This window comes from Brachycentrus maculatus, unplaced genomic scaffold, assembly GCF_059751285.1.
Source record: "Brachycentrus maculatus isolate JH-2025_06_01 unplaced genomic scaffold, ASM5975128v1 h1tg000841l, whole genome shotgun sequence".
NCBI lineage: Eukaryota > Metazoa > Arthropoda > Insecta > Trichoptera > Brachycentridae > Brachycentrus > Brachycentrus maculatus.
In genome coordinates, this window is record NW_028281568.1 from 34,971 (window position 1) to 107,059 (window position 72,089).

The following is a 72,089-nucleotide window of genomic DNA, read 5'->3' on the forward strand; positions in this document are numbered from 1 at the left end:
TATTGCTTTTAAGTTATAAGCCCGCCGATGTACTTATTTATTTTCTGTACAAGAGGCTTAAATAAATAAAAATATTTTTTTTTGTTATTAGGGATCAACTTGATTGGTTTATTATTATTACACCTGTTCAGTATAATTTTATAAGACATATAAACTGAACATGGTATAAATCCTTGCACAAAATAGGCATGGAGAATTTTTAAAAGAAAGTAATAAATACACTGGCTAACAATTTACAATATATATTTTATAACTGGCATGAAAATACCTGATCTTTATGCACTTTGCATAGCTGAATTGAAAAACGAAAGCAAAAAAAATGTAGCACGTCAGATTTTTTAGCTATGGATATTTTTAATTCTGATATTGACTAAAGTTTATCTTTATATTTATGTACAAATATATATAAATATACAAAGCTATCGTATTAAATATTAATAAGTTAATATATTTCCACTGTTACTTCATAATTATCAATACTTTTTTTTAATTCCTTAGACCTTAGACTAAAATATATCTAGATGCCAACCACTATTACGGTTTCAACGTATGGGGTCCAAACAAACAATAATATGACTGTAACATCAAAACTTGATGTGATACAAGGTACTCACCATAGGCATTGAATAAAAACGATTAACTTAGTCTAAATCAGTCATCAAAATTTCAGTTACAAATCATTGTTGGCCAGTGATATTATAAAAAAAACTTTTCGTCACTTTTCGCCTTGTAAAAGAATTATGATTTTTTTCTGCTCCTATATCTCATGAGTTTGAAAGCCATTATTTTATCTGGAATGCCAGGATATGTTTCCGAATGGATATTTCCTAGAATAGGCATTCAATCCAAAATTAGAATTTGAGAAATAGCACGCAAGCCATCGATAGATAAAAGCAATTTGAAAATGAAATAGAATTTAATTACACGAAAAATACGCATGAATCGGAAATATTTTTCGTTATCTTTTGACCATTTAAATTAATCTGTTTCCTATAAAATCGCAAAAAATTCAATACCTGAATATAAATTATAGTAATGTTATATTTATATTATATATTATAATGTTATTTTATTTAAGTCGGCCTCCGAAGTGAAATGGTTACCGTGTTTAACTACCGTGCTGGAGGTCCCAGGTTCGATTCCCAGGGGGGGGGTTAAAAATAAATATTAGTAATTTTACATTGCAATATTTATAAAATATTACCCTGGACTAGATCCTGAAGCGCAAGAGTGATCACCTTGCCTGCATGTGAGTAACGGTCTAGATAACACAGCCTTAATACGATGAAGTGCCCCATGCACCACTTGGTGCGGATAAGAGTTAAAAAAATGGGTACCGCCGTCAATAAAAAAATAAAAAATTCTTGAATGTTTTGCGCAGATACATTGTGGCACATTTTATAATATCTTTATAAAATTAATTGACTTTGTTTTCACCACTTTTTTATTAATACAATTCAACCTACCGGTTTCGACAATATTTTGTCACCATCGGGGTTTATGTTTAATCAAAAACATTAAAAACATTAAAATACTCTCACCAAAAACTTCCGCACACTCCATAAAAATCCTAAATGTTATTTAGGATTTTAATGGATTGTGTGGAAGTTTTTGGTGAGGGTATTTTAATGTTTTTTTATTTAAAATAGACCCTGACGATGATAAAGTATTGTCGAAACCGGTAGGTTGAATTGTTTTAATAAAAAAAGTGGTGAAAACAAAGTAAATTAATTTTATAATGATAAATAAATAATTGCTATGTTAGAATAGACTCGGCCATCGGATGGTTATATGATCACGTGATGAGATGAAATTGTGATCAACTTGGTCGTTCCAAACACGAAAACGTAATAATACCTTTTTTGGGGGATCGCTAAAAATAAACGCATTCGGGATTCATGTGTGGCCCGGGAATCCGAATGGCCAACCATCGAATGTTACGCTCTTGCCCGTTAAGCTTTTATTTTATTTATCGATTTGACATTAACGTTGTAGAATAACATGACGATTTAAATATAAATACAAACGATAAATGATTTTAAGCAATCAGCTTGTAATTCTAGCTTGTAAAATTGTTACGTTTTAGTGCGATTAAATGATTTTATATTTAAATTAATAAATTGATCACAGGATTGGTTACGTTTTGTCGCAAATTTAATTAAGATTTCAATAGAATACAGTAAACGGAACAGATTTGCATGTAAAGGATTTTTTGTGTAATATTGGAAAAAGAACTTTTTGGTAAAACCCTCGACATTAGTATCGCACTGTATTTCATTTAATATTATGTGTTTTTCGTTGTTTGCGAATTATAAATAAATAAATAAAACGTCAGGCAGCTGGCAATTAAAATCGAGCAATCATCTATAGCCACGTAAGTTGCGCTGGAATAACAAAACTATAACTCAGGAAATCAGCGGCTACCTCGCTTTGGGGACAATCGGGAGAAAACTAATCCGGAAAGAGGGAATTGAAAGGGAGGGCTGTCCGAGGGGTTGGTCTGCGGCTCGGCGAGCAGGGTGAGGGGGGGGGAAGGGATGAATGAAGAGCCCGGCTGGGAGGGGTGTTCGAGAAATCTCAAGCTTGATAAGAAGCGAGAGAGGTGAAAAATCTCAAGTTGAATTTGAAAAACGGACTTTATTGAAGGCCGCGTTCAAGTGTGCCAAAAATACACGCAGAACGATGCGAATCAAATAATTACATTAATTTTATAGATCAATATTTCCAACGAGAGTAATATAAATTAAGAAAAAAATTTAGATCATATTAATTTATACAATTGTATATTAAAAGCATTAACATTGTGGAAGGATAATATAACTCTCTTCTTATTATTAATCGTTCACTTTAAGTAATACTACTTTAAAATACTTCTTTTTGATTACCGGTTTTGAAATAACCTTTCCATCATTGTGTGAACTAACATTATCTAGAGTGGACAGTTGAACATCATACATCGTTTTGCCGCACATTTATTTGAGAGATCGAATGCCGACTACATTAAGTCTACACTTATCCTTATGTGGCAAATGTGATTGGAAATAGAAGCGAAAAAGAAATCATTATTATTTTTGTCCAAACCATCTTAACACACCATCCTTGATAGTATCGATAATTTTTATCTCAGCCTTGCATTCTTTCCTCATTTCATCATTCCAACATCTACGATACATCATACCATACATTTGTGTCGGGTTGTGGTCCCGTGGTGAGTGTCGCGGACTCTTGAGTCAGAGTTTCTCATTTCGAAACCACACTACCACAATTTGATACCTATTTCTAATAATGAGCTGCTTAAGCTTACAGGTATAGTATAAAATTGAAGTATTTTTGTAAATAATAAAAAATAAAATAAAAAGTATAAATAAAATTTTTCCACACATTTGTCAGAGGGATCGCATTTAGACTGCATTCAGTTAACTTTCATCCTATTTTTGCCAACTCCACGCTTCACGTCCATATATTAGAGCTTGAACCAGGTTAGTGTTAAAACGTATTTATATTTTTATACGTTTCTTAGATGAATTTCTAATTTTTTATTTTGCATAAAATACAATAAAACGTGCCCTTGGTTTGACTTACGTCCGTATTTTTACGAAGGGGAGAGATTTGTCTCCACCCTGTACCGCCCAACCCCGTGAATCCTCCCCCGCCCCCACCCCTGGCCGCAACACACGAGTTGTGACGCTTCGTTTTATATGATACTAGATCGGGGATCTATTTCTGGCAGTGAGACGTGTTTACACTGTGACAACGATCCGAATAATCGAAATGAAGTCCAGTTGCCGTTTTTTAGAAATGTACATATAAGTATAAGCTTGTCATAACAAATAAAAGCCTAACAATGAAAAATAGTGGCAGTACTAATAATGGAGTCCTTATGATGCAAAAGGTTGAAAATAAACTGAACGCCGTCAAAATGCGATCTATCAAACGAATATGCGGCAAAACGTTGTATGATAGATGTTCAAATGGTGATGCAAGTAAAGATTGCAAGCCTGAGATAAGCATTATCGATAAAATTAAGAAAGGTGTATTCAGATGGTTTGGGCATGTGAATTTATTGAAGAAAGGATAGTTTTGAAAATTTAGGTAAATGTTTTTGGTAAAAGAAGCAAGAAAGGAAGGTGAAAAATTAGAAAAAGGGGAAAAGAGTTGGAATAATCGTAGCGTACGTATGAGAATATGTATGAATGTGGAAGTTTGTCAATCTACTTAATGATCTATAAACCTTGTACATACATAACAAACAAGGTAAAAAATAAATGCAACTCTTATCTAAAAAATAACAACCCTCATAGAAGTGAATCATAGAGATAGTGAGAGAAGGATGAAAGTAGACTGAATGCCGTTAAATGCGATCGTTGTTTAAAAAAAGGGAAAGCTAGCCCAGTGATTTTTATAAAGATTTTTTCGTAATTTAATTTTTTGTTATTTGACTCGTCATAGTCTAAAAGTGCAGGTACGATTAGTTGAAAATATGTAATAATACAGTTAGCATGTTCACGAAATATTTCATGATCAATAATAACTGTATGTGGTACCTACGGTAATAATTAATCTAGTCTAGAAGGCACTGACTCATCAACGCCACGCCATGGCTGTTTAGATAACTACAAAAATTTGCTAATACCAATACGTCAAAAAAAATCAAAGATTTTTATGTTCTAAGTTCTATACGGTTTTATTTAAAAGAGGGCTATAGATTTGTGCGGTGACTGGACTTTTACGTCTGATTGAAATGAGAAAATTTCATTCAATATCGTGTTCCGCCTCATAATCAAATATATATACGTAAAAAAATGGAACATGCCAACCACTACACTGCGTAGTCAGATTAAATGTTTATTAACGTTTACTATGCAGTCAAAATCTCATGTTATTCAAAATGATTTCATTAAAATAACATACAATTGTTTTTCCAACGTAATTTTATTGATTTTAATGTTGTCATAGACTTAAAGTCTTTGGTTTCATTCGTAAAAATACCACGGATAAATTCATTTAATTAACAAAGTTATTTCATTTGTTTTTATTTTTTAAATTCATTGGTTTTTATGTATGCGAATTTTAAATTTCACCTTTCCGCGAGTAGTTATTTTACTTTAAGGTTCAATAAAATGCTAATATTGATTAAAATGTTTTTTTCTGTATTTCTATTCATACTCTTATTTTAAGTACATTTCAGATTGTGTAGGAATTAAAATTTCTTTCTTATAGCATAAACGCAACTTACGTTATAAATTATTATGTTCGATTAAAATTTTAAATCCCGTTAATTTTCCATGCATAGTAATGAGCTGAGATATGAGAATAGCGTGCGTGACACGTGCGCCTTGACTCGAATGTCAACCTTACGAAGAAAAAAAATCAAATGCAATTTACCTACGAGGAATGAAGGACTTACGGTTTATATTTCCGTGAAATTTGAACATGGAAATAATAAATGCGGATTCATATCCGGGCCTGTTCGTTAATTTTATGTCTTTTTAACGCAAAACTAGAAAGACTTACGAATTGTACATAGCACACAACTTTTTTAATATGACAAATATCTTATAAAAATGACAAGTGTATGATGTGCGCCGACTTCACTAGTCAGGTACAAAATATTTAAATTAAAATTTTGAATACAGTCCTCCACCAAAGTACCTAAGGGGTTTTACTTTCATTTCGTGTGTGTCCAAATACTTGTTAATAAATCTGGGTTTCTCCATTTAGGAGTTATTTCACATTTTTGACATCTAAACAAAGATGCAGAAGAATATGGAAGTCTAAGGTTATGATTATTCGGGAAAAAATCTAACATAAGTTTCATGGTTTCTGCTAATGAAGAACTTACTTATTTCAACCGTAGATGTCGCCGACGAAGTAACATGCAGTAGATCTTTTCAATTGAAGCATAATACAACTAACAAAATTAGAGTTATGTGATTATAAAACATAGGTACAATGTTGCAAGGGGCCTACGACTTGTCATTGGTTGGTTTAAATGATCACTTAACCTTTGATTAACAATCAAACTACTTAACTTACGAAAAGTAGGATATATGTTGCTAGTTATGCAACATAGTCGTACCTACAACACACAATGTTTTTCAGATAAACTTAATAGGTGACATCTGTGGTTGATATAAGTGTGTGTGAGTAAGCAGAAACCTTTATAAATATAAGTGAGATTATTTTCCGCGTTGTTTAACTTAGTAGGCAATACCTGAAAAATCATTTTTACTTTAATTTTTCTAAAACGCGTGAATAACTTTAATCAAATTATTTTGAGATAAATTAAAACTTTGTTGAAATTTTTAAGGTCTTTACCATATGTATTTGATTGATATTTAATCTACAATTCAGCCAATGACAGGTTCTTAGTTCTGTTAATGTTCAGACTAATACATTTTTTTATATTAACACACTTTCATATCGCTCACTCCTTTCAAGAACGTCATCATCAAAAAGCTTGATTTTTCAGGAGAACGTTTTTAAAGTTTAAAAATATAATACAATGTATTAAAAATAAATATCAATCAACTTATTAAACTTTTTACTGTGCAATAGATCTTTTTAGGTAAAACCTGAAGGTTTTTTCTCCATCAAATATTTAGTACATTAAAAAAAATAATTAAACATTACCTTTTCTTCAAAATACAAAAACAACACTTTCTGCCCTGTAGCGGGTAAATATTAAGTTAAAAATATGCCACTTTTGCTGGGATATAGTACATTTTCTGGGCATTCCGAAAACATGCACAACTAAAAATTGATGATTTTTGATTTAAGACGTTCTTGAAAGGAGTGAGCGATATGTGCTTAGTTAAATTATCAATCAAATCTTAATAAAATAACCAAAAAATATATTATCGATAATCGATGGAATAGTGTTTACAAAATATTTGAAGGGCATCGGAAAATAATGCAAAAAGAATACCTTTGTGAAAGAATATCTAGAAAGTAGGCCAAATGACAATGGGTCACAGATTGCGTGATAAACGGCAAAATGGTATTTAAGCTCTATTATTTACTAATCGCTTATAGAAATTCAATACAACGTCATAAATTCAAGCGGAGGGTGAAACTTTAAATGTTTTGTCTATTTTTACCGCCTCGACGCGAAATACAACCTGCGTTTAATAAAATAATAATATTCCATTTATCGTTAGGAATAAGATAAGATCAAACTTATTTTATTTTTATCTGACTTGGGACATAATGAGTTATAGGCACGGCAACGTTCTCACGTACAAATTTATTCATTAGTTTCAAATAAATAAAATAAAAACTTTGCTGTGTGAGAACATGAAATAAAATTCGAAACATATATTTTTATCATTTTAATTTTACTTGGTGAATACCACCGATTCTCCAAATGTATTGTGACACGTATTTCGATACATTTCGCATCATTATCAAACACCGCATGTGTAGCTAAGTCTATTTTTTAAGTTATGTCCTTGGGACGCTGATGGATGAAGAGAAGGTTAGATATGTATGTTTATTTTTTTATCAGTGGGAACATAGACAATAGGGGGAAGGCTTTAGTCATTATCATGTTTTTAACCATGGGTTTATTATTATTATTATTCATATTTTTATGAATTTCTTATGTTTCAGAATGTTATATTGTTTATATAACATTTTACAGATAGTTAAAAAAGTCTGTGAATTAGAATATAAAATAAATGAAAAAAGTTTAACTTTATTATAGGACCAATGTTTTCCCCAGTTGTCTATTAAAACGTAATGAAATATATGGTTAAGTTTGCTATTCTTCTCTTTCGCTCTCTCTCTCTCTCTCTCTCTCTCTCTCTCTCTTTCACTCTCTCTCTCTCTCTCTCTCTCTCTTTCTCTCTCTTTCTTCCTCTCTCTCTGTTATTGTAAGGCTTGTTAATTTATTTAATATACGGCGTCCCACAAAATATGTTGTCTAAATATCCAGACCGAAAAAATAAATTCTACCTTAACAGTATTATTTTTATTTTCATGTATGTTCAATAAGATTTTAGTGCTTATTTTATTAATAGTGCTTCAAGACATATTCATTTTCTTAATTTCCATAAAAACAAATACGCGTTTTATGTCATGTATTGGAATCAACAATATATTAATGACATAAATAAATAATTTATTTTAATGTAAAATATCATCGTTAATATTACTTTTAATCGTGACGTCGAAACGAATAAATGAAATAAGGCTTAAAAAATTTTGTTTGATGTTAAAGAGTAATAAACATTTATAGACGCGAAAAAATGATGGGTCGCCTTTTGGGGTAGATACTCATTTAAGATTTAAGGCAAAAATGTAAGGAAAAGTAAATTCAAATCGGATTTCAAATAAATTATAATGAACTAGAAATCTGTGGTAATAGACTTAGAGTTTAAAGATCCCTTTCAGAGAGGTATTATGAAAATGTTTGAGTAGTGCTTTCAGGTTTACTCGACCTCATTTAGTCGCGATCAAATAAAGACGAAAAGGGTTTATTTTTAGAAGCTTTAATCATTATTTAATGAAAGTAATTAGATTTTGTTAATGTAACGATGAAAAGAAAGTGATGTCAAAAGATTTTATACAATAAAACAACTTTGTTTTTAACCATTTTTTTATTGGTACACTTTTTCTCCAACCGGTTTCGACAATAACGATCATGACAACGTTTTTGTTAATACCGGTTGGAGAAAAAATGTACTTATAAAAAAGTAGTTTAGAAAAGTAAATTTATTTTTATTTTTTAAAATCTATAAAATTTTCCACAAAATATTTGTGAAAAAAATTTAAGAAAAAATATATGTTAAAAGAAATAACCCATCGATTTTGTAACGATGAAAAGAAAATAACGCGAAAAGAATTTACCGATCGGTAATGTACTGATGAAAAGAAAACGACGTCAAAAGATCTTACCGATCGGTAATGGAACGGTGAAAAGAATGTGAAGTAAAAATAGTTTTTTGATTGGTAATAAAATGATGAAAAGAAAGTGGCGTAAAAGAACTTATCGATTGATAATATAACGATGAAAAGAAAGTGATGAAAAAGAACATACCGATTGGTAATATAACGATGAAAAGAAAGTGACGAAAAAGAACTTGCCGATCGGTAATAAAACGATGAAAAGAAAGTGACGAAAAAGAACTTACCGATTGGTAATATAACGATGAAAAGAAAGTGATGAAAAATAGCATACCGATTGGTAATATAACGATGAAAAGAAAGTGACGAAAAAGAACTTGCCGATCGGTAATATAACGATGAGAAGAAAGTGACATAAAAAGGACTTACCGATCTGAGGCACGTCGTACTGCCTGTTCCCTCTGACGCTCCGCAGCATGAGCTGGCTGGCCAGGCCCGCGGGCAGCTGCGGCGGCGAGTTCACCCCCCTCTTGCTCCAGCCTCCTCCTCCCGCGGCGCCCATCGCACCAGCCCTCCGTAACTTGGTGATCCCTCCTCCCTTACCTCCCCACGAGTCTCCGCTCCTGTTCCAGGGGTAATCTCGAGAGATAGACTCTCCCAAGCTCTTCTTCCAAGGTATCTCGTTGTTGGTCGTCGGGTCGTTGCGTTTATCGCTCTTGGCTTTGATTTTGTCTCCGTTTTTTATGTTGCTTTTTTTGGTGTAGCGTTTCTTGGTGGTGAGCTCGTCTAGCTTGGAGATGTCGTCGTCGGGGTTGGGCGGACCGAAGAGGCTCTGCAGCCCGATGTCCTGCAGGCGCTCGGCCGCGTAGCCGTTCTCGTGCGAGGGCAGCTCGTCCACGCGGAAGGTGAAGTGGTCGTACTTGTCGTCGCGGAAGTGCGAGAAGGGCGACGGAGGGGGCACGGGGTCCAGCATGTGCGAGCCCTCGTACAGCAGCCAGCGATCGGCCGGCGCGCGTCGGTGCGCGTTCCGGACGAGGTGCCCCGCCGACTCGCCGCACGCCACGCGGGCCATGGCCAGCACGAGCCCCACGACGGCCGCCGTCCTCAGCTCTATTCTACTCCACATCATCGTGTTCAATGTCAATATTTACTACGAGTCTTTGTTCGAGTACACGCGGTGGGGTTTCTTCTATTGTTCGAACTACAGGCGACGCGCTTTCATTGCACTCCGCACGTACGAAGCGACATTCTTTCTCCTAATCTTAGGACTCGCGTTAAGTGCCGTTGAAAGCGATCATGTTGCCCTTCTTAGGGACTTTGACGAAAGTTTACCGAAAGAACGAGAAAGAATAAAAGCTCCTCGGAATTACGAAACACCTCTGATCTTAAGCCTTCTCCCGTCGACAATCCATGTTCCGAGATAGCGAACGTATTTAACCGAACACCGTACACGTCACTTCGCGCGGAGTAAAGAACTTATTTTTATGTCAAGTTTTAACGCGAAATTTTATATCCTCGGAAGATATACGAACACTGGGGTAGTTTTAATTACCTGGACCTTATTATAGACGCTTTAGTGTCGTTTTACGGTCACTATTGTATTCTGGAGTATCGTTTTATTATCTTTTACGAGATTATATTGCTAAACTTTTGATATTTTTAGATGTTTAATTTATTGGAAAATCTTCGTTTTGGGAAAATAATTTATTTCTTGAAGGAATCCGATTACACGGGACCTGAAAATAAGAATAACAATGTTATAAAATAGTAAGATTACAATAAAATATTGGAATAAGTGTAATAGTTGTCAACTAAAATTATCCACTAAATATAACTTAATACAAAATTTACATCAAAGAAAATACATTTTTTCAGTATAATATTACAACGATACAGCCTGGGTATGTAACCCTGAGGGCCTAGTGATTGCTTAACAATCCATTTTCAATTCTATTATAACTTGGTAAATACCAGTTTTCTTAAAATCCAACGTGTTTCAAGGCATTCCGCATCATTTTCAAACACCGTAATATATGTATATGTTTTAAAATGAAGTACTTAGAATGCATCGAAAAACGTGTAGCAACAAATTTTAGAAATAGAGGGTATTTACCAAGTGAAACTCAAATAAAATAGAAAAAAATATTCCACTGGTTCTTCTAAATATTTTTGAAGAAAACTTTTCAAAATTAATGACATCTTTTCATTGATATATGTTAATAAGAATATAACAATATCCGAAAAACAAACGAAATTTTGTACACATTTAACGTTACTTTGTTTCGAGAATTTCAGCTAAATGTTTCAGAAAAGTGAAAGAAATTCCCTCTCTGTGGCGATAAAATAACGTGGGAGTGGATGTTTAATTGTGAAAGCGACATAAATACCAACACAAGGATTGTTGCGAAAAATAAACCGAACAAAGCGAAATTAAATGGCGAAGGAATAAAAGAAACAGTACATTCCAGGGACGAAGTGACCGCTGGACCAACTAACGCTGAAGGTTAAAACTGCGTTTGGGCAAGAAGCCAACATCTCAACAAGTCGAGATAGAGTCCTTCCTACTAGCTACTTCCTTTGTCCGACCGGATATTGGATGCAGCAATTCAACCCAGACCGGAAATCATCTGTTCTTACCATTACCCACCACCACAGACACAACGGTAAAATATAAAATATAATTTATACCCGACCATGGAATAATCATTCATGCGTTCATTCATTCAAACATTCATTCGAGGAAATATTACCTCAAGGTTGAGAATAAACATGAATAATAATGTATTGAATAAAGATGAATAATACCATATCAATATAGATGAAGAAGAAAATGGGAGTCTAAGTATTTACAGGGCGTAATATTTGGAATACTATTTCACCATTCTACCTATGAGTGGCAACCAAACTTCTCTAACTACGTAGCTACCTTTTCTGGCCCTATGTCATTTTAAAATGACGCTTATTAAATTAAGAAAAAGTTTCAAATCATATTGAGTTGTTGTACTTATTTAGAGAAATGCTATCAAATCCTTAAAGGTTGTGAAAATTGAAGAAATAAATTTAATACTTGTTTATACGTATATTACGTAACTTCAAGCACTAATTGTTTTATTACTCGAGGGAAATTAGTTCGGACGAGGAGAAACGGTTAAAACATAGCTGATGTGTAAAGATACCAATAGATTATCGAGATTATACGATGTAATTCACTATTACCACAGTTTTTAGGTTAAAAGTAGTTCTAACAAACAGAAAACACGCAAACGAGGACTATAATTTAATTATTTAGGGAGGAATTTACACGTACACTATATTATCCTTTCTTGCGAAGAGAAAACATCTTATGAAAGTAAGTTCACCCTATCGTAGGGGGGTGATGCGTAGTTTGCCATTTTGTATTATATTTACACCGCCACTTCGTGACCGGCCTGCAAACACTGTTCAGCCTTAAGACACGCTCAGGGAAACTAAAACTTTATTCTTTTTGTTTGAGCTTTACTTCTGTTCTTTCGCAAGTTAGAAATAAAATAAATAAAAACTTTTGACGTCCCAGTCTACTGAAAGTCGTTTTACATTTTTAAAAATACAACCTGGAATTTTATGAATTGAAAAAAAAAGAAAAAAGTTTACGACTTGAAAATAAATTGACACAGATGCTTTGTTGCCAAATATCAATATATCACAGTGCTGATAAGTATCTTAGTTTTACTGTCTTTAAGAATATTAAGTAGTTTTACTGAAAATTATGAACTGATAAAGGAATATCGAAATCATAAAATATGCTACTACTGCTACCTTCCATTTCTCAATACGCATCTCCTTGATACAACTCCTAAGTTTCTCAACTTCAACTCATCTAGTCACTTATGGTCTCCTGTCACTTAGGCTTTTGAAACAGGCGTATTTAAATTTCTGAATGATTTGGTTGAACTACTAAACGACCTTATTTTTTTCTATCATACCCATCTCTGTATAGTAAAGTAATTTTATCGTTTACATAAAATATAAAATATAGTTCATCCGCCTAATACTTTGGTAGTTAACATGTTTAGCTACCATACCAGGTGTCATTAATTCGATTCCCAAGGAGGATAAAATAAATGAAAGCTTGTTTTCTAATATTTGATTAATATCACCTTAAACTGGAATTTGAAGCGGAGGACCGATCATTTTGCCTTCACGTTATTAACAATCTCAATAAAACAAACGTGAAAATGGTTCAAAATTTTCCATAATTAAAAAAATATACCCAGTCAAATATACAATGAAAGAGATGTTACAAATTTGATTTATTAGCGTAAGTAAGTTCCGGTACGTTGAATTTTGTGGATGAGTATCATCGTTGAACAACGAACTACATAGAAAAAATATAAAAATCCACAACCATGATACACGATTTACCCACAACGAAGGTTTGATTGTCCCAAGAATTGACAATAAATATAGGAGTAGAATACTTCAACATAGAGTATCGTTCCAAACCTTTTTAATTTGTTGCCGACGGAGGTTCAAGAGGTCAAAATAAAATATGAAGCAAAGGCAAAATAAAGGAATTGGTAAATGATCAACAGTTTAGTCTACGAAAATTGTAGAATAGTTTTATTTATTTATTTTTTGTGTGTTAATTAGGTTAAAATAGATAAAAACAATTACAAAAAACGTATGTAAAAAGAACTCCACCGACAAGATACACAAGGTGGCTTGGTGGGTCTCTGCAATAATTGACATATTTTTATCAATGTTGGTTTTATTTTTCCATTAAAATTTTGTAACTTTTACCATGAAATTTCATTTCTTTTTCACGCGAAAGAATAACAGTTTAATTTGAATTTTTAGCGTGTTATTATCGCGATCCAAAGTTGAACAATCTCTCCTCAAAGCCCCATCCCTACAAACATCATGTAGGCACTGTATACAGGTTGAAAGGGGTAGAAAAGGTAAAAGCCGGGCTATTTATAGACACGTCTAAATACTCGCTTTGTTCACGCAGGCATTGCTTTGTGACCAAAACCGTGAATTTACGACAATATTCCGAGCCCGTTTGTGCGCCCCTCATTAAGGCACAGAAATGTGAATTAATCATTCACGATTTACAAACACTTTATTATTTATGCAATCAATATTTGCAGCTTTTACATTGTGGAACTGATATTTCAATTGACAGTTTTTAGTTGATTTGGAACAAAATAAATTGATATAAAAATCAGCAGAGCTTTTTTTCATGTAACGGTGTTCTGGCGCCTTTTTAAACGGATAAATGTTTTTTTTTTTTAATTTTCAAAATCAGACGAAACAATGTTTGCGTTCACGTAATTCCAATATATATTTATTTAATTTGTCAAAATGATGAAATACGGTATTGTTGTGAATATTTAAATAATATTTGAAAATATTTTTCTTTAGTAAAAAGCTTAAAATGAAGTAAGTTCCGGGATCTTTTTTGTTTAAAAAAAAACCCTGGTAATCAGTGTAATAAAGTTTGAAAGTTCTAATTCCTTGTCCAGTTTTTTTTCATTCTAAGTTCCGCGTCGTACATACGTCAATGTGCTTGCTCATGCCGCTATTTATTGTCAAATTCTAAAACCATTTTTTTTATTATTTCGATTACGAGATAACATTCTCCATTCTGCATTATAATAATCATTTAAGAAAAAGAAAAAAATACCCGTCTATTTGCTGCTGCATACGGTGAAATAAAATATTTGCAAAAAAATCAGAAACCGAGAATTTTACGTTGTATACGGACGGAAAAATAAATTTAAAAAATCTTTTTCTTCTCCATCTTAGTCCTTACTACTAGGGTTGTCACCCTTGTGAAAGCAATGACTCTTCTCCAGTTACCCCTTGACTGCGCTGCACGTAGCGCTCCACCCACCGAGGTGCCTGCTAATGTCTTAACTTGAGTCCATCGTGTGGGGATCTTCCTCTCCCTCTCTTCTCCTCCAGGCTACTGATCACAATCGGTCGTTCCAGGTTATCCTCATTACACGCGCAACGTGACCAAAAAACTGGAGAATCCGTCGTGTACAGACATTGGCCAGAGTCAAGCCATCTAAGCGTCGTTCCTTGCAAATGGACTCGTTGGTGCGTCTAGCTGTTCTCTCTCTCGGTTTGAACCCTCTTTACAACAATTTCATACCTATTTCTAATAAGAAGCCGTTTAGGCTCACAGAAATAGTAAGTAATTTAAATATTTATGTAAATAATAAAAACACGAATATTTCTCTTTTCAAAAAAAGATTTATACTACTTTTAAACATAAAACACTATTTCTTGTGTTTCATCATTTTATAAACATTGGTAATGTAAAATACTAAGGTATGATATTTAATTTGTTACCAAGACAAAATCGACGATTTAAAAGTTTTATATTCAATGCTTAAGCAATCTGATGGGACCAAAAAACCGTATAAATAACAGGATGCCTCAGAAATATTGTGCAAAACAAAAGTCAAACGTGCTTACCACAGGAGTGGATATAAACGAGTATATATCCAAATATTACGGGAGTGAAATATTATAAAATATATATATATATATATATATATATATATATATATATATATATATATATATATATATATATATATATATATATATATATATATATATATATATATATATATATATATATATATATATATATATATATATATATATATATATATATATATATATATATATATATACATATATATATATATATACATATATATATATATATATATATAAATATATATATATATATATATATATATATATATATATATATATATATATATATATATATATATATATATATATATATATATATATATTTTTTTTTTTTTTTTAAATTATTTTTAACCTTTAACATGGAACTTGAGAATAAAATTAAAACATCGATATAATTATATGACAAAAATTCTGAGCATCTAGTTTACGAAGGGAAATTGTAACGAAAAAAAAACTATATCCGTTTGAGTTTTAACGATGAGGGGGTTGAAACGATTGGTAATGTATACTTGTAAGTAAACATGATATGTTGCCTAAAATACCAGTTGATTGGTCTATGCATGGAAACGTTTGAATAAATAAACCAGTGCGACACTTTAGGCTTCAGCTCAAACGTATTTCTACCCCAACTAATGAAGGCAGCTACACGATGATTCTGAATTTTCGTCATCTTTTTTCAGAAAAAAATATTTTATCTTCTTGAAAATTATTTTTAAAAAAATCTTCTTTGGCTTCTTCCTCTTCTTCCTCTTCTTCCTCTTCTTTTTCTTCTTTCTCTTCTTCCTTATTATAGGTCCTCAGACCTGTCTTTTTCGTTATCCGTCTCTTGTGACGTGGACTATCAGTAGACACGCCATCGCTTGAGGTCTTACAGGTGGAATTTCCGTATTTGAAAATGATGCAAAATGTATTGAAAATCGTAAAATCTCAAGGGTATGAAATAATAAAATGAACAATGTGTTGCTTTGTAATTAAAGAAACGACATCAAATGTTTATTATAAAATAACCTTTTATAATTCACATATAATATGACACTTTCACCAAACACCATTCTTTTCATCTGACGTCTCTTGTTTTTCCCAGTGCGACGCATGCGACGTCTGGAGGTAGATTTGCGCGATCTGCCTTACTGACTGTCACAATTGTGATGGTCGGCAAAAAATTTCATAAATATAATAATAATAAATCCCTCATCCGCACCCCAATGGTGCATAGGGCAATGCTTCATATGAACACAGTGTTATCTTGATCGTTTACACGCTAAGGAAAGGTGATCAGCCCTCCGCTTCGGGTACCAGTCCAGGGTAATATTGAATAAATATTACAGTGAAAAAATCACTTATATTTATTTGACCCCCCCTGGGAATCGAACCCGGGACCTCCAGAACGGTAGCCGAGCGTGCTGACCGTTACACTACGGAGGCGGACAAATAAAATATATTCTTAGGTATTTTATAATATATATATATATATATATATATATATATATATATATATATATATATATATATATATATATATATATATATATATATATATATATATATATATATATATATATATATATATATATATATATATATATATATATATATATATATATATATATATATATATATATATATATATATATATATATATATATATATATATATATATATATATATATATATATATATATATATATATATATATATATATATATACGTCATCATACATACCCGCCGATTGTTTCGACTCCTAACCTGACCACTTTCAAGTATTTGGCATACCTGGTCGTGCCAAGTTTTTTTAAATATGAATATATAAATATAAATTTAATATTTCTTATATTTTCCGAAAAGCAACTTTGTTCCACCCCTGTAGCAGTAGTTGGTAGGCAGGTGAGTTTCTCCACTTGTTGAGCAGTTGCGAGTTTAGCTTGGCTAAACTAAACACCGGTGGCTTCTATTTTTAGCAGAGCGGCCCAAACCATTCCACGTAACCCCTAATATCGAACCACACGAAGGGACGCGAGCTCGACCGAACCTTTTCTCGCCCCTTCTTTTCTTACGTACGAAGCCTTCAATCTCGTTACAATAATCCGATAGGGTAAAAAAAAAACACGATATATGTTCGGAAAAAAATAGGATGGGTAAACGGTATTTATTTAATTTCATTGACTGATTCGGCAATTACTTTGTGGTAAAATTTATCCATTTTTAGTTTAAGTTTTACTTGGTACATCACCTTGTCAAGATAACACTGCGTCAGATGAAGATGAAGATGAAGAAGAATATGGAAGTCTGGGCATTTACGGGGCTGACGACCGTCATAGGCTGGTTTAAGTGATCACTTTACACACGTGTAACATTCACCAATTCTACCCATTATTGACAACCACATCACTCAAATTCTCGGAAGTTCTATATATATGTATATGAACCAATTTAGAAACCTTGTTCTTGAATCACTAGAACTTCACTAGAGACATCTATTGGTGAGATGTAAAGAAGCTTTTTACTAAGCCTATGATGGTCGTCAGCCCCGTAAATGCCCAGACTTCCATATTCTTCTTCATCTTTGATGAGATGTCAAAAATAATAAGTAAAACTTAAATTAAAAATGTATTTATTTACTTTAAGGCTCTTGCATCAACGGCAAAATGTAGATATAAAGCAAACATTGTTAAGGCTAACAATAGATGGTGCCGAATAAACAGCACGTGGTTCAATTGAAGTATAAATATAATTACTGATTTTTTAAACTGATTTCAAAATAAAGCTTTTTTTAAGATAATGTAATAATTCAGATTTAATTTGCGTATCACAATGTTTTTTTCTTATTTTTCTAGTAAGTTATGGTACTCGAAATATTGTTAATATTGTCAACATGATATATAATAACATAGAAGATATAATTAATTTTATTTTTTAACTTCATAGACTTGTGATATTGGTCAAAACACTAGGTGTATCAATTTAAGATGAAACATCTATCGTTTTTAGACGAGTGAAGATGAAAGTCTAAACATCTTTAGCCTTACAAACTGGCTGGCTTATGTGATTTTTTAAATTTGATCTGATTCCTTTCAAATGCAACTTATTTTTTTATAGATTTGGAATTTCGAAAGACGGTAGAGCTTTCGGTTGAGAATTTTGTGAAGTATAAAGCTTACTTATATTAAATGTCCGTAAATAAAAATAAATACTGATAAAAGTTTAAACCTTACAAAGTTGTTTATAATTAAAAGATGTTTCAGTATTTATCCCATACTAAAATTCAGCAATATTATTGTCTGGGCATTAAAAGAGCTTATTATCTTATTCTAAGTATTATTAATATTTAAAGCATTTACTTTGTGGTAAGTCATTTTTACTTATTTTTTTTAATGTTTTAATATTTGTATATAATCACTCAAGGAGATTTTAACCGGGATAAAAATCTCGATGAGTGGTTATATACTAATATTACTAAAATTTTTGTAAAAAAATAAATAAGCTTATTATCTGTTATCGTGCACTTTAACGGATATCAAAAACATTTTTGGGGGTAATGTTCATGCTCCATTTGTAATATCTTATAGAAAGCAAAGCCTGATGGGTTGATTGAAGTAGATTTAATATGACTGCTTTAAATTATAAACTACTATTTCTTTTAAATAAAATATTTTAAAATTAATGAAGTCGTGGGTTTATTTTTATAAAAAGCAATATCTTTCTACAAACTTTTTTTGTACGGCAAGGGATCAATATTTATCTTAGAAGAAAACTGTTTACCATCAGCGAACTTCAAGAAAATATTATTTCGTACTTTTTCCAAGTTGTTTACTTTCCTTCTAAAGTAAGCCTTAAAAAGGATAGTTAGTGCGGAGTGAAAAGGTCACCCGTAGGCTGTAAGTGATAAATGTGTTAGTACTGGAATCATTTAAAGGCTGATAGATTTTACTGACAAAATAAAGCAAACTCTGACATATTTATTTTGAAGTCTTTTCCTTTATAGATATAAAGTACTATGTACAAGATTTATGATATTAAAGGAAAAACAGGGGTTCAAAGAAACATTTTTTTTTCAGTCACTAATTTATGTGACGATTCAATGAAAGTATATAAAAATTGATAAAGGAGTATTTACAACATTTTCAGTGTGGCTAAATACTTGTCCACAAATCTGGATTATCTCCAATTAAATGAGTTATTTTTCAGATTTGTGAACAAGTATTTGGACACACTCAAAATGTTGTAAATAAATTAACTGGTCAAATTATAAGCTATAATAATAAAAATAAAAATGATATTTTCTGGCGTTTCTCATGTATGTGATTATAATCCAGGATTCAGACCTCACATGTTAGACCTGAATGTTACACGTGTGTAATGTGATCACTTGAACCAGCCTATGACGGTCGTCAGCCCCGTAAATGCCCAGACTTCCATATTCTTCTTCATCTTTGATGAGATGTCGAAAAGTAATATGAAAGGAGTATTCCTTGAAAAAATATTTAATATAACAAAGAAAAGATTTTGTTTGCCTAGAGTTTTAATTTTACTGCTACCGTGAACTAAAACCCAGCGCAAATATTAATGACTATAACAAATTCAATTGACAATTTAGCTAAATATAATATAAAACAAAATTTAATATTTTTTGTTTGTTTGAATAAACCTAAAATTTTACTATTACCCCCAAACTACAACCCGGACCAAATATTTACGAGTATAAGAAATATATTGACTAAAAAACTTGATTTAGCTAAAAAAACATTTTTTTAAAAAAACTTAAATTTTACTGTTACCGAAGAATTTCAACCCAACCTAAATACTTACAAGTATAACAAATGCAATTGACAATTTAGCTAAATATATAACAAAAATCAATGTTTTTTGTTTGTTTAAATAAACATAAAATTGTACTTTTACCCCCAAACTTTAACCCAGACCAAATATTTACCAGTAAAAGAAATCTAATTAACTAAAAAACTTGATTTGGTTAAGAAAAGTAAGTTAAAAATGTTTTTTGTTTTAATAAACCTTTAATTTTACTGTTACCGTAGAATTTCAACCCAACCTAAATATTTACGAGTATAACAAATTCAACTGACGATTTAGCTTAAAAAATATAAGAAAAAATAAGTATTTTTTGTTTGAATAAACCTTTCATTTTACTGTTACGAAGAAACCATAATCCATCAAATGCGAGTAGAACAAATTCAATTGGCGATTCAGTTAAAAAATATAACAAATAATAAAGGTTTATTATTTGAATAGGAAAAATTTACCTTAAAAAGATAATATTTACTTAAAAATCTTATTTCATTAAGTGCCCGTGTTAATTATAATGGGTGAACTTTTGACGAATGAGATAATTGACGTGAATTATTGTAGCAGCATCTCTCGTTTGAATTTCAAGTAAAATTAACGTAGTGATGATACCAGATTTGAAATGAAACCTACTCAAATATTAATTCGAGAAACCCAATTATGAATTCAAATTTAGATTGTAATAAGAAAACGATTCACAATTCGTCGGAATTTATTATTTATTATAGAACAAAGATAATGGTTACTTTTAATCAACAATGGAGTTGAAATTTTCATTTTGCTTTAAATTGTTGTTATTTTATCGTTTTCTTCTGCTTTCTTACCATTATCTATATCATAGGGTACGAAATGGTGCAAAGGGCACTGCATCATTTCGACGCAATGTTATCTTGATCGTTATTAACATGGAAGGAAGATGATTAATCCTGGGCTTCCGGGATAATATTAAATTAATAACATAAAGGGTGGCGCAAAATTAATCACCATATCAGAAGATGTTATAATTTTTACAAATGGCGTCATATGTCAATCATATTTGATTTTTGTCAATTAAACGGCTGCAGTATACAAAGAAATTAATAAAACGGGCACAAACGTATAACATCACTGGTGACAGATGCAAGACGGATATCATCTAACTAACTAACTAACTAACCATCACGCCGCTTCTCCGCAGGGGTAGGCAGTGAGAATAGAGCGCCACACCACTCTGTCCTTGCAAACATTCTTCGCCTCTTCCACGTTCATGCATCTCCTCATATATACCCGCCGATTGTTACGACTCACACGAATTGTTACGAATTTTTCACGGATATCATCTTTTCCACTCAACAGCAAAAAAAGGTCCTAATAAAGATTACCATTACTCAAAATATATTTTCATTATTAAGTCAAAATGTTAATCAAAAACAAAGTTGAATGATTAATTTTACGCCAACTTAAATTTGTTTATATACTGCGGCTGTCTAGTTCACAAATATCAAATACAATTGACGTACAACCCCATTTGCAAAAAATATAAAGTCTTCCGATAGGATGATTGATTTTGCGCCACCCTGCATAATTGTAAAAAAATAAACCATAATTTTATCGTGATTTCTTGATTTCTAAACAAAGATAAAGAAGAATGTCGGTGTAAGGGAATTTACAGGGCCATAAACTAGTTTAAATTATCACTTTTTAGACATGTAACATTTACCATTTTATCTATGATTGGCATCTCTCTACTCAAAATTGGGGAGTTATATTTAAACTTCAATTGAAAACATCATTCGCGTGATACTTCTTCGGCACCATCTGTGGTTGAGATAACTAAGTTTTTTTTTTAACTTTGTTACTTTACAATGTTTTGAGTGTGTCCAAATTTTTGTCTATAAAAATCTGGATTCCACTCTATATAGGAGATTATATCCGCTCTATAGCAAGATTTCAGTCTAAAAATATTAATCCCGAAACGTAAGTAGTGTTGTCAAGCATAAGTAGAATTTTGAATGCTACACATGCATAAAGTAATCACTTAAACCATTTTATGACAGGTCGTAAGTTCTGTAAATGCCTAGATATATATATATATTTTTTAAATAACTCCTACGTAGAAACCTATCTAGAATTTGTAAACAAATATTTTGATACACTCAAAATATTGTGAATATGTATTTTGTTTCCTCTCCGTTTGAAAATTGAACCCGAAACCTTTAGTACGGTAGATAAACGCTTTAACCACTTTACTACATACGATCTTCATATTTTTTAATTCAATAAATTTGTAACATTAAACGAATCGTTAAAATAATGGGAATTAAGATTTAAAAAAAAAACATTGATAAAAGCTTTTCCATCTGCACCCAATGGTGCATATGATACTACAATGAATATATACACGTTTTATTTGGCTTAAAAATAACACGATGCAACAAAATTGTAATATCGCTTTTATTGCCAATTTAGGGTTATATCTTATATCCATAGGGACGCGCAATTTTTTGTGAGAAATGAATAAGTAATTCGCATTTGCGGGACATTTTAACTTATTTATTTTTTTACAAAAATGTTAATAATGTAAGTATACAACCACTCACCGAGATTTTTATGTCTACCAGTTTCGAGACGTACCCGTCTCTTCGCCACCGTAAATGGTGCTATGGTGGTGAAGGGTGGTATTGTTTGCATTTGTGGTAATGATTGTCCTGATGAAGAGACGGGTACGTCTCGAAACCGGTGGACATAAAAATCTCGGTGAGTGGTTATATACTAATATTATTAACATCTTTGTAAAAAAATTATATGTATATAATTTAGTTCTTCTATTTATAACTAACTAACTAACTAACTAACCATCACGCCGCTTCCCCGCAGGGGTAGGGAGAGAGAATCGAACGCCACACCACTCTGTCTTTGCAAACATTCTTTGCCTCTTCTACATTCATGCATCTCCTCATACATACCCGACGATTATTACGACTCCTGACCCGGCCGCTTTCAAGTATTTGACATACCTGATTGTACCAAGTTTTCCTCGGTCGTCCTCTGCTTCTTTTTCCAACTACATTCGCCCCATAAATTTGTTTAACCGTTCTTTCTTCACTCATACGCTCCACATGTCCAAACCATCTCAACACACCTTTCTTAATTTTATCGATAATGCTTATCTCAGCCTTACATTCTTTCCTTATTTCACCATTCGAACATCTATCAAACATCGTTTTGCCACACATTCGTCTGAGGGATCGCATTTCGACTGCATTCAGTCTGCTTTCATCCTTCTTTTGCCAACTCCATGCTTCACTTCCATACATAAGGGTTGGAACCAGAACTCCATTGTGTACTGCCAGTTTAGCTTCCGCTGATAGATTTTTATTTGCTAAAACTGATTTTAGTGCACCATTCACTCTGTTCCCAGCATTCACTCTCCTTTCTATGTCTTTATCAATCTTTCCATCCCTAGAAAACATACTACCCAAATATATGAAATCATCTACCTGTTCCAAAATCTCCCCATTTACCAATATTTCACACTCAGATCTACATTCATCTCTTTCAAAAACCATGATTTCTTCTATTTATTGGTGGATAAAATGAAAATCTTAAACAAATAATTATATTTACATCATTTTGAGTGTCAAAATAAGTATAAGTATAAGTTCACAAATCTTAATGGAGAAAACCCAGATTGGAACATAATAAATGTTGTAAATTAAAATGACTGGTCCAATTATGTACTCGTATAACCTGCATACAAAATAGTAAATAACATTGTCAGGCGCTTCCTAGTATGTAAACATAATCCTGTGTTCGGATCTTGTATACATCCAAATAAAAGGTTCTCTGTTTGATATAAATATCCTTATTCCAATATAGATAGCTCTTGCGAACTCATATGTACTGTATCATGAGATTGATGATACATGCAGCAGATCAAAAAAAATTGAGTATCATGGTCGTAAATCATGAGTAGAATAGTGAATGTTACACGTGTGTATAGTGATCACTTTACCAGCCTATGACAGATCATAATCCCTGTAAATATCCAGAATTTAAAATGCTTCTTCATCTAAGTTGAGATTTTAATAAAATGTACAAATAATTATAACTCAAATATAACTCTATTTTAAATTCTATTGTTAAAATAGTTGTATATTTGCAAAAGGTGAATGCGTTGTATTTTTCGCAAAAAATAATGAAAAGCGTGAGTTTGTCCTATAAAAAATATCCTTTGAGTAAAAGACATTTTTTCGTTTGAAATTAAAATTTTGAAATAATTTCTAAAAGTATCTTATATTTCTTCATATTTTTATGTTAACTTTGTTTTAAAAAATACTGCACACTGCATAAAATAATAAATTTTAATATGACAAAGCTCTATTTATTCATCCGAAAGAAAAGAAAATAATTTCTTGTTGGCGATGTTTTTGTATGCAGTAAATTGTGGGTATTCAAAAAAAAAGTATTAACGTTTGAAAATATTGTAAGAAAAAGTGAGTGGGTTTAATAAAATGTTTACAATTTAAATACTCATTCAATAAAACAATGAACTCATATATATGTTTGATTAAATAAATATGAAAGTCTACAGGTATTTTAAAAACAATGTATATAAAAACAACAACAAAAAGATCACTATAGACGAATGTATGAAAATAAATATACCAATATCACAATGGAAAAATACAAAAATATAAAGCTTAAAATACTGATCCATTGTAGTAAATTAAAAATGAAATGTGTCTATTTTTGCTGAAACAACATTTTCAGTGTGTCCAAATACTTGTTCACAAATCTGGATTATTATTTCCAATTATGGAAGTTATATTTCATATTATTTTTTGACATCTCATCAAAGATGAAGAAGAATATGGAAATCTGGATTACACGTGTGAAAAGTGATCACTTAAACCAGCCTATGACGGTCGTCAGGTTTATATTCTTCTTCATCTTTGACGAGATGAAGAAGAATATAAAGATGAAGAAGAATATAAAGAATATAAATATGGAAGTTTAAATTTGAAATAAAATTTGAAATTTTAGCGAAACTAGCGTGGATATTTTGATGAAAAGATCGAAAATATCGATATATTTGTCTTCCTAATAAAATACGCATTTTTATTTTGAAAAATTTGCCCTCAAAAATACTTTCCAAAATTTTTTGAAACAATTTTTATTTTTTGAAAGTTTTTTTTAGTTTCAAACCAGGTCATTTAAGCAAAAGGAACATTTATGATACAATATATGTTTTCAGTTATCAAATTTCATTTCAAGGCTTTCAGGAATCCTCCAATGTAATCAACGACAGGAGAGCACGATCTCTATCGGCTGAATATCGGGACATTTTTCAGTCTTTAGTTCTACCAAAACATTGACATATTCCGGAGTATAATTGGGACGGCTTATGAAAACTCCTTAAAAAAACTGAAAATTTTAAGAGGAAATTTGATTTATTTTCCATTGAAAATTTTTATTAAAAAAAAAATGGGAATTGCGTTTATTTTTTACCTTGCATATTATGTACAAGGTTTATAGATCATTTAGTGGTTTTTTGTTTCTTCTAGCTAATTCAATATGTTTTCATTTGAATCTGTGTTGGGAACAGGAGATAAAATCTAGTGTGGGCCAATCAGGAACTTCTCAGCATTTGCTCATTGCTGGGAGGAAACCACGTAAAAATCCTCAGAATAAGGTGGACTGTTGACTGTTAAATAAAATGATACATAAACAACAAAATATAATAATAACATAGTACAATAAACAAAGTTTTGTGTATACGATTCTAAAAGTCATTTTAAAAGGGAGAATATCCTTCATTGAGTGTCAACACTCTTGACATTAACGTATTCAAACTCCAACGAGTATTTCATACAAAACACGATCAGTATTTGTAGAAGCTTTATGTAAAACACCTGAATAAAATATGCTGAGTGAAATGTGAAAGCCCTTCAATCGGCAACATATCCCTCGGTGTAAATAAGAGCTTTTAAATAATTTGCTCGTCACGAAAAAAATGTCATCAGTGAAAATTCTTTCAGCACCTTTTTCAAGGGTGGAGATTCAAAGAGGGACAAAGCGCTCATTCATAAAAAAAATACAGATAAAAATAAATTTTGTGAAAAAATTATTCCCATTAAAATTAAAAGAATTTCAACGTACAATTCAATTCATATTTATTCAGTGCTCGTTCAAAAAGCAATGTTATGAAATTAATGAAATATTTATATGTGTTTAACATTTTAACACAAATTCAACTTTGTGTAGAGCATTTTCTTTCCGAGAGCACATTTAGAAAATCCCAATGCGGAAATTTCATATATTATGCATTAGTTTTGCAGATTGACAGGACTTAAAAGCTTTACGTACTCGAGCTTTTTTTGAACAAAGAGCTCTCATATTTGAAGAATGCTTTATATTAATGAAAAACCAATTTTAGATTCATTGACACAATTTTTGAAGAGTTTACGATTTGAAAAAGGCAATGAAATATATTTATTTTTACTAAATTTCAAATATATTTCACGTATCACTAATGATTTTTTCAAAGAAAAGTGACTATTTTTCATAGTAACAATTCTTTCAATTTATTTTTGACATTTAAGTTAATCTTAAATATACAGAGAAGTAATTCAATTCTCTATTTAGAAATAATATTTGTCAAAACATTTTAATCTTTTGTCCATTTTTGCCTGTTAACGAGGCGTTGAATCGCATTATTAAATTATAATCACCGTCTTACTTAAGTACTTTGACCTTTTAACATTATTTCGTTAGCTTTTACGATTGACAAAAACTAAAGGTAAGTAACTCAGAGTAGAACTTCAGCTCGGCAAAATCGTAAAACAAAACTGGGAATCGTTCTTCGGAAAGCTGCCTTTACATTTATCATTATTTTGATTTTCGCTCGTCCGAGTACTGTTTATTTGCCTTTTTTCTTTGTAACACTTAAAACATCTCAAGTATAACCTAAGAGTAATTTATGAAGTTGAATAGTTAGAAAATACTGTAGCTTGATTCATCGTTTGAGAACTTTATATTTATACTTTAATTTTTAGTATATAAATATTATTAAAAAAAAATTTTGATGCATAATTTATTTTGTATATAAATGTTTTATTGAAGCTCCGAAGTAATTTTATCAAGATAAATACTTTATGAAACACAACTGACAATAAAACTTGGGGTAGCAATACGATTAGAAAAGTAAAACAAACAAAAAAATAGACTTGGGTGACGATTTCAAAGACAATATTAAGTATAATTTTATTTTTATTTGAAGTAAAACATTGAGATTTTCAATTTTATAATTAAAATGTAAATATGTTTTTAAATCACTTTAAATATTTTATTATAACTCAATTATAATGTCTACCGGTTTCGAAGCTAACCGCTTCTTTATCAAGACTGATTAATCAGTCTTCATAAAGGAGCGGTTACCTCGAAACCGGTAGACATTATAATTAAGTTTTAATAAAATATTTAAAATGATTTTCAAACAAACTTGCATTTTAATTATACGATATTAAGTGTACTATTAATTGTAGTTCCATTAAGTAAATAAATTCTCCATTAATTTTTTAACTGGTGGCGACTACATCTCTAAAACTGCTCAACCGAATTTATTCAAATACGAATCATGTTTTTCTATTTAACCTTTACTTGGTAAATACAACTTTTCCAAATATTAGAAAAACTGGTATTTTTTACTAAAACTTTAATATAAAATGGATAAATATTACCACAAAACGACTTCGAATCAATTATTTAAAAAAATTAACCATTTTCTTTACTACAAGTTGCTTTGTTTATTATGGGTTTCTGGTTGTTTTTTTATTACTTTTACTTTAATTCAACTATTTATATATTTGTGTATATAGATATGTACTCGTACATACATACACACATATGCAAACGTTATTTTTTTTTTTGCAAAATTACATCAAAGAAAAATCTCTTTTTTTTTTGCTTGATTTTTAGAGTCATATGTTAAGTGAAACCTGTTAGGCCAAATTAACATTTACTTATTTTGCCAAAAAAATACTTACCAGTTTAAAAATTATTTTTGTGTTATCATAGATGAAGGGTGCTGAAGAAAAACATATTCAGATGTAAATATAGAGATAAGATGTGGAACGAACAATAATGTATTATAACTACAAACAATTTGAGTACACAACAATCAACGTTATTCAAACAAAACACAAACTCAACACAGGACGCGTTGAATACTGACAGATTTTGCACATTTTAGATGTATTTAAGTACAATTTACTTAATTACCATGCTGCCGTTTTATTTGTGTCCTAATAGTCGTGAGCGATGAATTCTATGAATTATGGTTAAACATTCGGTTAGCTGAGTTCTGAATAATCAACAGTTAGCGGTAATAAACGTTTATTAATCGTGACTCAAAAGGTCCTTCGATACAGACGATAAATGAGTAATTAAATTGTATTGCTGAAAAAACATGACGGATTTATTTCATTTTTCTTTAATTTATTCGCCTGTCACTTTGTGTTTATTTACTACTTTTTATTTAAGTTTTATTTGTTTAAATAATACGTTTTTGTATTCAACTGTTGCTGTGAAATGCGAGCATCTAAAAATACTAATATTAATGTTTGAATATGTTGTGAGAAAAGGGGAGTGCGTTTTTTAAAAATAGCTAACATTTTAAATATCCATTTTTTATTTAAGTTTAATTTAGTAAATACCACTATTTTTTTTCAATCGATTTTGATACATATTTCGATGCATTTTGCATAATTTTTAAATACCGTATGATGTGCAATGCATCATAGCACGTGTCACATTAGATTTTTTTAAAATGTAGCTTTCTCAAAGTAAAACTTACATTAAAATTGGATTTATCTCATATAATTTATGTTTCGTGATAAACTTAAATAATATCCAAAAATCCTAACTAACTTACCACCACGCCGATTCTCCGCAGGAGTAGGCAGAGAATAGAACGGTACACTAATCTGTCTTTGCAAACAATCTTCGCCTCTTCCACGTTCATGCATCTCCTCATACATACTTGCCGATTATTCCGACTCTTGACCTGGCCACGCCCAAGTGTAGTATTTGAAACACTTCATGACAATTTTTTTCTCAGTCTTCTATTTTGTTATCTGTATTTTTATTTGGTAAGTATCGTATCATTTTTAAAATCTTATGAAAGTGGTGGGTAATGCTTCGGAATACGTATCACAATAAATTTTAACATTGTTGGGTGTTTTTAAATCATTGGGTTTTCACAAACTGGGTTTCTCCCATTTCATTAATTGATTCGGCAGTCACTTTGTGGTAAAATCTATCCATTTCTAATTAATTTTTTACTTGGTAAATACTAGTATTTCTTATAGATGAAGCTACGTCCCTGAAAAAGTAAAACATTAAAAAAATGGGTTTTTCCAGTACGGAGTTATTTTTACATTTTGACACAGGTTGGTAACCAGTTCTGCTGGTTCTTTTTCATATACCTATGGTATGTTGAGATATCAATATGCATTTTTTTAGCACGAAAATCTTATTGAAGATAGTTGAATTATGACGATTGATACGTAGTTACCAATTTCGAAAAATCGTCCATGTTATTTGATTTAGACGGCAGTGTACCAATTTATCTATGTACATAATAGTTACGTAATATTTAGTTTTGCCATGATTCACGTCGCATTTCAGTGAGGCGTGAATTAATTAAAATTTGGCGGTTAATCCAGTCAAACTCGGCTGTAAATTCTGTGAAATTTTGTGGGATTTATCTGCAAATTTGTCACCCAGACGAGTCCCAAAGGGTCGCATTCTGCTATCTCATACAATACGTATTTATACGGGTTTTGATTCGGATACTAGATGTACCGTGGGAATTAAGCAAAGATGATAAATGAGCCATCAAACTTATCTCACCCGTGTTAACCTTCGAGTGATAACGTCTAGTCTCACAATCTACCAAACATTATTGTCTCGGGATGAAAAAACGCACACATATCTGCTGTTTTAAGAGTAAAATACAATACTGATCCTGAAGCAATGATGATTCAAGTCAAATGAAAGATGAATTCAAGATCTGATTTCCACTTGCTGTATTCGGCCAACTCTGCCTCCGCGGTGTAAAGGTGGAGACTGACCGGAGCATTTCGTCGTAACGTAACACGTAACGATGCGAGCATTCAGGCAGTCAGTACAGCGAGCCGAGCGCTCCATCCATAGCTTCTGATGCTCGCTGATGCTCGCCGCGAGCGATGTTACGACGTTATGTTACGACGAAATGCTCCGGTCAGTCTCCACCTTAAAGGTTAGTGTGCTTTTCTACCGTGTAAAAGAAATATTAGTGATTTTACACTCTATTATTTATTTAATTTTACCCTAGACTGGTCTCTGAAGCGCAGGAGCAATCATCTTGCCTTTGTGTAAGTAATGATCAAGAAAGTACTGCGTCAATACCTTGCAGTGCACTATGCACCATTGGCTGCGGATAAATGTTGGAAGAAAAAAGAGGCCTAGCATTTTGAGTATGTCTAATAGAAAAGGTTATTATTAAATGAGACGCCTGTTTCGTATTCGAGTGTCTACCCAACTAAGATCCGGCGCCTGTACAAGACTAAAAATCTGTCCACCACGAACGATGTTTAGTATTTCGTGTGTTGCTGTTGCGTTCAACAGATGGCGCTGCCATTGCAGAAAAAATATTTAAAAAAGGATGTTTCGAGATGTTACAATGTTACCCGATGCCACCCGGCTACTGGTTAAATAAAATAAATGTCAAAAAGCTATTTTGTTAGATTAATTAAAACGTTACGATTCCCTAAGATTTGTTTTGTAAATGAGGCAAACTTGGTTAAGGCTCTCAGGAGGCATACGGAGTAAATGGCCAAGCCAACTGAATCGCCTTTTTTTGACGACAGTTGTGACCAAGATTTGCTGCGTCCTACGCCTTATCTCTTCATTCCTCACAAAGTCAAACCACCGCACGCCTAAAATTCTCCGCAGACACCTATTCTCAAAGCTTAGTAAACAAAAAAAAAAGTAAAGTACAAAAATATTTATGTTTTAAATAATCATTAGTCGTGTTTATTTGAAAAATAAATACGTTAATATTCTCAAATTAATTTATTGATGTAGAAGTAATTGTAGAATCTTTGAAATAGAATAGTGTTAAATTTAGTTGATAAAGGCAATAAATGTGTATTTCATTTATGCCTAGGGAATTTTTATTATCTTCATACAACAGATGAACAAACCCCTAGCCGTACTAAGGGCACGATTCTTGTCTAGAGATATCCGTTGTATTAAAATTTATTATGGATATTATACGTGTGTAAACATTTTATTTATCTTACCCCACTGTAGCTAAAACAGCGAAGACAAACCCCGAAAATATTTGCTAAAATTAATAACGCAATTTCCCAAAATAAATTTTCATTCAAAGAAACCGAAAATTCGTTTATAAAATAAAATAAAACAACCCTTTCTTGTAAGGGAAGAGTAATTATCTATATTTAACCCAACTACGAGTATTTCAATGTTTTAGAATAAACAGTGCCCGCCTTCGTAGTGCAATGGTCAGCATGCTCGGTTACCGTACTGGAGGTCCCGGGTTCGATTCCCAGGAAGGGTCGAATGATTATAAGTGATTTTTTTACTATTCAATATTACCCTTGACTGGTGCCTGAAGCGGAGGGCTTATCACCTTTCGTGTTAACGATCAAGATAACACTGCGTTTATATAATGCAGTGCCCTATGCACCATCGGGTGTGGGTGAGGGTTTGAAGAAGAATTAGTACATAACCCCTGATGATGACAAGGTTCTTGTTGAAACCGGTTGGAAAAAATGTACCAATAAAGAGTGGTTAAAACAAAGTTGTTTTATTTTATAAAGTTTATAAAATGTGCCACAAAGTATTTGCGAAAAACATTCAAGAAATGAAAATTCGTTTCTATTTAAGGTTCAACTCTTTTCGCTATTGTTCCTTTGCTGATGGAAATATTTTAGCCCTGAAATACTGGTTTTTCGCATAATTGGGTTTGTTAAGAAAGAATGTAAGCACCTTCCCTTGGGGCTAATGTTAATTTAGAACAGACCTGAGCCATTTGGAGCTCAGACGAGGCGAAAAGTTTTTTTTAGTTCGGTTGAATGAGGCGACTTTGGCAAAAGGTCGCATCGTTTGACTGCCGGCGCAAAAGTAAGTATGGTTTTTATTTGATTTTTTAAAGAAGAGATATCGCCTAATTGTGCCGTATATTTTGATCAAAATAGGTTACTGCGAATGTACAAATGTGGAATAGGATCGATAAATTTCGATTGTAAAAGAAGGTACTTAAAATATGTGTCTAGAAAACCGATAATAGAAGACGGGTTGCTGTTAATTTACTTAATAATTCATTTCATGCATAAATTATTCCAATGGTGCATAGGGCACTGCATCGTATGTGAGTAGTGTTATCTTGATCTTTAAATACATATGTCCTTTACTTCGAGGATAATTTTCAATAAATATTAGTGAAAAATGACTTTTCAATTCTACTAGGTATTATCAAGAATGAGATTACCTAAAAGTGGATTTTTAAATATGATTGATATAAACAAGTAATTATTTCATTTAAATATATGAGAAGTACGTAAAGTATATTTTTCTCCTTTAAACCCCTGGAACATATTTGGAAGACTAAATACGTTCTACTAACATACCCTCGATATGTAGCTGTGAGTAAAAACTTGTAGATAATGGTAATCGTCTAGAACAGGTAAATGAACTTATGTATTTGACAAACTTTTATTTGGTATCCACTCTGAAATATCCAAAAATTGATAAAATGAAATAACTTTTTTTTCTCCAAAAGTTAAAACTTTTCGATTTGTTGATTCCCTCATTGTTACCTCACAATCATTATTTTGTCTTTCACAAGTTTTATTAAAAAGAAAATCCAATATTTGAAAGCTTGATGAAGCAAAAAATATCCCTAAAGACAAGTTTGCACGGCAAATAAATGTATCTTTTTTCACTCTAACTTTCTCGTTTATTGTTGAAAATTTGAGATGTTTCTCAATATTGTTGGAATTTCTTTATTCTTTCGCAATCAGAAAATATTCCTTGTTATTTTAGTTAAGCCAAAACGAAAGACAAATGTTAAATAAAGATGATGGATCGTAACTGAAAATGAAGTATATATTTGCTTTGTTAGATAACGTTCCCTCTATAAAAAATCAATAAAAATGTCCCTTGTGTCTTCAAAAGCAGATTATTTCTTTGTTTCATTCAATAAGAAGAATAAAAGTCAGAATACCATTTTGACATAGTAAAACATTAAAAAATATTACTATTTAGAGGTATTTTAAGTTTTGTTCGAACATTTCTTGGTTGAACTGTTATTAATATCAGAAAACAACAACTGTTATTTTATAATATATAATATATATAATATTAAATACAGTACAAGTCTTTATTCCACTTTTATTTGACCAATGTCCAGATTTCTTCGTTACAAACATTAATTATAAAATGGAAAATCACTTAGTTAGTGCTTCAAATATATATTATACTAAAAAAAATCATTCAAAAAGACTGAGCACACAGCAACGAATGTCCGGGTACAGTTAGTTTAAAATTACATGTGTAAAATAATGCATAATTCAGAAAAAAATAAACAAATCAATTTTGGTGGGAGATATTTTTCAAGCTCTAAGAATCCTATAAATAAGACTTCACGTTAATTTTTTTTGTTTGTTTTTGTTTTTCAAAGGAATAACCCGAAAAGCGTCTATTTTTAGATGCTTGTCTGCAGGTAGGACAGTAAGGATAGGGAAGGTAAATGTAAAAAATACATCACAAATACCCAGACCAATTGAAAATAAATCTTTCTAGAATTCATTTTGCAATTGCCGAGAATTGAACCCGCGTCCCCAGTTTCACAGTCGAGCGCCTACCCAACTACGCCACGGCGCCTGGCGCATGTGAGTTGATTCATAAAGAAATCAAGTAATACTGATCACTTAGAACAAAGGTATAACCCACAATCCACAAATTAGTAAATTTAAGGTTAAACTTGGAAGGAATCGTAATTTAGCTTGGGCGGAATATGCCCACGTAATAATACGTTCCCCAACAGATGCTTGGTGGTAGTTGGTGTATGTCTGGAGCCAAATAATCTCCCATAAAGTTTTGGCCTAAGTCCAAAGTAAAGCCTTAAGGACCACGATATCAAGAAGCTTATTGTGTGGTGGAAACCACATGCAACAAGGATCGTGTGCAAATCCTGGACACAAATTGATAAACCAAAGATGTTAATAATAGAATTCATAAGCTACGTTTTGAATATTTTTACAACCCCCTATTGGAACCATTAAAAAGGTATTTCAGTAAACTACATTCAACATATGTATATGATGAACTAACGAATATTTTGAATTCAAATTTTGCTTTGTAAATACAACTTTTTATAATAACATACATATGAAACAGTTTCTCCTAAATAAAAAGCTTTTTTTCATCTCACCAATAGATGTGAAATTGTAGTGATTAAAGCACTATGTTTCGAAATTAAACCATAAATATTGATGTTTCAAGAATTAGAGTAGTGTGGTTGTCAATCATAGGTTGAAGTGGTGAATGTAACACGTGTGTAAAGTGATAACTTAAACCAACCTATGACGATCGTAAGCCCCGTAAATGCCCAGACTCTCATATTTTTCTTCATCTATGTTGATGTAAAAAAATAATAAGAAAAAAACACCTTTAATTGGAGATAATCCAAATTTGTGAACAAGTATTTGGACACACTCAAAATATTATAAGTAAAATTTAATGGTATTTACTAAGTAACACTTAAATTTAAAAAAAGATAGATATTATGACAAAGTTACTCTCGAATAAATAAATAAAAGAATACTTATAATATTGGATAGGAAGTTCAAATAGGTTTCTCAGGAAAATAATTTTTTTAAACAGTTTATTTTAATTTATGAAATCAAATTTCGTCGTCCTTTTTTCAAATTGACTTTTTTAAAGTTTGATTGACATTTTAATATACGTGTATACTAGGATGTTTTTGAAGAAAAAAATTAATAACTTTTTAAAGTACGTTTAATGAAGAAACGCAAAAAAATGAAGGTGACTTCGTTGAAACATTATGGACAACCTTCAAAGTTAATTTTAAACCATTTTTGGTGAAGTTTGAGTGAATTTATGTCCAAATTCGATAATCGAATACAAAAACTGAGAATTACTCAATTCTATCGAGCTACATTGCACTGTTTTGAGAATAAAATTCACGAGCATAGTTTGCATTCTGTTATAACTTTTGCATCAAGCCAATTTTATAGTATCCGTTTGATACAGTTTATAAAATTTAAGACAGTACATTTTTATTGCTAGTTATGCTACCAGGAAGCCATACTACACATACAGATAAACGAATATAACAATTCAATGTCAAATCAAATGAAGAAGCAACATATGTATTTTATATTGGAAACGTTTTGTGCCAATAAACTTATTATGTACGCACATAAGTGGATATTTAATTTGTTTCGAAGACTTCAATAACACGTTTTAATTAGTTTGCGCAAGCTTAACTTTTTTTATTTTATTGCTTTACGAACCCCAGGAACCATTTCACAAACATTTTATATCAATAAAATAAGTCAATATTTTGTGTATCTATATTTTCACTCATAAATTTTGGATTAGGCTCCACTTTAAGAGTATTATTAAGGCTCCAATTATTATAAGCTTAATTATTAATGGCTCTAATTTTTAAGAGTATATTGAGTTTTTTTTAAATTTACATCTCAACATAGGTGAAGATGAATTTCGAATTAATAGGATATTTAAAGGGCTTACAACTTACCGTCACATATAAAAAATTTAGACACACTAAGTAAAAAAATGGTTAAAATATAAGTTAAATAAAAATTTGTATTTTTAATTAATATTTTTACAAATAAATATTTTCATTTCCTTAGATTACAAATTTCTGACTTTATCATATTTTGTTTATTTTCACCAAAATGAAATTTTTTTATTTTGATTAACAATCTCATTAAACCCTTATGTTTTTGACAGCAAATAAACTCAGTCACGTTTTAATTTAATTTTAAGTGAAATACCGTTTTAAGCTAATATATTTTTTAGAAACTCGAGGTCAAATCTCACAAAATAAACAAAAACAACAACAAAATCAATCCTACAAACAATTTTTGGATGGTTGAAATTTCATTTTCCTGTCGAGTTTTCGTTTTATCATTTTCTATGCAACAATAATAGAATATCTTTTTGAAGATAAATCATCTTGAGTGACAAAGGGTTAGATCTTTTCTTGTTCCCATGAATAAACTCTCCTTAAAATAGACCTGCTGCGCAAAAAAAAGAACACTGAACAAAGAGAATGTAAGTTCCAAACATGATTTGACGATATAAAAAGTACGTTTGACGCATCACAAATAAGGATCACGTCCTTTCATCCTCAATTTAACATTACAAGAGGAAGTGGGATAACCGTATTTCCATTTTTCCTTTACAAATGTGTGAAAAAGAACGTAGGTACGTTCAACACTATGAAATAGAAAAGAACGTTCAACACTCTCAAATAGAAAAGAACCACCATTTTTTAAATGTAAATCAAAGTTACCGTTTTTTACAACATTTTGAGTGTGTCCAAATACTTGTTCACAAAATCTGGATTCTCTCCAATTACAGGAGTTATTTTCATATTATTTTTTGACATCTCATCAAATGTGGAAGTCTGGGCATTTACGAGGCTGACGACCGTCATAGGCTGGTTTAAGTGATCACTTTACACACTTGTAACATTCACCAATTCTACCCATTATTGACAACCACACTACTCAAATACTTGGAAGTTCTATATATATGAACCTGTGAATTCTGTATTATATATGAACCATATTCTTCTTCATCTTTGATAAGATGTCAAAAATTAATAATATCAAAATAACCGTATCTACGAGAAAGCTCAAATAATACTTGAAGCACATTTTTCCTCTTTCATCTAAATACAACATAAAAAAAGATATACTCGCAAATGAAAAATATCGGTATTTACGAAAAAACTTAAAAATTACGTGAATCAGGTTTTTTCTGTTTCATCTACGTTTGAATTGAGAAAAGATAAATATTGAAATAGAAAAGAACAACCACATTTTGTAATGTAAATCAAAATGACAGAAATAACATAATACTCAAACATAAAGTAAAGCGCGTTTTTTCCATTTTCATCTATGTTTAAATTGAGAAAAAGATTAACTCGCTGAAAGAAAATATAGACATATTTTTTACTGGAAATCAAAATTACGGTATCTACTAGCGACTCAAGTATAAATGAAGCCAGCTTTTCTTTTTCCAGCTTTGTTTAAATTGAGAAAACTCATAAATGGAAAAGCAAACATATTTTTTAAAAAGAAAACCAAATGACGATATCTAGGAAAAAGCTAAAATATAATATAATTGTTTTTGCATAAATCAATGCATAATTTTTTTTTCATATATTTCTGATGAACTTACGCTTTAATCAGCTACAACAAATATCATGGATAAAGGAATCCTAACAGTTCGCAATAAATTTTATAGTAAAAAATGCGTAATAAAGTACGTACTAAAGGCTACTTTTTCCAGATGAATTAGACGTCTCATGGTTCGATTGGCTATAGAAATTATCAAAGATAAAATAATCTTACCAGTTCGCAATAAATTTTATATAAATTGATGCGTTATAAGCTGCAGAGTTTCTAAAAAAAGCTACTTATTCCAGTCGAACTAGTCTCATTCTCCGATCAGCTACAAAAACTGCATGGGATAAAGTAAAGTAATCTTACCAGTCAGCAGTGAATTTGGCGACCTTGTTATTGTGGGCCCGATGGCATAGAATGCTCCCACCAGAAGCTCAAAACTGAAAAAGAGAATTGAGCTTTAGAAAATAACAAAAATGCCTTCCTTTGTTAAAACATTTTCAGGTTATTCCCATTAATTTCATTTCAGATATTTATTTTACAGTTTGCACCCATGTAGCTTACTAAAACGATGCTCAACAAACAAACAAAATTGTTCAGTAATTAAACTAGGCATTGAGATTTTCCAATAAGACGACTTATAGTTTAAAACGATTAATAGTATAAATAAAAATTCCGTGATAAACTATACGCAAAAAAAATGAGAATTATGTTAGTTTAAGTATACACATAAAATACTATGGTTGTTTTTTTTTAGAAGGAATCCGTTTTGCCAGATACTCAGATTGCCGAAACGTCTGCAAAAAATGCTAACGACACTCGATCAAATTACTATTTAAGCGATCATTTTATACACTGTGTATCTGCAAATATTGAACATGCATATTACACAATTCACGAAAGCTGTACGTATGGGGTATTTTTACAATTGTATTCCTCTCTGTGTTATAAGTAATGTATTGAAACTGCCATTCGTATTTAAAAAATCATGCTTTGTCTTTGAAAATATGTTACATAAATGTGTAGACTATATCTGGAATGTCTTTTACTAAGTACAAATAAAATAAACACGCAACATGTAAAAATACAATTCACATATCAAGAATATCTGTGAATATTTCATCTGTCAATACGATGATGAAATATTCACAGCAATTGGAATTACTGCCCTTCGTAGAGTAATATCTCTACCGACTTAGAATTACTCGATGATGAACAGCTTTCTACATCACAATATTTATTTCTTTATTTATTGACTTGGCGTTTAATTTGTAGAACTCCATTTTAATTTATGTATTAATTTTAAATCAAACACAGATTTTTTGAGTCTACTAAGTTGTATTTTATTAACAAAAAACACATAAAAAATTATACTACATCCCCCATTAGCTGTTGTCTCCCATAATTTATTGCTGCACATGTTAAAACTGTCACTTAGAATTGTATAGCTACACAAGGACCGTAGTCCATTTGATCTTCACATTCGTTTGATAATGCCCTAACAAGGCGAAACAATTATCACAATATAACTTTTTATGTGTTTTTTGTTGATAAAATACAACTTAGTAGACTCAAAAAATCTGTGTTTGATTTAAAATTAATACATAAATTTATTTCTTTACTTTAACTTTTTAAAATTATTCACTTATGTTTGAGATAATCATTAGACTAGTCATGTTGGTAACAAGGAAACTTATAGGTCGTGCCAGTCACTAGTCGAATAAAATAAAAGTGGAAAAAACTAAACAGTTGTTATCTTATTACATACAATGCTGTTCCCTAAGAAATATCAACATATCTTTGTTGTATTTTTGTAACAACTGGCTTCGGCTATTCATAAATACAATAAACCGTTCTTAATATGATATATTACCCCCATGGGAATCCATTGCCTGAATGTAATCAAATAATTAAAAATAATTATTTAGAAATACGTTATTACCATCTGAACCTCCTCGCGGTCTAAGAAATTTATCGTTTCGACCATGAATTTAATAACGCAGGTATTTTCATAGAAGCTCATGATAATAAATAATGTTTTATTTTTATTTTCTATATCCAATTAAGCAAATTTTAAAACAACCTGACATTAAATTTCCTAGAAAACGTAATGAAAGAGTCGCTTTTAATCATGTCAGCTAGACCCGCGTTGTCGCTTCTTGGTTCAATTTTCCATGTGGATTGATTTCTAGGAAAAACTGAGTATTTGCTGGGAAATGAACAAAATGGAAAGAGGTGCGGCTGTTTGCCTACTGACATTCATATGTATCCATTAAAACAATTGTAATTACTTTGAAGCGAGGGAGAAATTTATAAAAGAGACCAGCCAAAAGGGGATGGGTACTACGGGTAGGTTTATTGTCATGTATTTACTAGACAGTGCTAGCAAATCCCTAATAAAACTAGTCAAAAGTAGCTACATATGTATTCAACTAACTGTATGAGGCGTTGAGGGGCATTCCTTTAAAAAATATATTTTAAACGAACTATATCTAGCCACATGTTGCTGGGGCTCAGCCTGGTTAAAGGTAAAAGAAAAGAAAGAAACTTTTATACATCAACAACAAATAAATATAATGTACTGAAACTGTTCGTGGTAAAACGGTAATTATATTTAAAATTTATATCAATAAATCTTTTTTCTTCATAGCGTGCAATTAGGGAAATTGTGTGTTACATAACTTCTGAACACAGCATTTTTTTAATTACTGGCCGTATACACAATCTATTGTAGCTTAATTTCCAGATTTACAAATTTATACTTAAATTTATCCATTTGGTTTATTAGACACAATTTGATATAACCCTTGTTAGTCAAGACATCTGTATCTTCCCTTTATGGATCTTTCAGACCTTACAACAGATATTTCCCAAATTTGCGAAATAATCTACCTGTTCTAAAATTTACCCATTTACAACAATTATACTAAGTTGGCGTATTGATGTATATAAATAAATAAAAATAAAGATGCTACAATAGTTTTTTTTAACCTTTCCTTTCCAGTGCTAAAATAAAACGCGCGTCCTGCGGAAAAATACGGACATGCATAGGTAATTCTCTTAATCAATTATAAATGAAGTAAAAAAATAAAATACTTTAAATTTATTTGATGAAAACATTAAAAAACCATCTGGCAACGCTCACGGAACAAACACAAGTCCAATCTTATCGGAAGTCCAAAAGCTACTGCCGCTAGCCAGAGAACATTAAGCTTTGAGCTCCTCACGCTTGCACAGTGCAAGTATGCAAGAGTGAGATGAGAATATAGTGTCGCGGTTCCCGTACACTCTTCACACGCTGTTTATACGTGAATTCGTTTCCGATATTCACAAAATACCTCCGATGCACCCGGCAAATTCTGATTATTATTAATATTATTTTTTAAATCAGTGCGTCAATATGTTATGGAGGAATACCTAAAATCTTAGTCATGTATTTTTTATATTTAAAGAGAAATTATGGTTTTTAGAAGTAATGTGTACAAGGTACACAACACCGTGAGGAGAGGGTTAATCTCTAATCTCTTCACGTTATTTACCGATAGCTTTGAAATTTTGATTCCACATTTCATTCAAATACGCGTATTTATATCATCTATCCATATGAGTAAAAATGTGTTATACATTTCCAGGTAAAATCATCTGTGATTGGGTGTTTTTACTTGGGACAGATAAAATTATGTTTGTTGTTATTTATGTTTTTTTAAACCGAAATGGCAGCACCGTTTGTCAAAAGCAAAACGCACGCAACATTAATTATTCATGGCAGACAGCGTGCTTCTTGAAAGCTGCCGTTATTGAGCATTCTCAGTGTTATAGATTGCATTACAAGCATAATTAAATTATACATATATATTAGAAATAAGTGCGTTATTTCTAATATATATGTATAATTTAATTAACATATTTACTTTCTTTTCCATCTACCCAGGATGAGTCATAGCAACAGGAGAGTTTGATAGTTAGGATTCTAAACCCAGATTGATTGAAAACAAAGATAAATTCAATTTATTTTTTACGAATTTTGAAACAATTTGAAACTATAAAAACTAAATAGGGATTTTTTTATTACAACAAGTATGGAGGAAGTGGCTCTTAAAATACTAAGATTAATTAATAAAAATTCATATATGGGGGATCTCAATCCCCCTGTTAGACCCGACAAGGTTAAAGAAGTTGGTTTTAATATACTTGGGGGTTTTTAATTGTTCAGAAAAGCGACAAAAAGTGTGGAAGTAAGAGATGATTAAAAATCGTGAAATCCTGAGCATTGTATTTCATACAACGCTTTTGAAACACGTTTCAATTAATTTCAAAAGCCCTTTCACAAGAGTATCGCGATCAGGTTAAAGGGCATCAATTGACATCGTTTATTTTTAAATTTGCCGAGATAAAAAGTGATTTATCACAGTTTCGAGCCCAAGATACTTTTCCCACTCAAAACGCTCTACAGAGAAGTATTTATATTACGAGATCATTAATCATTTTTGATCTCAATTTACCCTTTTGTTAAATAATCTGTTTACAGAGAGGCTCCCTTGTTCCAAGGACTCGGTAACATGATATCTATCTCTTTCGTTGATAAATGATTCAACAGGAATGCTTTTGTTTTAATATAGATATTTATTGCTATCATATATTCTGGTTTATTCTTAACCAACTCTACATTATTTCGCTTGAATTCAAACAGATTTTCAAATGTTGAGAAACCCCATCATTTAAACAGATACACGTATGTTTGTACCCTCTATTCACATAAAAGAGAGTAATTTTCCGTAAAAACACACATGAGGTGGTATTTTTAATAAAATTTCGCTACGTGCATTATCATAACAAATGTGGAATGACAAATGTCTTGTATAGGGTCGATTTCTACCCCTTCGTGGGTCTTCTTCTTTGTGATGGTTGGTTTGATATTTTCATGGTCAGCCTCCACCCATATCTATCCTCTGCTCGTTTTTTTTTTAACTAAGCGTGCCCACTATAACGCATATCGGAGGTAATTTGGTCCATGTAGGTTAAGACGGGGTTGACTTCTGCAGTTTGTGCCTTCGCACATATTCTTCTTGGCTCCATCCCAAATTCGTCTAAACAGACTGTTGGGATCGGCTCTTCTCGTATTTAGGTTGTAGGTTATTCTATCGTATACAACGTTACCTAGGCCGTGCCTTCGAATCATATTATTTTTCTGTAGCATTCCTGAGTTTTTTGGTCTTCTTCTAGATATAGATATTTATCACATAACCTCCGTAATCGTAAGAAACAGGCCTGGGTGTTTTAAATTTTGGCATATCCATTTATTTTGCTGTTGTGTTACTTTATTAAGTCACCATCTAGACTCCCCAGCCCTGCTTAAAACCTCGATGTTTCCTACATGTTCCGACCAACAAATCCCCAACATACGCCTGTATCGCTACATCTCAAACGCCTCCAGCCGCTTCCGTTCTACATGCCCGATAGTCTACATTTCATGAATATGCATGATTTTTCCCGTTCACAAAAATAATTAGTCGCTGACAATCAATCCGTGAGTTAAGGAGTATACTCATCATCTGTCTTAGTTCTCAAAATGTTTTGGCAAAATAAAAATTAAAATTAAACAGAAGTTGGGTTTAATTGAATACCTTGTAATGAGGTAACGACGGTGTTCAGGAAGTTTCAATTGAAATATTTAAAATATTTGTCAATGGAATTATCGCTAAGTCAATAATTTCAATACCAATCTATTTTGATTTCTACGACAAAAATATTCGTTATGTCCGTTAATATTTAATATTGGATGTGTATTTTTGGTGTGTATCTTCATTGATTACTTGTTTAAAAGGTGATTATTTTTTTAAACTACTTCTAGAGTCATTACCCAGGTACGTACGTGAATAACAAACAAATAACAACACTCTCTTATCATTCATCTTTAACTTTGTGTAATACCACTTACAAACTTATTGTTTTTAAGTAGTATTCTATAAACTGAACGATGAATGCTTAGGAGAGTAATTCATCGCTTATTACCTTTTTTACATCAAACCGGATTGAGAAATGTCAAGAAATAATAAAATACTTTTTTATTGTTCTTTCAGTGTTGCCTTCCTATTTACATAATTCTCTAAATCTATATATATTTATATATGTATATATATATATATATATATATATATATATATATATATATATATATATATATATATATATATATATATATATATATATATATATATATATATGTATATATGTATATATATATATATTTATATATATTTATATAAATATATGTATATAATATATAAATATAAATATATATATATCTGTATATATATATATATATTTATATATATATATATATATATATATATATATATATATATATATATATATATATATATATATATATATATATATATATATATATATATATATATATATATATATATATATTATTAGGGATTTGCAATCTATAGGGTTATCCAATAAGAGGTTTCATTTTGATATTTAAAAAAAGCTGGTATATTTTAAGATAAATACATGAATATTTTTTGCATTGTTAAGAGAAAAGTATGCGATTAACGATGGAAAACGATATCAGCCAAATGGCCGCCACGGCTACGGCTGCAGCACCAAATCCTTTTCATGAAATTTTCCATGATCGATTCGCAGATTTGCGGCTGTATGTCCTCGATAACTTCACGAATTCCATCTTTAAGGTCTTCTATCGATTGTGGAGTATTAGCATAGACCTTATCTTTCACGTGGCCCCAACGAAAAAAGTCCCAAGGTTTTAACCACAAGATCTCGGGGGCCAACTGTGATCACCTCTTCGAGAAATAACACGGCCAGGAAATTTTTGTTGCAAAATTGCGATTGTTTCGTTGCTTGTGTGGCACGTGGCGCCGACTTGTTGAAAATAAACGTCATCCACATCAATATCTTCCAATTCCGGCCATAAAAAATCATTAATCATAGCTCGATAGCGCAATCTATTCTCCGTAACAGTTGCACCAGCCTCATTTTAGAATAAGTAAGGTCCAATCACACCGCCAGCCCAAAAACCGCACCAAACAGTGACACGTTGAGGGTTTCGATTTTTCATATCACCAAGTTGTCCCAACAGCTCAAATTTTTCAACAAGTTTCACTATTGCTGCCCGAGAAGGCGCTTCACGACGACCAAAAAGTGCTTTAGTTTCGCAAACTGTGATTGCAAAATTTTCACCATTTCTGTAGTGAATTTTAACAATTTCAATGTGTTGTTGAAGCGTGTATCGTTGCATTTTTATTGATCGCGTAGTTTTTACTTGTCAAATGTCAAAAGATGACAGCTTCAAAAGTGGCAGCTGCCCAGATAGCGGGCCATTCAAAATGAAACATCTTATTGGAAAACCCTATATTATTCTTTTTTCCAAGAAGTTGTAAATATGTAGTTCTAAGTATGCGGGTATTTTTAGAAATCCTTACAGTAAGTTGAAGAAGACATTTGTTATTGAGCACCGTATACGTACTGGACAATTCACTCTACTTATTTTAATAAAATATTTACGGAAAATCGATTCGATTGTCTGTTTCCATATACCACTATTATTACCGATGGTTGAATATATAACATATATGTACATACATAAGTATGATATTTCTAATCTAAAAAAACATCTTTCACCTTTTTGCACTGAACTAAAATAGCTTAAATACACAACATTTTTGGGGGTGTCCAAATCCTTGTTCACAAATACATAATTTGTTTCCACTCGTTTGTGTATTAAACTCATGCCTCAAAGAGATACCTTGTGTTTTTGCCTTGAATTTTCACTCATGAAAAATAAGAAATAATAGTTACTTTGAACATAAAGAGTAAACCCACTCATATGTAAAAATGTACTTTAAAACTTGAAAGTTGGAGCCTAAAAGCAGCCACGATAAGCGGTGTTTTATAGGTCGTAGTTAGATTTTGGAGTCACTAGGAAGTTTGGTAGCTCATTTGTAAAGTGTATTTTTTTTACGAAAGCTGAAATCATTGAAAATGTGTTACAAAAGAATGTAACAAAAACGCTTTTTTTCGCCAAGAAATACATAGATTTAAATCAATAAGTTCCGTTCTAAGGTTAAAATTACAATACATATTTTTATTTTTCATGTATAGTTAACTTAAGTGAATGTTTTCTGGAAAAATAATACGAGAAAATTTAGACAGTTAAGGAATACGCTAACGATATTGACAATGAATTTAATATGAAATCGTTAATTTTTTCGTATCCATACATTTAGATGGCTTCGTTTTTCTATGGATAAACATGTCTTCTAAAGCCAAACGTTATAAATTATTCATGATTAACTTTCGCTGCTAAACGCTTTGGAACGACAATAGTTCGATACAATGTTTCCATTTACCTACTCAACTAATAATGACTACTCTATCCAAATTACAAAATGGCTCCTTCAAAAAACATTCAATTGAAAATATTTACATTTAAATCTATTTGAATGTTGAAAGCAATTTTAAATTTTAATATGTTACCTCAAAAAGGGGAGTGTGAAATTTTTATTTCATTTCTTATTTTTATATGTTAAAACAAGGACGAATTAATAATATAGAATTTCGGTATCTTGTCCAAACTTGTCTGCTTTGTAGCTCTTTGCTGTCTGCTTTTTTTTTGCTATAAAATTTTGTTTTGTCAGTCTAGATGTTGCTGCAAACAGTAGATACGTGTCACGCTTATTGCTAACTGTGTTTTATATGTGCTTTGCTCGGAATTGCCAAGTAAGCTATTTATAATTTTATTTTACTTATTTAGTGTGCAGCAATAGTTTTATGAGTTTTTTTTTATTTTCAAAAATAAAAATGGGTCTTTTATATCCCAATAGTGTCAATTATTGGGATATCATGTCCTGTCAGTATTGAATAACCTTTATATTTTTATAATTATATATTAATTTTGCTTTCATAAAATACTGTTGAGATAACTACAACCCACTCACTAATACCATTGGGACAATATGTCTCCATTATTATTTTGCAATAATCAATGAATAATATGATAATTTATTTAAATATTTGTTTTTCCCGTCCAACTTGATTAGCAATAAATATTTTATGCTATAAATATAACATGAATTTTTTAAATAAAAAAAAATCGTGTTGAAAGGGTTAAACCAGCCAATCAACTATTGTACGCCCTGTACATTCTCAGACTTTCATTTTCAATACACGTCTCTGTTTAAATATTAATGAATGAATCCCCATATTTGAATAACGGGTATATTCAAATAACAGCTACCTCTACTTTGTGGTTTGAATTTACACTATGATCACGAATTTTCATTAAACCATTAAAGGGGGTTCAAAGGATTCGGATACATCATCAATGTACTACTTACTTAAACTTGTACGAGTAGGATTATGCAATTGAGAGTGTCCAACCCATTTTTTATAATAAAAAAATCATTGTGAAAAAATAGAAAAATACAACGCAATTATATCGTATCAAAAGTGTTCCAACAAAAAGGGTTAAGTGTTTATTTGATTTATTAAAACGTAACAGGTGCTTCGTTGAAGTAGCAGTTATTCTACGTTGTACGAACACCCCTGACTTGTGCCTATTTGATTTATTCATAGAAAGTCAATAGACTGTTTGATTTGGATGTAAAAATAAGTATGGAATCAATAAAATAATGTCGGCTTTTCTATTCTTAACCTTTGGGTCGTAATTGTTTAATTCATATACTGGAAATATAAAAAAAAAACACTACCTAAAAAGCAGAGCAGAAAACAACAAAGAAAACATCGTAGTTTATCAATTGAGTATGTATTATTCCTTATATTTTTGTCTGGTTTCGTCCAAATTAAGATCATAGCATTTTTATATGAAAAAGTGTAATAAAACATTTATTCTGAATGCCAGATAATCAAAACTTAAAAAAAATTACATGTTGGAACTAAGGCCAAAAAAAGAATGACTACATATATATATATATATATATATATATATATATATATATATATATATATATATATATATATATATATATATATATATATATATATATATATATATATAAATATATATATATATATATATATTCATATATATATATATATATATATATATATATATATATATATATATATATATATATATATATATATATATATATATATATATATATATATATATATATATATATATATATATATATATATATATATATATATATATATATATATATATATATATATATATATATGTGTATATATATATATATATGTATATATATAAATATATATATATATATATATATATATATATATATATATATATATATATATATATATATATATATATATATATATATATATATATATATATATATATATATATATATATATATATATATATATATATATATATATATATATATATATATATATATATATATATATATATATATATATACATATATATATATATAAATATATATATATATATATGTGTATATATATATATATGTATATATATATATATATATATATATATATATATATATATATATATATATATATATATATATATATATATATATATATATATGCAAATATATTTCATTAAATACGTACAATACTAATTTGAAATTATTTTAGTAATTTAAGTGAGACAAATCGCAATAACTACAGTATATTACCCTTGTCGGACATTTGTTATACAACATAGAGACACCAAGTCTTCAAAAAACTATGTCACTAATCACTAATAAATCACAGTAGAAATGAAGAAAAACCAAGTCTTCAAAAAGATTTTGTAACAAACAACAATTATCTTTTTAGTAGGAAAATACCCATACACTGTGTGTTTCTATGTTATAAAACATAGAAACACACAGTCTTTAAAAAACTATGTACCTAACTCAATCATTATAACAATTTAATTTAGGTAAAATATCTTGTGTCTTTATATAAAGAGACACCCAGTTTAAAAAAAAGTAAGGCTACCAATTTGCGCAGTAATCATTATGATAAAATGAAAATTTCACGATTTAGAGTAATCAAATTGATTTAACTATTAAAATTGAAAAAGCAAAATATTATCAAACGATTATTTTATCATTTTAATAATTTAAATTGACTGCCCACATAAATACAACTCAATCAATTATATTTTTCTGCCACTCCGAGCATAAATCGTTTTTAAGTGAATACTATAACATTTGGTACAACAATGGAAAATACAATTCAAACGAATATACAGCGATGATGTTGGTATTCATTTTAATTTTTTTTGCATTCATAAAGATAAAATTATATTAAAAAAACGAGCAATTTATTTCATTGTTGTTTATTTCACTTTTTTAAATATTTTTTGCCTTTTCTCATAAATACTATGTACAACATATGCGGTTACTGCGGTTTGCGGTGCGGGCCATTTTTTTTAGTTTAAACATATCTGTTTTTGAGAAAAATATATTTTTGCTCATATTTTGTTGAAATCTGAATTTATTTATAACATCTTAGTTAACCATTTAAGTATTCATTTAAATCCAGTCACAGATATGGTACTGTCTTGCTATTTTTCATCAATTGCAGAGATATATTTTTTATGGGCGCCGTAGCGTAGTTGGGACGCTCGACTTTGAAATAGGCGTCGCGGGTTCGATTCCCGCCAATTGTTTTTTTTTTTTAATTGAATTAGTCTGGGTGCTGGTTATGTATTCACATTAACTTTTTCTATTCTTACTATCCTACCTGCAGACAAGCCTCTAAAAGGAAAGGCTTTGCGGGTTATTCCATAAAGAAATAAAAAAACAACATTTTGAGTGTGTTCCAATACTTTACAAATTTTTGTCACAAATCTAGATTACTACACTTTATTATTATTTATTGAGATTTCAATATAAATTAAGAAGAATATGAAGGTCTGAGTATTTACCGGGCTTATGACATGTCATAAGCTGGAACTCTAACTTTTGGATCCCTACATATATTATTCATCTCAAGACACTTTATGTGTGATAATTTGAGTAGTGTGGTTGTCAATCATGGGTAGAATGGTTAATGTTACACATGTATAAATTGGTCATTTAACCTGTCTATGACAGGTCATAAGCCCTGTTAATACCCAGGCATCTATATTATTTTCATCTATGTATGTTGAAATGTTAACATGTAAAGATACATTTTAAAAATTAAGGAATAGAGTTTTGCAAAAAATCGTTATCAAATGTAATTATACATGTATGTCATTTATAAACATATTCATGTGTCACATATTAGGCTTTTAATTTAATTATGTATTAAATATTCACATACTCTACTTCAAAAGTTGTAAAAAAGTTCACGTTGACCATGAATATGGCTCTGTATTTGTAATTTTACACATGAACTAATACATATATACATTTGTATTATATTTCTTGTACGCTCTTGATACGTTTACTCGATTACATACATATACTCGTATATGTACTTGTTACGCTGAGATCGATAATCTTACATCTTCCTGATCGTTAAAAGATTCCTAGATTGTAAAACTTTGAGATTTGTTAGCTAAAAACTGTTCCGAGTACTTCTGGCTCGAGTTCAAATTCTTAACCCTTTAAATGCCAGGACGTATTAGTAAGGGTGTTCCCGGTAGGCTGTAACATTTAAAAACAGTTAAATCTAACTTTTTTTATACAATACATATATTTAAAGATGATATGAAGACTTACCAAATATAATATATACACTGTATAGTTTTTTTTATAATTTATTTTTATTAGTTGCGTTAGAAAAGTTGCTTTGCCTATTATGTACAAGGACTTATATCATATTTAGTTTATATATCTTGAAAATAATAAGAGAGAAAGGTGAATAGTCAATAATAATAAATGAATTAGCTTGATCCCTAAAAACAACACAGTATATACAACAATTCAATAGATACAATGGATTCATATCTTATATCAACCAAGATTTGTCATTTATTTGTAATATTCGTATTTTTTTTTAAATTAGACACCACAATATCTGTTATATCTTTATGTCCTATTGCCTCATCAATTTACGTCAAATTCATACTTTCTTTTGCACATTCCGTTTCCAATATCCAATGACTTTTTGGTGTTAAATATGTACATATGTGATTATTAAAATAAGTGCTTGACATGGGCTAAAAACAAGCACAAAGATGAGCGCGTTTACGCACTAATTTTGTTAGGCCGGCCTTTGGAGCACCGTTAAAGGCAGAGAACTGGTTAAATATCGTTTTTACACGTTTTTACGATGACACGTTTTCTCTGTTACTTTGCTTGAACAACATAGTTGAATGTATGCTAATCTAATGATTTGCAGGTCAATATATCAACTCGCGAGGGTCTCACGTAGCATCAAATAGGAGGAATTTTTGATGTGTTACCATGAATAGAAAATAATCGTACGATAAACTCGTATTTCATTTGATGATTCGAAGAAAAAATAGAATGCTACGCACTCCATTGACCGATATGGTCGGCAACTCAAATGTGCTTCAAAGAGCAAGAACAGGGAGACCCCTGATGACTGATATCAAGGTCCGGAAGGTGTCCTACCTGGGCCATGCGCTAAGAGGAGAGAAGTACAAGCTATTGCACCTAATTATAAAAGGCAAAATAGAGGTCGACGATATGTGGGCAGAGGACAGATCTCCTGGCTTCGGAATATACGAGATTGGACGGGGATCAGGACCATCGAGGCGCTGTTTATAGCTTCCAAAGATTAAGACAATAACTCTCATGTGATAGTCGGCGTTAGAGGGACCTGACATGACACACACAAAATGAAAAGGAGAAGAAGAAGTGCTTTAAAGGTGATCAAATATATTTATAATACAAATAAATAAAGAAAAAAAGTTATATTTATGCAATGAAAAATTGCGCAACCTGATTAGATTAGGGGTTAGATTTTGTTAAAGTAAATGAGTGTTCGCCTAAGTACGATCTGAAATACCTAGTTTTTATTCAGAGATTATATTTATTTTTATGTAATTTCTAAGTTTTTAACAGCAATAATTACTGCCGTATTTCATTTCCACGGCAACTCTCGATCCTTAAATTTATCATAAAATTAATAGAAGGAAATGTGTTTTTTAGGAGTTTTTATATTCAAATAAACTATAAAACTATACTTTTTTGTCGGGTTAATTGTTTCGTTTAATTAAAATTGATAGTGAACTTTTGTAGAGAATTAGATTTATTTAGTCTTTATTTTTCGTTTTTCCTAATTACGAGCTGTGTTATATATATTTTCGACTAAAAATAAAATAGTACCGCATCCCTTTTAAGGAAACATCTAAGGAAAAAGTATCTAAACAAGTTGATCGATGAATGCAAGTTCAATAATTTATTCCATTTTGAAAATTATAACATCAAGATACGTATATGTTACAATTTTCGGTACATTATATCTTTTTGCATTGTGTGTGGACGCTACCCGATTTTTGAGTAGGTATTTAATTAGCTTCTCTTGAAATTTCTACGATTACCACGGCCATTTATATTCTAATGGATTTTATTATTTTGGGTCATAATGCCGTTGTCAGTCGCCATTCCATTCGCCAGAGATTATCATAATATTATCGTGTAACGGCATAAAACCCGGCATTAAACTACTATGGTATTTTCTTTAATTTTTTAATCGCATAAATACAAATTATCGTGCATATTTTCGTGCTCTTTTTTATTATTTTTTTCAATTGAGCAGTCAAAAATCAAAAAATTATTAAAAACGATAAAAATGTATTTGTATTTGCAAAATCATCAGTGGCGTTTTCCCTTAATTTATTTTTGTCTGCTTTTTTTTCATTGCTTAGTTAAGTGCTCTATCTATTGAATAAATAAAAAATAAAATTACTACTACGATATAAAATTTTAAATACTGTTATTTAAACTAATTATGACAGTGCTTGCAATTTTCTGGATGAATAAATTAATCAGATTTAAAAAAATAATTTAAAAAATTATGTGGATTTTTATATTAAAATTATCTTATTTTCGTTTTTTTGGTAATTTTCAGTTTTATTAAAATATTTTTAAAAAATTGTATTTTTCTGTAAAAAATTTTGTCATTAACAAATGAAGAATGATTTTTCATCAATCAATACTTTAGGGAAAAATAGAAGTTTCTTGATTCCGGGACTCAAATTGAAATTGATGAATAACAATTAAAATAACGGCTTTTGGTAGTATTTTTTTCTATTATTTCATGCAATTAACACATATGTTAACAATATTTTATCTTAAATTGTTTTCCAACATATGACATTGCTGTTTATTTCGAAAAAATTTAATTGAGGGCAAAATTAAGTTAAAACATAATTATACAACAGATCATTTTTTCTTGAGAAAAATATATACGTCAGTAGATTTCTGTCATCAAATATGACAAAACTTTAAATCCATTCTTGAATAATTTCCTCGCTGGCTCTGAGATACCTTGTTATGTAAATTTCGACAACACCTCTTTTCGAAAACCACAGAGCGGGGATGTTAAGGGGATGGTCCCTTTTGAGGAAAATAAATTTAATTTAATGAAGAGATTATCCGAAAAAAATGTCGTGAGCTTTCATCGGAATTGGAGATATTTTTGAACGCACGCAAATATTTAATAAAGCTCGACAGATGTCATTATTTAAAAAGCATAAAAATATTTCACAAATTATACTTAAATTTGTAATGTGTAACTTATTAATATTTAATATTATTTTATATATTTATCATAACGATCAACAGTTATGACAAATTAAGATAGAAAAAAATATATGAAAAAAAAGTTTTTAAAAACTTATTTATACAAGAAAATGATAAGTAATATTAATGAAAGTACATTTTTTATCAACAGGTGTCTATAAAACTTACCCTTTTAATTATCCAGTGGAGTCCTTAAGATATACACAGCAACAAAACTAAAGTTTTCTATCACTAAACAGGGGTTGCCGTCAGAATTGTCAAAAGCATCATCAAAACAAAGTTCGTAATCCTGTTTAAAAAAAATTAAAATAAAATAAAAAAATACTTGTAAAATTTCGAAACCGTCAAGTGTTGGAATGGATGATTTTTTCAATTACATTACATTTGTCGGGGTGATATTAATTTGATTCTCAGAATGGGTTTCTCAGGCTTCTCGCTGTCGTGCTGCCGCCGCGGCGTTTCCTGACGGACTGATCAGCGGCGGAGCTACCCCCTCCCTGCGAGCCTGCGCCCTGGCCCCGCCCACGCCCCCCCGGCGCCCCCTGCCGCCCGCCGCACCCCACCACCCCCGGCCCGCTCCGGCGCCCGCTGTCGGGAAAGGTGAAAGGTTGTACGTAGATTCATCCCAGTCTCGGCGAAAGGCTCGGCCGGCGAGCGAAAAGGGAGAAAAGCTCCTAAGAAAGTGCACGATACTATTTCGTAGGGATAGAATTTTTGCTTTTACTCCTGAAATACGATGGATATCACTCATTTTAATATCTATGAATGTAGATTTTTAAAAATTGCATTCTACATTCCAATACACGAGTATTCATATTTATTTTCGATTCTGATAAAAAATATTATTAAATCATTAAATAATAATTGAATACATATATTGACATGGTACGAAGATAGTATAAGTATACATGAATTGATGTCCATTCATATTTTCTATGTAATTTTTTCATTAACGTGTATATATATAAATATAAATATAAATATATATATATATATATATATATATATATATATATATATATATATATATATATATATATATATATAGATATATATATATATATATATATATATATATATATATATATATATATATATATATATATATATATATATACATATATATATATGTATATATATATATATATATATATATATATATATATATATATATATATATATAAATATATATATATATATATATATATATATATATATATATATATATATATATATATATATATATATATATATATATATATATATATATATATATATATATATATATATATATATATAAATATATATATGTATATATATATATAAATATATTTATAAATATATATTTATATTTTTATATATATATGTATGTGCATATGTACAATAATAATAATGTATAACAGTGAAGAATGGATCATACATTTGCCAAAGAATCTCTTAGGCAAATGTATGATAGATGTTCAAATGGTGTTATAAGGAAATAATGTAAGTCTGAGATAATCATTATTGATTAAATTAAGGTTGGGTTGAGGCATGTGAATAAAAAACAGTTACAGTATTCAAATTATTTTATAAAATTCAGTATTTTTGTAAAATAAATTGAACACACAATATTATTGTAATAAAAGGTCGGTTACAATATCAAATAATAACGCTTCTCTGAAAAACACCCCTTTGTGAAATTTTCCTTTTCGATGCGATAGAAAATATTTTTTTTAAATCATGCACATAACAAATTATAATAAGATAATGTACCTCCACTGAGTTTTCCCGTGGAGAGGACACATTTATCAATAATTATTTGTTAAACTTTATGAAGAGATAATTGTTTTTGACATGCAATCAAATACGATACGGCTAAATGATGCAATCTATTTCAGATCTGCATACGACCATCATCAATTTATATTATTTCATTAATTTATTCGGTAGTCACTACGTGGTTATATCTATCCATTTGTAATCTAAGTTTTACATGATAATTACCACTTAATAGTAATTTATTCTGACGCATGTTTAGATGTATTCCGCATCACTTTCACACACGGTATTTGAAAATGATGCGTCGAATGAACGCATCAAAACACGTGTCTCAATATATTTAAAGATAAAGTGAGATTTACTTAGTAAAACTTTTTTAGAAAATATTTCTATTTAATTGAAATTTTATCAAAAGCAAGTTATTTTGATTTTCCGGTCAACAAAAATAACAATCAACAGGTCCGATTATATTTAAATTTGAAGGGCAGATAAAAATACTCACGAAATGTTAAATTAAATAAATTGATTAGGTGCGTTTTCCACGTTAAAGCACAAAGCTCTGAAAATACTCCCGATATTAATGGAAGGTTGTATAATTGGACACCCCTAAAGGAAGCAGGCCTTGCTGTTGTGATTTCCTTATTACAGTGTCTTCGTGTTAACGACATAAACCACGCACTTCAATAATAACGCTAGCACAAATACATTGTTCAGACAAACAGGAAGTCGGTGATGTAGGTCGAATTTGGGGTCAATATTTTTATGTAAAATGGGAACACGGATCGCTGATCGGAAGTTTAAAAAAAAATAGAGTTGAAGCTTAAAAATGGTGTTATCGCTGGTATTGCTGGTCAACGTGGTATCGCTGGAGGTCCCGGATTCAATTACCAGGGAAGGGGGGGGTTATATATATAAACGTGATTTTTCCACTGTAATATTTATTCAATATTACCCTGGATTGGTACCTGAAGCGGAGGGCTGATCATCTTTCCTTCGGGTGTTAACGATCAAAATAACACTGTGTTCATATGATGCAGTGCCCTATGCACCATCGAGTGCGGACACGGTTAAGAAGAAGGTATTAGGTTTCCCTTGACTCTTATTTGAAAGTTTAAAAAAAAGTTACAAATACTTAAAGAATAGTAAGAATACCTTTTTCAAAACTTTGCATACTTTTGATTAGTATTTTATGATTAAAAAAATAGAACCATCACTTGTAGACGTAAAACTCAAAAGGGTGTTCATATTTATTTATTTTTAATTTTCGTATTTAGATCACAAGGCGTTACTTAATTTCAGATTCATTTTTCTTAATAAGGGTACGGATTGAGAAGGGAGCTATTGCCTTCTCTATCCTTACCCTAATTTATCTTGCGTATCTCATACTAACCCGACGGTATTTCTTTACATTCAACTCGAATGTGCGGGTACCTAATGAAGTTCAAATCTCACATAATTTGAGGGCTAATCAAATAGTACAAATTTAAATCAAATGGTAATTTCACCCTCAAACAGAATAAAGACCCTTTGAAGGAAAGCTTTTGACGCAGACGCAAAAAATAAATAATTACAATTTCTTCAGTTGAATCTGACTAATATATTTTATTTCAAGATACATTAAACATGTCTAAACAGCGTTGAAGAATTTTTTTTAAAAATTTATAAATGAGAAAAAATACATACTAACCATCACACCGCTTCCCCGCAGGGGTAGGCAGAGAGAATCGAACGCCACACCACTCTGTCTTTGCAAAGATTCTTTGCCTCTTCTACATTCATGCATCTCCTCATACATACCCGACGATTATTACGACTCCTGACCCGGCCGCTTTCAAGTATTTGACATACCTGATAGTGCTAAGTTTTCCTCGGTCGTTCTCTGCTTCTTTTTCCAACTACATTTGCCATACATACAACAATTAGGCATACAACCTATCATTGGCTGGTATAAGTAATAATATTCTACTCATACTAAATTTTCAATCTCAATCTATAAAAAAACATCCTACGAAATAAGTAAAGCACAGGTTTTACAAAATATATTTACATTTACGAGTTTATTTAATTATTAATATTGTACGTGTTTTAAATTGATTAAACCAGAACAATAAACTAAAATATTTTTTTAACTTTATAAAATGAAACTCACACATCTTTTTTAACCACTTTTATTCATGGTATATTTTTCCGACCGGTTTCGACAGGCCTCGTCATCTTTGTCATCTAGTGTGTTAAATTTATTTTAATTAAACGTTCAAAAATTCAGCGAAAAACGATCAAGAAATTAAATATTTGTTTTTAAAAAAATGAGGGTCGCAATATTCTGGGTAGATAATGTATTTTTAGATCAAAACAAAATCTTGCAAAATAATTCAGAAAACACTTAATTTTTTGAAATTCAACTTGGAACAGATGTGCGTTGCAGTAACTGAACAATATGCATGCAGTCTTGGCATGGACTCTATCAAGATGCAGAATGCATTCTCATGAATATATTATTATCCTTGAAAGCAAATTTTTTTTCGTATGTCGTAGTAAAATTCAAATTCAACACGTAATATGTCTTGATACACTTAAAAGCTTTTTAAGAGGAAAATTCATTTTTGTCTTCAGGAACTGTCTTCTAACCTGAGGACGAGGAGAGCTGACCCCAACAGTCTATAAAGACCAACAGTTGGGATGAAGCCAGGAAGAAGAAGAAGAATTTATTAAAAATGCGTGCTTTCCATTTTATTTCTTTTCCATTTAACCACACTGAGTCACAGCCACGCATGACCGGTTACAACTATGCATAATAAAGAAATCGTTAAATATAAAAAAACTTGTAGTATTTCAGAATTTTTATCAAATAAATATAATAAAAGAAACCAACATGGAAATAATACGATGAATTTTTACGATGTTAATTCGACTTTTGTTGTTAGCGGGAGTTATAAATAGGTTTATAGCGGTTTCGCCGTTAAGCGTTTTAGGCATTAGCCACATAAAACAATAATGGGAATTATAACTCAAACGACATGGAGATTTTTTCTTTATGACGTAGTCGGCAGGAAACTACCCTATTTACATATCACAACTTCCATCGGAACTAAGAATTTCTCTATTCATAGTAACAAAACTATTTTTTCTTTTCAAACAAGTAACACAGATTAAGGGTGGCCCAGTTTAATACAATAATATGGTATCCAGTGTTTTTGCCTACAATTTTCACTCATGAATTACATGAAATTATAGTAACTTTAGACATAAAGAGTAAATCCACTCACAAGTAGGCATAGGCTATAAAACATAAAAAGTTGAAGCCTGAGTAGGGTCATGATAAGTGGTGTTGCATAAGCCGTAGCTAGATTTCAGAGTCACTTTAACACAGAAGACGTTAGGTAATTAAAAAAAAACAGTAATATGGTTAGATATAGAGTATATTTATATAGTCCGCCTCCATGGTGTAATAGTCAGCGTGTTTAGCTATCGTGCTGGAGGTCCCAGGTTTGATTTCCAGGGGGGGTTAGTATGAATTTAAGTGATTTTACACTCTAATATTTATTTAATATTACTCTGGACTAGTCCCTGAAGCGCAGGAGTGATCATCTTGAATTGCCAAGATAACATTGTGTCAATACGAAGCAATGCCCTATGTACCATTGGGTGCGGATAAGGGTTAGGTTAGGTTAGGTTAGGTAAACTTTATTTATTCAGTATATTTCACCTCACATCTGTTTAATATACAGTGGTCGTCAAACCACGGCTCGCGAGCCTCATGTGACAGTATACTTGTATGTGATGATGAGACACCTCAAGATGTCCTTCACCTGTTGATGCTTTGCCCCCATTTTAGCTTTCAAAGACAACGGCTGGAGGCACGTTGTAGGAGGCTGGGTGAGGAACAATCCGACATCGGATCCTTGATAGTTCATAAGGAACTCTCACGATAAAAATAGTTAAGGACATTGGTAATTCAAACCAAGCTAGGACACAAAATGCCGAATTCTCTTCAAGTACATAGAAAGGAAAGCTAATTTATTTTATATAATATTAGAATCTTCTTCTTCTTCTTTTTGTAGATCTTAGGGATCTGTTTGTGCCTCCGCATGTAGCTCTTGTGATGTCGACTCCCAGCTGTCTTTCCATCTTTTCGGAGGTCTGCCTGGTGGTCTGCGTCCTTCAGGGTTGCCTTGGAGGGCGATACGTGGAAGTCTGTCTTCTGACATTCTGTTTATATGTTCCTTCCAGTATCGCCTTCGTTGTCGTCCCCACCTCACGATATCCTCCGTCATACACATACTCCGAATGTCGGTATTTCTTACTCGGTCTCGTGATGTGTTTCCGGTTATGGATATTAAAATCAATCATACAAATTGTTTAATCGTACACAATAGAATAAAAGTTCAATTAAAAAAAAATGAAGACACCACTTTTAATGAAATATTTTCCTTCATTTAAAAACAGCCAATTAAATCATCATATTGGTTGTATATATACAAAAATCGACGTAGAAAGTGGGCGGGTATGTATGAGGAGATGCGTGAATTATTAATGATTATTCTATCTGCCTACCTCTACAGGATGATGGCCGTTAGTTTGTAAGTTAGAAATTTCTTACCAATTCTGTCAAGATATTTTTTTAAGTCGACAGAAAACAAAATTATGAAAATGGTTATTTGAAATGACACTTTGATTTAAGTACTTACATAAAAACAATGTTTGAATTATAGTACTTACGTAATAAAGTTTAAAAAATCATGAATAAGTAATCTACCCACCTGTATTTTATTGGTTTCTACTAACAAAAGAAATTATCTAAGATTGTTTTCATCATCAGCAAAAAATCATCTTTATTATTCTTTTTTCCAAGCTGTGCCGGCAAGTTATAGAAAGTTTGGTCTTCCTTTATAATGTTCAAGAGGAAGCCATGTTTTTGAGATGAAACCAATATCATAAGTAAGTTTAAAAATAGAATAAAACAAGAGCCTTTTTTTAAAGATTTTTTTTAATAATGACGAGTCTCTTTTAGTAAATTGTTTTATGGTGTATTTATAAGTTTATTGTTATAAAACACGCATTGCGGCATAGTTGGAAAGACGTTCAACTACGAAACCTAAGTCTCAGATTCGATTCTCGGCAATTGCAAAATTAATTCAGAAAAGATTTGTCTTCTACTAGTCTAGATGTTATTTTTCGTCTTCCGATCCTCTTTTTTTACTTCTGACTGATGTAACATTGTTATAAAATGACTCGGTAGGGTCGCTTTAGTAGCTTAGGTTGCTTGGTACTCCTCCTTACGACTTTAGGTTTGGGGGTGGGTATAGAGAGTGAGAGGTTGGCCTGTCGGTGCGGGTAGTTTCCTAATGGGGCTGATATTCCCTAATAGTAGGGTTACTAACTTTCCTGCAGCTATCACCCTGAGTAATAGAATACGGTGGTCGATTGTACACACTAGTAAGCATTAACTTACATGCCCCGCTAACAGCGATAGAGACGTTGAAAGCGTTTTTTTTTATCTTTGATTGCGAAAACCTTTGGATGTTCATTAAATACCGATATAAGATTATTTTCAAGAAAACCCTTTTTTTGGATGGATCCGAGTATTTGGATACTAAAAAAGACCAAGGTGACAGATGTGGCTCAAATAATTGCGAAACAAAAGTGGAACTGGGCAGGTAATGTAGCATGTATGCCTGAGGATAGATGGACGAAAAAAGTGCTCGACCGAAGGCCTAGAACAGGGCGCAAAAGCATGGGTAGGCAAAAACAAGATGGTTCGATGACGTTAAAAATAGTCGTGGGCCTACACTGGAAGAGAGTCGCACCCGACGGACAAGTGTGGAAGTCCAAGAGCGAGGCCTTTGGTCAATACTGGACACAAGAAGAAGGCTGAAGTAAGTCCGAATAGAAATCAAGAATTTCTATACTAGACCTGGGAATGTGCTGAGAACCTTTCAGATTTATATAATGACAACATACGTAGAATGAACTCTGGAATACTTTTGTTGTAGCATGCGTACTCCATCAATGTTTTTTCCCCCGGATTCCATTTATAGAACGTAAAATTAGTACGTGTGACATGACGCGCCAATGCGTGTATATAGATATGTTTCTTCAGCGAGAATTATTGTCATGTATTTGCATATTTATATCATAAATCTGCGGAATGCGTATGGAACTCCAGTAGTTTTGGCGGTTACAAGAATCGTATAAAGCAAAGTCTATTTTTATATTATTTCTCTTCGGCTGAGGAAACGTGGCTTCGAATAAAAAGAGATAGTTTAAAACAAATACAACAAAAACGGCGTGAAAGATAATCAACAATTATAGAGTTATGCATATATATGATTACGAATGAACATTTTTCTTATTTTATTATCTTGTTAAGGATAAATTCAAAGATCTTATTAGCTTAAGAAATAAATCAAATGTAGTGAAGTTCTCAATACTTTTTTTGTCAGAGCTGCATTTTGTTATGATCACTTCAGCAGGTTTTTAACAAATAGATTTGCTGCAATAAACTTACAATCAATTTATATACATTTAAAACTCACAACTACGCCACCTGCTTACAGGGGTAGGCAGAGAGAATAGAACGCTTCACCACATTCGAGCATCTCCTCATACATACACGCCAATTATTCCGAGTCTTGACCTGACCACGCTCGAGTATTTAAAAAACTTGATTAAGTCATATTTTCTCCAGTCTTCATCTGCTTGCATTGTCAACCATATTCACCCTAATTAACATATTTATGTCTAAATCAACTAAATTAAAATTTCTGCATTCATTTTTTTATAATCGTATCAAGTTTTGCTTATTTAATACCAGAATCCGTATGTTTTTTTAGATGTCTTTTACAAGTGCATTAAATTTTAGAGGGAAAGTTTTAGACCTCTATCCCCTATATCTTTGTTCTCTACGTATTGTAATTAAAACGTAAACTTAAATGGTATTTTAATAACAATAGTTTGAGAGTTGTTTTATGCAGTTTCCATTAAAACTTTCACGTAAAGTGTCCTCCTACGTTCTCTGCATAAAACGTATTTTCCATTTGCGCTAAGAAGTATTTCATAAGACGGTATCCATCTTCTGCTTAGTATGCACATTAGTGCAGTGTAAAATTACACCGTGGAACTCGAGCAATCTGTTTCTACCTCCCACACATACCTGTAGTCCTGGTAACTTATTATGTCCTGGACATTATTCAGCGCCTGAAAGGTACTTTTAATGCCCGCTCTCACTGCAACGAGATGACGCTTGCTACGTTAGACTGAGTTTCAAACGAGTTTATTATTGTTTTCAAGTTTTTTTAAGGACAAATATTCGGTAAATCGCAACATTATTTTCTCAAAATCCAGAATATTTTACGTAAATGATTTTTTTTTTTAAAACATCGTTTTCTCATTGAAAAAATAAGTTTTTCTTTGAAAAAATTCTACGGTTTTGAAAAGAAAAGAGAGAAATTTGTAAATATATATATATTCCGCATATATTCTTAAAAAAAAGAAAAGTATCCAATATAAATTCTTTAAAAAATCGAGCGAAAGGACACGTCGAGCCCTGAGCGCGGCTCTGCGCATTCTGATTTGAACGCTTGAGATCTAGGCCTTGAATATATTCAAGTTTTTTTTAAAACATGTATTATATGTTATAAATCATTAAAACCAATATGAAATAATAATTTTATTTGTATTCTTAGTTATTTTTTTAAAGGATATTTTCGCGTATTTGAAATTTATCATTATTTCAAAACTTGAGATGATAACATTAAAAAAAATTACATTTCTAATTACTTGCTTCTCGGAGAATAAAGAGGTCTGGCTATTTACAAATCTAGTGACCTGTCATTAGACGTTTTAAGTGATCACTATGTTCGTACTATGCAACATCTACAATTATATCCATGGTGTGTTTGATGCATTCCGAGTAATTTTCAAACACCGTGTGTGAGAAAATGAGTATCATAATAGGTTTTACGAAATAGTGGTATTTACCAAGTAAAAATTTAATTAAAAAAAATATTTACGTACAAAAATTGAAACAAATTCAAAATATTCCTTATGATCTACTTGAAACTGAACTTAAAAATCAGAAGTCAGTCGTTGGTGTATTGCGACAAAATTGTCGCGCCGAGTCGTATGCCGGCCGCAGTGTGAACGGACATGAATGTGGGATGCAAGATTAAGTCGCAAAATGCCAACGGCGTACTGTATCCAAGTCCCCCCTGGTCCAAATTCAGAAATGCCAAGATTTAACCCTTGCTCGCCACTTTCTGGGATAGTTTCGGGTTACCGCAAGATACGTAAATCTTTCTTTAGTTCTAAACGAGATAAATTACCGAGAAAACTCGGTTTTAAGTAGCTATTTGCACAGTAATCACATAAACAAATCTGTTTTAGGAATACAAATATCACACACGTACTTCCTTTGAAAGGCAACCGAAGGTCATTTAATGTATAAACATTTCATTCTCTAATTTACTGACCTATTAATTGATTCCCTGGTCAATATTGATACCAGTTTTTCTTGGGTTATGTACGGGTCTTTTTACAATATCAATAAACGATAAATTTTAACAAAAAAAATCACTCTTCTCCGGAGTCTTAATGGGTGTATTTTACAATATGAATAAACGATAAATTTTAAGCATATATTTTTTTTAAAATTTAAATTCCACTTGTTTCATACCACTATTTCTAGTGTTGATTAACAAAGTAGAAACATTAATATTTAATAATATAATAATAATAAAACCCTTATCCGCACCCCAATGGTGCATAAGGGACAGTGTCATATAAACGCAGTGTTATCTTGATCGTTTACACATGAAGGAAAGGTGATCAGCCCTCCGCTTCAGGTACCAGTCCATGGTAATATTGAATAAATATTACAATGAAAAAATCACTTATATTTATTTTACCCCCCTTGGGAATCCAACCCGGGACCTCCAGAACGGTAGCCGAGCGTACTGACACTACGGAGGCAGACATAATATTTACCAAATAAAATTTTCATAAAATATGCTGACACTTCCAAAGTGACTACCAAATAAATTAATGAAATAATAAAATAAATGATTAAAAATTCAAATTCTCGATACGTCAAGCGTTTTTGATATGTCGTTCTTTGAATGTTCTATTGAGAACATTATATGTATAGATCTAATATATTAACGAATTTATTTCGCGTTGATTTGATATTTTTAGAGACAGAATTAAGGGTTTTTTTCAAATCTTATTTGAGCCAGTAATCGAAGAAAAATATGAAAGTTATAAATTTAAGAAAAGTTACATACCTTAAAACTGATTTTGCTTAAAAAAACATATTTTTTTAGATAATTACATAAATTTTCAAATTTCTATTTGTCATCGTTGGAAATTTAAACAAAAACAATCGGATAATGAATGACGTCTGTATTTTTTTTAACATAAACTTAATTGAAAAAATATTTTCTATTATTTTAACTGTATGATACAAACGGGGAGGACCTCTAAGTGTTTTAAATTAATTCTTTATCGTTCTTTTACTTCACATATCAATATTTAAAAATTGCGATTTTGAGCGGATATGTTACGTTGTTTTTTTTTTCATTTGTATTTTTTTTTTTGTATTTACATTATTTCAAAGTTAAAAAGGACATTTCGTACAACAAATGCAAATGCTTTTTATCAAAAAATGCACTTTTAATATAAACGGAATACAATCTATGTATATATTTTTTTTAAATTTTGTAAACAGTTAATTACCGGTTTTGTTAAGACAGATCTTTGTCATAAAAACCTACTGAAGTGATTAATAAATTATTTTTTATTGCTAAAATTACAATTGAAAAAATTAACAAGTTATAACTGGTGCTACTTTTTGAGCTGTTAAAAGACCAATGTACATGTGTTATTCTATTTAAAATTAGCAAGATAATGAAATGAAATCTAGAAATTTTTAGGAAAAATACTTATCATAATTAAACATTCATAAATCGACAGTTGTGGATTGCCTATTACACCTTTTAGTAGCATTAAAATATCCACTTGTTATTTTCAAAGTGGGCAATAGGTTTTCGTTGATCATAATTTTCGCGCTCTACATTTCATTCATAAACCGTGGCGCAAGGTCCAAGGGATGATAAAAAATGAAAACCCACCCCTTTCCTTTAGCGTCCGCATTCAATCTACCCGTTCTCCTGTTCTACCCCCAAAACCATCCCATAACAAGAGGGCTTGGCGCTGCGTAGTTCAAAATTTATGCGAGCGGAAGCGTCATCCATTCAACAAATCACATAGTCTAATTTAAATCTTTTTAAATTTTTACAAAAATTAAATAATACTAAAAACTACATGCAATGGTGCTATGAGGAATAGTCTAATAAAGACGCTATGTTATCTTGATTTATAGTGTGTGAAAAAAAGATCCTTCACTGCAGATTCTCAGATCTATGAGTCGAATATACAAAGATTACTATCATGTATAAATGTTATCTTAAAAATTAATTAAACCTATACTACCTCAAACACAAATAAGCTTTATATCGTGCCTTTTTCAAATTCCTAAAAAAATGCTGTTTTCTTCATTAGCCCTATCTCTTCCACTGCCAGATATAGGCTTCTTCTATGCTTCGGGAGGAGTTTGGCATTTAAACACCACGCTTTCTAGACGGGTTGGTAAGTTTTGCTAGACGGGTTGGTGAGTTTTGCTAAACGGGTTGGTGAATTTTGCCAGACGGTTTGGTAAATTTGGCAGATTGGTTAGTGAAGATTGTGAGTTTGGTGAGTTTCTCTATCTGATTACATTAAATATCACACTAAAGATTTTTTCCGACTTAAAAAAAAATTGTACGAAAGGATTATTTTTTACGTGTTAGGGTTAATTTTGTACTAAGGTAAATTTTCTACTAACTTGTGATGTAAAGAAATTTATTAAATTATTATAAGTTAAATCTTCAAAATGGGAGTAAGGTCACGCTGTATATAAAGTCACGCTACAGCTGCTTATGACGTCATTTGCTACAGTCTTCCATTCATGTTCGGTACAAGGTTGTATGGATCTATCTTTGTATGGGTGCGTACGTGGGTATAAAAATACATACGTACCGAAAATCTGTAGGCCGGGGTGAACGCACAAACACATTGATCCGTATCCTACGTGTTGTGATTGTGTTAGAAAGAGAAGGCTTTATTTCGGATTTCGGGGTGTTAATGTACGAAATAAACATGTATTTTCATCACGCCTATCCAGATAAATTATACACGGTGTCATTTAACCCGCAGTACATCCGGTGGATCTTTTATCCACTAATTTCACGAAGATATTTCGGTGATAAAATAAAATAAATGATATTTTTAGAAATACAACAAAGGAGTGAAGGGTAATAAACACCCGTGTTCAATTTTTTGCGGCTGACATTGTTGCTTTCAAAGCAATGGTTGGAAAAGAGGGCTATAATTAAAAATGTCACGATTTGAATAATTTCATAGTGATTTTGTTAAGGTTCAGAAGATAACTCATTTGGGGGTAAACAGGTTAGGAGTTGGAATGTTCGGTGAGTATGTATGAGGACATGCATGAATGTAGAAGAGGCAAACAGGTGTTAGAAAAACCGAGTGGTGTGGCGTTTTATCTTCTTCGCCTACCCCTGCAGAGAAAAGCGTAATGGTAAATTAGTATATTTATTTAAATTTACTCACAAATTTGTGTCGAGTTTTGGTCCCGTGGTTAATGTCGCGGACTTTTGAGTCAAAGTTTCTGGGTTCGGAACACACTCTACTACATTTAAATACCGAATTTTAAAAACGACCCATTTATTCTCATAGAAATTGTTTGAAATTGAAGTTTTTTTAAATAATAAAATAATACGAATATTTCTCTTTTTTAAATGATGTCACCCTGGACTGGTTTCAGTAGTGGAAGACTGATCACCTTGTTCTATGATTGGAGATTAATAATTACTGCGCCGATACGATGCATGCTGTATGTACCGTTGGGTGTGGATAAGCGTTAGAAAAGAAAGAAGAAGAAGAAGTCATTTGACTACTTTTAACAAGGTACCGGGATCGATTCCCGGCGGAGTCAAAGTATTTAGGGGAAAACCACAATAAAGTGGACAAGTGGACATCTTCGAATCTATGGACACTGAACTGACTACTAACTAACCGTCACGCCGCTTCCCAAAAGGGGTAGGCAGAGAAAATAGAACGCCACACTACTCTTTACAAAAATGATTAGCCTTTTCCACATTCATGTATCTCCACATACATACCCGCCGAGACAGCTCCCGTACTCGAGTGATACGTAAGGTAATTTCTGCTCAATAAAAAAGCTTCTTTTCATCTCACCAATAGATGTCTCTTGTGAAGTTCTAATGATTCAAGAACAACGTTTCGAAATTGGTTAATATATATAGAACTTTCATTTGAGTAGTGTGGTTTTCAATGATGGGTAGAATTAGTGAACGGTACACGTGTGTAAAGTGATCACTTAAACCAACCTATGACGGTCGTCAGCCCCGTAAATGCCCAGACTTCCATATTCTTCTGCATCTTTGATATGATGTCAAAAAATAATACGAATGTACTATTTTAAAATACCCTGTTTAGAAACACAAGTATTAAACATGTGTGTGTGTACGTATGTATATTAAACTTGAAATTTTTCTTCGTATCATTCAAATTCGCAATAACTTAATTTGTTTTTTTTTTCATGTAATATGAATATGATGTAAAAGCGAGTCGAAAATACAATTCGGTACTACATACTGTCATAAATTTAATTTACCTTTCAATTCCTTTAAAAGGTCACGAATACTCGTCACAGATATTTTCCGACGTTTTACATTTCATCAAATTTGTCGCATGGAAATATGGTTTTAAAGATCCATCGAAGGTAAATGTTACTTACAGCTTTTTTAAAGTAAAGTAGAATCAGGTCCTAGAATCCTCCATTAAAAAAATATATTTTTACCAAAAGTTTACAGAAAGTAGATTATCAAAATCGGTCACTCGCAAAATCTTCAATCGTCAATTTTTAGTTTTGCATGTTTTTGGAATGCCCAGAAGATGTACTTTATCCCAACAAAAGCGGCATATTTTTAACTTAATATTTACCCGCTACAGGGCAGAGACTGTTGTTTTTGCATTTTAAAGAAAATGTATTATTGAATTTTTTTAATGTATAAAATATTTTTTGAATGGAGAAAAAACCTTCAGGTTTTACCTAAAAAGATTGGTTGCACAGTAAAAAGTTCAAGAAGTGGCTTGAAATTTATTTTTAATAAATTTTATTATATTCTTCAACTTTAAAAACTACCTCCTGAAAAAACAAGTTTTTTGATATGTGACGTTGTTGGAAGGAGTGAGCGATATATAATATTATAGGTATCTCAACTTTAGAGGAAGCATCTATCATTTTTTGTAATAAAGAAGATGGGAGTCAAAGCATTCTTGGGCTTATGACCTGGCATATAGACGGATAAGTATTTTATTCATGCACTCACATAACGTTCACCATTTAGTCCATTGTAGAACATCCATATTGCATCATTTAAAAAAAAATATATATGCCCTGTTGTTGGAACTTATTCGTTTGTTAGTTGTAAATTGAATAGGTGCGGAATTTCCAACCTGAATTTTCAATTGTGGCCATCACCGTCAGCCAAGTTCCATACTTTTCAAAATTACAACTAATATACGAAAGGAATCCAATAACAGTGCACGAATACATTTTTTTCTAATTTTCAATGCGTCAAAACACGTGTCGCCAAAAGTTCATTAAAAGTAAAATTTAAATTGAGAATGGATCAATAAAACCACAAAGTTACTGCCGAATAAATAAATGTATCAGGTAATATTTCAATTCATTTTGCAATTATTATTTTTTGACATCTCATCAAAGATGAAGATGAATATGGAGGTCCACACTTTCAAATTCTTGGAATATATAGAACTTCCAAGAATTTGAAAGGTGTGGTTGTCAATAATGTGTAGAATTGGTGAACTTTACACGTGTGTAAAGTGATCACTTAAACCAGCCTATGACGGTCGTCAGCTCCGTAAATGCCCAGACTTCAATACTCTTCTTCATTTTTGATGAGCTGTCAAAAAATAATATCAAAATAACTCCTGTAATTCGAGATAATCCAGATTTTGTGAACATGTATTTGGAAACATTCAAAATGTTGTAAACATTTTGTAATTGGTGGGAATCGAATCCTCGTCGCCACGCCAAGTGCCGTGGGTGATGTCATGAATATTTCATATTTTATAGGATCTAAAGTTTGGGGGTACTTTGAATAAAATATATATACTTTGGAAGAAAGTCCTTTTAGTTATTTTTCGGTCGATCCATTTTATAAGAAAGTGTCCTCTAGCTCCCTTTCCTTCAACCGGCCCCGTGATTAGTAGCGTCTCGAGGCATTCGTTTTCCTTCTGGCAATATGCCCAAAGTATGCAAGGACCTTTTCCTGCATTTTGTCGAAGATCTTTCCAAAGGAATTTATTTGGAAAATGTTTTACTGAATAAATTATTGGGAGAATTGTTTTTTTGTAAACATGTTTTGAAACTTTCGACTCTGGTTATCTCACAATATATATAAATATATAGGAGAAATAAGGATCAAAAGATAAAACTCTACCTAATCAATAAATATAAATAATAATCGAAGCAGTAACTGGTATTTTAAATAATATGTAATCCAGAAATGTTATTTTGAAGAAATGAATTAAATTGTACCCTAAACACAATAAATAAATAAAATGTCTTTTCTTTAATGTTTTTCGCAGATACTTTGTGGCACATTTTATAAACTTTATAAAATGAAACACCTTTGTTTTAATCACTTTTCTTATTATTAGTACATTTTTAACATACCGGTTTTGACAAGAACCTTGTCATCATCAGGGTTCATTAAATTCTTAAACATTAAAAACATTTAAATACTTAATTACATTATCTTATCAAAAGCTTCCAAACACTCCGTAAAAAATCCTAAATGTACGGAGTGAGTGGAAGTTTTTGGTAAGAGAATATAATTGAGTATTTTAATGTTTTTAATGTTTTAGAATGTGATAAACCCTGATGATGACAAGGTTCTTGTCGAAACCGGTAGGTTAAAAAGAGTAGTAATAATAAAAAAGTGGTTAAAACGAAGGTGTTTAATTTTATAAAGTTTACAAAATGTAATATATACAAATGTAAAAAAAATACGGATTCAATTTATGTATCACTAAAGTGATCACTTTAACCTATCCTATTATTAGTCATAAGCCCTGTATGTGCCCAGTCTTACTTAGGTAATTATTAACCATCACGCCGATTCCCCGCAGGGGAAAAGAGAGCAGAGAGAAAAGAACGCCACTCTAATCTGTATTTGCAAACTATCCTCGCCTCTTCCACATTCATGTATCTCATCATACATACCGCCGATTATTTTGACTCTTGACGTGGCCACTTACAAAATTTGGAAATACTTGATCATGCCTATTTTTCTTGGGTCTTCCTTTGTTTCTTTAACCAAACACACTCGCCTTATTAATTTGTTTAATTTATTTTAATTTTGAAACCAAGACTTCCGAATTCTTCTTCATAAACGTTGAGTCATAAATATAAATATGTACATGTTTTTTTTTAATTCCTTAATATTTTTCTTGACTTTTAAAAAGCTTATTCTACATTTATTATAACTTGTTATTTTTTAATTAATTAGTATCTTTCTTTGCTTTTTAATAGGTTATATAACATTTATTATTCATTGTTATTTTTTAAATTCATTAATATTTTTCTTTACCTTTTAATAGCTTATTCTAGTGATAAACAAGATTTCTATACCGTATTTTTTTAAAACAAATGTATTAAATAAAAAACGGGTTTATCCTTAAATCTTGCTTGATAACTAGTATGAATCTTGATAAAGTAATATTCTCCTAAATATTATATACATGTCTGAAATATAACATAATATTACACGGTGAAAGCTTAAGGATAGGCCTCATATATCCTCGTAGATTCAGGCCATTACTCGCACGAACACACAAAGGAAATATTAAGATTATAATGTACTGGGATAATATGATTTAAGCCATTTTTCCACCCTTGTCCATATATATTATCATTAAGTAATATTTATTATTAGGAATCTTTTAATTTGGTATATCTTAGTATTTTACATATATCGCCCACTCTTTTCAACAACGTCATGTATCAAAAAACTTGATTTTTCAGGAGATTGTTTTTTAAGTTTAAAAATATAACAAAATGTATTAAAAATAAAATATCAAGCTACTTATTGAACTTTTTATAATGCAACAGATTTTTTTAGGCAAAACTTGAATGTATTTTCTTCATTTGAAAAATATTCGGTGCATTTAAAAAAAATAATTAAGCAATACATTTTCTTCAAAATGCAAAAACAACACTTTCTGCCCTTTAACGGGTAAATATTAAGTAAAAAAATATGCCGTTTTGCTGGGATATAGTATATCTTCTGGACATTCCGAAAACATGCACAACTGAAAATTGACGAAACAACACTTTCCGCCCTGCAGTGGGTAAATATTAAGTTTAAAATATGCCGCTTAAGATTAAATCAGTGGTTGATTTGAACATTCAATTCAATAAATATGGAGTTTATTACTTTTAAAGTGTCATCAAGTTAGAAAAGAACGCGTTGTTCTTAAATATGTTATATTTTTATAAAATTATACATTTTAGTAAAGTTGCAGTTTTCGTTTAGAAGTAAGCTTTTGAAGGTGATAATGAAAACTAACGGGTTAGTATAAATATCATTTAATCAGTTTCAAATACACAAAGCTTATTTTTTCGAATTTAAAACACTCAAAATGAGCACATATCTACGTTTATATGAGATATTCATCCGCTTTCTTTGGAACCTGTTTCTCGAAGTATAATATATTTATTTTAATACTATTTCTATTTTCCATAGGTTTTCTACAAGTAAATAAATAAATATGCGCATAAAAACATCAGAGAAAATGAAAGAAAACATTCGTTTTAATTAAAATAACACGCATTTTATTTATATTACGGCCGACAAAGAAGATTTTCTTATGTAATGCG

At 31.0% G+C, this 72,089-nt stretch overlaps 1 protein-coding gene across 1 annotated transcript; it reads right to left on the minus strand.

Moving 5' to 3' along the window:
* Window positions 1-9,276: 9,276 nt before the first annotated feature.
* On the minus strand, window positions 9,277-53,750 carry LOC148300070 (uncharacterized; the record flags this gene model as incomplete). The annotated part of the gene is made up of 3 exons (XM_088275317.1): window positions 53,447-53,750; window positions 37,962-38,035; window positions 9,277-10,583 (listed from the first exon to the last, which is right to left on the minus strand). A coding segment is annotated over exon 3 (700 nt), but the record flags the coding sequence as incomplete, so codon positions are not given.
* Window positions 53,751-72,089: the final 18,339 nt, after the last annotated feature.